At 35.5% G+C, this 59716-nt stretch overlaps 1 protein-coding gene across 1 annotated transcript; it reads left to right on the top strand.

Annotated features, from left to right (window-relative positions):
• The first annotated feature begins 13155 nt into the window (after positions 1–13155).
• On the top strand, positions 13156–59382 carry CHIC2 (cysteine rich hydrophobic domain 2). Its single transcript, XM_019740190.3, has 6 exons — positions 13156–13617; positions 34823–34877; positions 35018–35173; positions 54331–54387; positions 54554–54613; positions 58004–59382. Exons 1-6 carry the CDS (start codon positions 13499–13501, stop codon positions 58052–58054), a joined length of 498 nt encoding a protein of 165 aa, XP_019595749.1. The 5' UTR covers positions 13156–13498; the 3' UTR covers positions 58055–59382.
• Positions 59383–59716: the final 334 nt, after the last annotated feature.

Raw genomic sequence — 59716 nt, 5'->3', positions numbered from 1 at the left:
ATATAGTGGATTTGGAAACCAAATCAAGGTTGTAAGGTGGCTTGGTGTGACTACGTGATTAGAGTTAAAAAAAAAAAAATAGCCTTCTCTAGCCAACCAGGTGCCTTAGAAAGTTGGTCTAAGCACTCTTTCCTCATCCCTCCCCATCTGAGAAAGAAAAGGAAGTAGGGACGTTTTGAAGCAGTATTGATATTTAGATACTCTGCCTTGTTTTCTTTCCAAAAGACTTTCTTTTCCATGTAGATCTTAGATGTTTTCTGATTGACTCACTTTATTTCCACAGGGCCTGTTGACAACCTGACATGCCAAGGACCCATCAAGTAGGGCAGCCAGATGTTTATAACTTAGTCCTGGCTTATTACCACAGCATTGCTTAGATTCCCAATCTGAATCAGAATCCTAAGTGACTGCTCCAGGTTACAAGATGTTTGTGTTTCCTGAAGGACTTGCAAAATGGTCTGTCATATCCACCTCCAGAAAGAGCATTGCTCATCTTTGAGGTCCCATGTAGGGAGAAAATGGTAAGGCAATGCACAAAATCATACACAGTATCACCATTTATCATCAGCTATACCTTTTTATTGGTCCTGGTTATTTTCCATTAGTCACCTCATTACATATCTAACTGCCCCCACCCTATTACATTCTTGATCAACCTCTCTGCTTCTATCAGGCAGGTCCATAGCCTACCCAGCCCCATATCTGGGGCTTCCTCCTAACACCTTTTCTTACTTAAAGTGCTCCTACCCCTTTCTCTATCATCCATTTTCACTCTTTAAAATGTTCCTCAAGGGCCGGCCCGGTGGCTCAGGAGGTTAGAGCTCCATGCTCCTAACTCCGAAGGCTGCCGGTTCGATTCCCACATGGGCCAGTGGGCTCTCAACCACAAGGTTGACAGTTCAACTCCTGGAGTTCCACAAGGGATGGTGGGCAGCGCCCCCTGCAACTAGAAAACGGCAACTGGACCTGGAGCTGAGCTGCGCCCTCCACAACTAAGATTGAAAGGACAACAACTGTCCTTGACTTGGGGAAAAAAAAAAAAAGGCCTGGAAGTACGCACAGTTCCCCAATAAAGTCCTGTTAAAAAAAAAAAAAAAAAAAAAAAAAATGTTCCTCAAAACTGTATCTTCTTCATAAAACTTTTTCTTCTTAATGGTGAAAACTTGCATCATTCCAAATTCCTTAGTGTTTACATATATGGTAACTATAAGGTTTATCTCTACATAGTACATCTTGGGGTATAAGTCCTCAGGACTTATTTTTGCATGTCCTTAATCTTTCAGAACAGTATCTTACAGATTACCTTCAGTACCACCTAGAAAGATCATTGAATGGGCTATGACTAAGTCAATTTGAAGTTTCTTAAATGATGAGAATAATAATAAAAACGACTATCATTCATTTAGGGTCTGCTATGGCAGACACTGTACTAAGCATGTTGCTGAATATTTTTGGTAAGGATAGACAGGGAAGTAAAGGAAAGTAGGATCTGCTTCAGTAACTACAAAGCCAGACCCCATGGAGGATTGGAAAAATGGATCCTCTTCATGCCCATCTCCTCAGAAGGGACTTACTTAGAGTTTCTCCCTCCCTTTGAGGATAAAACTTGCTAATGTTACGATAAAACGCCCTTCATTTGAAAGCAGTTCTTTCATTAATTCAACAAACATTACTGAGTGCTTACTATATGTCAATCACTTTTCAAAGCGCTAGGGAAAAATGGTGAATATAACAGAATTTTTCTTCTAATGGGGCTTATGTTGTAGCAGTTGCTTATATTAAGTTTTAGTGATAATAAATCTCATGGGGCCAGTCTCTTCTTAATGCTTATTCTCCAAATTTGAAATCTTCCCCATTTTCAAGATTGTGATTGAATTGAGAATTGGGTATAAGCCAATTTTTCACAAATTTATTTATAGCGGAGACCTATTAGTTGCTTCTACAGCATTCATACTGTTTGGCTTCAGCATTGGAGTTCCGGGGAAATTGAACTGTCTCTGGCTCCAAAGAGGAACACGTGATCTAGGTTAAACCAATCAGTACATGTTATCTCTTCCACAATGATTGGCTTGGTAAGAAGCATGTGATCTCAGAAGCACCAATGAAAGCAAATCTCAGAACTTTGGGGGAATTCAAGACTGCTGATCCTCTCTCAGGGTCTGGAGAGTTTGATGTGTAAATGTGAGGGTTGGATGTGCTGCAGCCATTTTGCAGAGAAGAGGGAAGAATCTAATAGACAGATATAAACAGAGTCCAGAAATGAAGCTGGAGGCCTGATCAAATTGCTCCTTGTCTGCCCTACCTTTAGACTTTAACCATCAGTGAAGCCAATAAATGTCTTTATTTACCGAGACGATTTAAATTCAATTTAATTACAGTTTAAAGCACAGCAACTGATATTCAAAAAATCAACCTCCCTGTTTGTTTTTTCTAGAAGCATTTTGAAGAACTAAATTTTCTCAGAATAATTTCATATTGGGAAATACTGATTTTGACAGTTGATGGCTGTTAGCCAGTGTCCCAGAAAGGATAAAATATGCATCCTTTAACCAAGATCTTTCCTATTTTTAAGAAATATTTTTACATCTACTGTTAGGTAGTCTACAAGCAAAGAAATACTGAACGTTAATCTTTTAAAAATGACACATGGTTTAAATTTTTAATATGTTTTTTCAGTGAGTGATTAAAACACCTTTTAGATTAGTTAAGAAAAAGAAGAGAAATAAAAGAGGTCACATGATTATGGTCAAAGAAAAAACATTATATCTCAGGAGAAAGAAAATACAGGAAAGATGGAAGAAAACAAAAGGTAGGAATAAAAGTTAATTTTCTGGAAGGGATAGTATTAACACTAACCTGGAAGAGAAAGTAGACAGTAAAATTTCTATAATTGTAGAATTTAATGTCATGTAGGAAAATGTAAAGATAGCAGTTAAGTCACAAGAAGATCTCTTAAGGTTGAGTGGACAGAAATATGAAAGGCAGGCTCAATACAGACAAATATAATTCAAATTATATTAATAGTGGTGTTTCTATGTTATTTTAATTATGATCTAGAAACAAAAGTGGGATTAAAAAAGATTATAGAACTATTCCCTAATGATCTGAGCCTAATCTGACTTAATTAAATCTGAGTGAACTACTCTGTTCAACATGACCATCAAAATGTTTTGATCATTTTAGTAATGAGAACAGAAAGTAATATCTGACACTTTGGCAGTGGCATTTATAAAAATGACATGTATATGATGGTAGGGTTCTGAACTACCTAAAGTTTGTAAACTCATTTCAGTAACCTGAATAAACCTCTATTCATGGGCACTAATTATAGAATCAATATGTGAGAAACATTACAGTAATGAATTGATTGACGTCACTCGTAGGTCATCTGAGATTATCATCCATTTTGAATTCATTTGCCAAGTTACATCATTCCTAAAGCATCTCAAAATCAGGCAGGACAGGACAGAACCACAGGCTGATGTCACAGGCTGTCGACGGGTCCAAATTGCACCTGATTTAGCCAATAGTCATGCTCTTATCATGAATGATCAGCTGCTTTGTAATATCAGCAAGAATGGTCACCTGTTCATGTGACATGCCCATAACAACAGGTCTTTATGGCTGGCAGTGGGGTGGCAGGAGGGCTGCTGTGGGAATGAAGTTACAGGGACCTTGTAGGCAGAGTGGGATCTCTGATCCAAGGTAGGATCACTTCTAAGGTGAGCAGCAGCCACAACAGCTTTGTAAAGACATCTTGAGGAAGCATCTCCTGTGGGCAAACCTCTCACAGCCTAACCACTATGCTAATCCATGGCCAAATAATCTGTCCATTCCTTAGAGGACACACGCATTGCCACCTCAGTGAACCTCTCATAGGAAATGTGAGCTGTTTGTTTGAACCTGGAAAAACAATAAAGTGAAGTTGACTCTTCAGACACTGAATTCTTAAGTTGCCGGGCAATTGTGTAGGTCTGAATGGATGACTATTCATAAACCTATTCATGGTTTTGCTCAGGATGGCAAGGAGAGAGAAAGACTGGAAAAGGGAAATGGTAGCAGCAATTTTTTTTGTATTTCTAGAGGGTTTTGTAGGTGCTCAAAATATGATGCAGCCTGATGAATTATTTCTGTGAAAAAGGCAGCTAGAAGCGAGTATTGTCTTCATTCTCTAGGTAAAAGAATTGAAGGGAGATAATTTAGAGTAGGCTGATTACAATGCAGCATGAAAATGCATATCTACTACTCTTTATTCTAGTATTCTAATTCACCCTGAGGGAAATAACAACATCATCATCAATAATAACAACTAACATTTACTGAGTACTTATCATTCTTTACATGTATTATCTCATTTAATCCTCATACCAACTCTACCCAATGAATACTATAATTAGATGAGGATAACAAGTATTGAGCCAACCCAGTTTACCGTTTCTTAAATATCATCCTGAGGAAGTAGGTGAACTCTTTTTATAGCCATTCAGCAATTCCTCATCATATTGTGTAAAAACAGCCTCATTTTCTCATTAAGTTCATATTTCCCCCTTCTTATGTATCTTCTCTTCCCTGTAGTAGAAATTTACTCACAGACACAAAAGGAGTCTTAGATCCTCATTGTATTTCAGCTTTTTAGGAGCCAGTTGTGCTTGAGTAAGTCATTTTACTTCAGGGTCTTCTGAAGTTCATAGAATTGGAATAATAGTCCTCTGTTTATTTCACTGGAGTGTTGGAAGGGTCAGATGAGACATTATAAATGAAAATATTTTGTAAAATGTTAAGCACTATGTAAACGCTGATATAAATATTATGTCTACTTATAGATGGTCTTTTCTTTGCCTCATTTCCCCCTTGTTTTTCTGAATAAAGACATTGCATTCTTTTTCATGTTCATCACATCCAAATGTCTTCCAAGTGGTGCAATTAATTACAAGAAAAAGATAATAGCAAGATTTCTGAAGAAATTCACCTAGAACTGTTTTGTTCCTCCAGGCCTAAGTTATTCTCAGGGTAAGCAAGGTGCATTTAATTTTCTGACCTCCAGAGTACCTCACAGTGCATTACATTTTCAAAGGACACCTTGGTATCTTTAAATATATCAAGTAGAGTTCCTAGATGATCTTCAAAGCCCATAATTTTTCATGCATCTCCTGAAGTGCTTAATGTCACCAGGAGCAATATAATGCCTTAGCTATTAAAGTCCTAAAGTTACCTACTTGAGAGAATTTGTTCTTTAAAAGTTTAGTTCTTTATAAAAGTAACTCAGGCTTTAAGACGAGGTTAAAGCATACCAGGCAATGAACGTAGAAAAGAAAGGAATTTCAAAAGTGTGACTATAAAGAGCAGACATTCAGACAGAAAATATTATTTAAAAAAATTGGAGATGAGTAAAAACACACCATAGCAAGGGTATGTATCTGTGTGGGGTGTAGGGGTGAGCAGCAAGAGAGAAAGCAGTGGGCAAGTTCTCTTCTAAGTTCCCGGAGAAGGTGGGTACTGCCTAAGCTAAGTCACATGAGAAGTCCAACAGTGAGGAAAACGCAGTCTAACTTCAGTGTCATATTTACAGCGTTGGTTTAAATCAGGTGGGCTGCCATAACTATTATTCTAGGGTAAGCTAAAAGAATCAACATGGATTTTATAAATTTATTATGAAAATATTTGGAGACAGATACTGAACTAAATATGTATATGTGGTGTGAAATGATTAAGGAAAAAATGAAAACAGGATGATTTCATACGTGTAGCCATCTATTTAATATTTATAAAGCACAAATTATAAGTCAGGGACTGTTGTGTATTGGGAAGATAGAGGAAGTAATCTGAGTATTTCTCTGCTGGAGTTCAAGACTGTAGAGCATAGTAGTAAGACGATGGGTGAAGAAATATACTGTTTAGGCTCAAATCCTGGTTCTACCACTTCCTAGTTGTATGGCTTTGGGCCAAGTTACCTAATTTCCTTTTGCCTCAGTTCATATATGTGTAAAATAGAAATGAAAATGGTACCTACATTATAGGGACGTTTGTGAATCTAAATGGGTTGATATGTGCAAAGTGCTTAGAACAGTGCCTGAAATACTATAAATGTTACATTAGTTTTCCCAAACTAAGTAGATTCTGCCCTCAGGAAGTTCCCAGTCTAGTTTGGATCACCTTCTTTCCTGCTCCTTTAGTTACCAGAGTTGTTGAGATGACTATGGAAGCAGAACAGGATCTCTGTTGCTTCTCAAAGGCCTTTTCCTTAATCCTAGGGCACTGGAGCAGTAGTGCTGGTTTCCATTACTTATATGCTGGGCACCACAAACCAAGGTTGGGACACATCGTGTAAATTTTAGGTTAAAAAAGATTTTAAAAATGATCAATGTGGGTTGAGAGGATTCATTTCTTTTTTGGAATTATACTTAGGAGTAAAGACCAAGTAAGACATTTTTTTGTTTTCCCAGAGGACTAAGAAGTTTGACTTCCTCAAGACAATTTAAAATGCTCCGGATGCAGTTTAAAATTCTTCCTCACACCAAGGAAGATAGTAGTCATGGCTGGAAGATGGTTCTCTTGGCTGGCACTGAATATTTCTGCTCCAGAGGCCATGTTTCCTAAAACCACATCTACCCTACACAAATACATTAGGTTCAAGAACATAAAAATATCATACATTACTAGCAGTATTGTCACTATCACTCTTATTAAATATTAACAGAACAGTACAATGTGAAGAAAAATAATGTATTCTGTGTGATTACCAGGTTCCAGGCACGTATACTAGATCCCATCCCATTTGCCTTTTTCAGAAATCATAAATGCTAGATATGATCCCTTTCTCAATTAATTTCTTTTTTTTTTTCATTAAAATGTATTGGGATGACAATGGTCAACAAAACTACATAGGTTTCAAGTGTAGAATTCTGTAATACATCATGTATATATTGCATTATGTGTTTACCACCCAGAGTCAGTTCTTCTTCCATCACCATCTATTTGATCAATTAATTTCTTAGGATGGCCATTCCTGTATCATAAGTTTGGTGTAAATTTAGACATGGCAATCCAGCAGGTGCAGGCCTGGGGCTTTGATTTTTTTTCACCAGACGCCTTCATTTCCCCAACCCAGAATTCCAAGAGAAAATATTTCCATACTGCTTCCTTGGGCCCATGGAAGCGTTTTTCTGGTTTCTTTCTTGCAGCTCTTCCTGTTTGGATGCTGTGGTCCTGCCTTAAACCTACTCATGGCCAAGTTTCCTATCACAGCGTGAGTGTTAAAACTCCTGCCTTTAGCTGCTGGGACCTACTTCTGGTGTAGTAATCCTCCCACCCCCAACCCCAAGGTGTAATCTATGACTATTACTCAAGCTTTAAGCTTTATCTTTGCTACTGGCACTAAAAAGTTTCTTCTCTCTTTTGAGTTCAGTACTTATATTAATATTTTTAAAATAGATTTTATATTTTAGAGCAGTTTTAGACTTTAATAAAAATTGAGATCGTGCAGCGTTCCCTATACTCTTGCACACAGTTTTCTATATTAACATCTTACAGTATGTTTGCTAAAATTAATGAACCAATGTTGATACATTATTATTAACTAAAGTCAATAGTTTACTAAGATTTCCTTAGTTTTTTACCTAATTTCCTTTTTCTGTTCCAGAATCCCATCCAAGATACAGCATTACATGTCTCCTTAGGGTCTCTTGGCTGTGACAGTTTCTCAGACTTTCCTTGTTTTTGATTACTTTGACAGTCTTCAGAAGTCTAGTCAGATAGTTTGAAGAGTGTCTCACTATTGGACTTTGTCTAATATTTTTCTCATGATTAGAGTTGGGTTATGAGTTTTTGGGAGGAAGTTCAGAAAGGTTGAGTGCTGTTTTCATCATATCATAGCAAAGGTATACACTATTAACATGATTTATAGCTGTTGATGTTGACCTTGATTACCTGGCTGCAGCAGTGTCTGTCAGGTGTTACCACAGTAGTTACTCTTCCCCTCTTTTCCATGTTGTACTCTGTGGAAGGAGGTCTATATGTATAGTTCACACTTAAAGAATGGGGAGTTATGCTCCCTTTTGTTTCTGTATTTTTAAATGCTTATATTCGATCTAGGGTTTTTATGAGTTTCTAGAGTCAAGGGGTTCTGTGTTGGCTCTGTCTGCCAAATTGCTGGTTGTACAAATTGAGTCCTTCTCCAGGACCTGCTATTCTTCTAAATAGAGTGGACACTGGACATTGCTTGATTCCTATATTACATAATCTCTGTAGCATCTCACAAGGATGATTACTGTCTTCTTATTGTACTTATAACTCCACACTCTCCGTTTGCCGCTCATCACTTTGGCTTCTCCCTCTCAGTCTCCTTTGTCATTCCTCCTCTCCTCACCTCTAATCACTGAAATTCCTTCATCCTAGATCCTTTTATCTTCTCACTCTTGGCTTTTGAGCCATCTTAGTCACTTCTATGGCTACATTTATCATCTATGAGCTGATGGAACCCAAATGTATTTATTTCCTGCCAAGACCTCTCTTTTGAATCCTCCCCCTTCCTCCTTTCTCCCTCTCTGTCTTATCTATCGATCCATTCATCCACCCACACATCTATCCATCTATCTGATATCTCTGTTATCTATTTTCTACTCCATTGGGTGTTTCACATTCCATGAACTGAATTCGCTATCCTCTCCTACAAACTTGGGAGATCTTTAGATGTGGCAAAACTCAGGGGACTCAAACATGATCATCAGGATAAAGTCATGTTTGCTTTATCCCTTCCTCAGTGTTGGTTGGCATCATTCTCAGGCAGTTTCTAACATTACAAGAGCAACATGGCTTTTTTTCCCAAATAGTTCTGTTAAAAGTCCTGGTATTTAATCTCATTGACTCTGTCTGAATCATGTATCTGTTCAAACCAATCACTGTGCCCCAGGGTATCATATGCTCTCTGATTTTCAGCCCTTGGTTATATGCCCACTTTTGGAATTGGAGGTGTGCTCAGCTTAACCTAATCACATGTACTGAGAGTGGGGGAAATATGATTTACCACAAATCATCTGGGGGGGGGGGGATTGTGCTGCTTTCAGAAGAAATGGGGGATGCATGCTGGGCAGGTTGGACTATTGGCCTCCCATTTGGGGGTTTTAAAATGTACATCTGACGTTATTACCTGGCTTCAGTGTATCTCCTTTACTTTTATCCCCTTACCAAGGCCTTCAAGTTTCTATCAACCTCTTCAACCCTGTCTCAATTTGGCTCTGCCTTCCTTACTATGGTCCAACCACACTGGCTTTGGCTTGTACCTAATTTAGCCCATGTTCTTTTCTCCCTCAATGTCTTTAAACATTGCTATAGATTGAATATTTGTTCTCCAGATTCATATGTTGAAATCTTAACCTCTAATGTGATGGTATTAGGAGGTGGGGCTTTGGTAAATGATTACATCATGAGGGTGGAGAAACACATTTCTGTTGTTTATAAGCTTGCCAGTCTGTGGTATCCTGTTATAGCAGCCCAAACAGACTAAGATAACCATGCTGTTCCCAGTGTCTGAAAGTTTCTCATCTCTGCTAGTTCCCTAACCTCATACTTTTGCTTAGCTCATTAACTTAAATGCTATTTCTCCAGAAAAGAATTCTTCATTTCTCAGAGTGAATTGGATCCATTAACTGCTCTCATGGTCCCCTGTTCTTCTTCTCCACAGGAGTGATCACAATTCTAAAAATTCATTATGTTTATAATCATCTGTTAGCCCTCCCTAATAAACTGTATGATTCATGAAGGCAAGGACTGTGTTTTATTTACTGCCTTATTGCTAAAGCCTAGTTCCTGACACAGAATATGGCACATGCAAATCATTCAATGCATATTGTTTATTGAATGAATGAGTGGAAAAATGAGAGTTTACACGCTGTCTTAGTTCAGGCTGCCATAACAAAATACCATAGGCTGGGTGGCTTAAACAACAGAAATGTATTTCTCACAATTCTGGAGATTGGAAGTCCAAGGTCAAAGTGCTGTCTGATTTGGTTCCTGGTGAGAGCCAGCTTCCTAGCTTGCAGGGTGGCAGTCTTCTTTCTGTGTCATCACATCAAAGGGAAGGTGGTGGGGAAAGCAAACTCTCTGGTCTCTTCTTATAAAGACACTAACCCCATCCTGAGGATCTCATCCTTATGATCTCATCTGAACCTAATTACTTCCCCAAAGCCCTATATCTAAATACTATCACACTGGGGCGTAGGGCTTCCATATGTGAATTTGGGTGTGGGGACATGATTCAGTCTATAGCACATGCATTACCTCATTTGACCCTTAATAACCCCATGACACAGGGTTCAATTCAGGATGAAGAAAAGGAAGCTTAGAAAACTGAATCTGCCGAAGGCCACTCAGCTAGGTAGTGACAGAACTTGGACGTTTTCAACCTAGGAATGTGAGCCTTAAAAACAACTGAGGATTTGTTGCGTCATGAGGCCCCTGAGGCATTATCCTGTTTGGTTTGGAGCTATTTGATCTGAAGGTAAATGTGAAAGTGTGTGAAGCAGGAATGTAAGTAAAGGAGAACTCACTTGGAGAAGAGTCCATCCAGTAGAGAACAGGAAAGCACCTGAACACCGAGGGAAAAGATACTGAGAAGGGGTTTCATCCCCAGGAAGAGACTGGGGGAAGGAGTTTGACAGGAAATTGGAGACTGGAGGGTTGGAGGTGGAGTTTGGAATTCTGATGTCAACATTTTCCCTCACCCTCTGGGCCTTGTCCAGGTCCCACACCCTTATGCTGGCTCTGACAGGTTTTTTAGAGCAAGAAAAAGATCTAAATAGAAGAACGAAAATAAGGCAGCCCCTACTTATACTGAGGCGATGGGAGTTACAAAGATCTCTCTGTTGAATAGATCTTAGAACAGAACATTTCTCCCATAGAGAACTAGTGTTAAGATAAGGGGAAGGTTCTCACAGTCCTCAGAAACCTAATTAACTCATAATGTTCTGGAAACAGCATTAGTAACAATATATCTCAATACAGTTAACATTTATTGAGCCCCTTCTCTGGAGCTGTAACTGTGGAAAGTGTTGGAAGTTTCAGGAGCTGTGAATGACTTCCTCTGACTTTGGAAAATTTGTGATGAGTCGGCTACTTTGGGGCACTAGCCCCTCATCTTGGCCACAGAAAGGTGTGTGTCAGTGCCTGGGACAGACTGACCTTCCTTCTTCTTGTTCCCTTTTCTCACCCTCCTATTTGCAGCTGCTCCTTCAACTGAGTGTAACCACTAGCCTTTAGGTTCCTGCCAAGAAGAAAGTTCGGGAGTTTGGCTTACCCAATACACTGGAGTTGAAGCCTTGAGTTTGACTATTAAATAGCCATGTGCCCATGATAAAGTCACATAGCATCTCTGAAACGAAGGAATAAATCACAGCCCCCTTGGTTACTTCACAAGGTTCTTGGGGAATATTAAATTACACGTACGTGGTTTTGCATTACATGATGCAAAAAACTGTGCTGATCCTCATAGAGTTGATTAGCTGGAGGGGCCTTAGAAGATCCCCTATTACTCCCTCTATGTCATGCCCTCTTTTAAGCATTTCACATGTATTAAATCATTTAATCTGAAGAGTAGCCCAATGGGGCAGGTACTATTATATCCTCATTTCACACATGAGGAACAGAGAAGTTAAGTGACTTGTCCAGGGTCACACAGCAAGTGGCAGAGCTGAGAATAAAGGCAGCAGTCAGGCTCCAGAGCCTTGTTAATCACCAAACCAAACTGCCTTCTGTGTGCTTCATTAGAACCATCTGTATACTCTTCTGGGGGCACCGAACAGAATTACAATTGCTTGCCTTTGTGATAAATAAGCTACTGGAAGGCAGGGACTGTATCTCATTCACACACACACACACACACACACACACACAATTTGCACAGTGCCTGCCATGTGGTTGGAGCTCAGTAAACATTTTTTGAATGAATAAATGAATACATGTCCTCTAGGGAGATATACAGGAAGTCTGATACTTGTACATCCACTGTGTTCTTCCTTCATCTTTTCTTGGCTAACTATGCTCATTTCCTTCAACCATTTCCAATAGGAGATACTCTGGCATTTCTCACTGTCCTTATTGCCCTCCTTTGTACTTTCTCAACTTCAACAATGACCCATCTAAAATAAATGGCTAGGGTGTGAACATTGTACTTGGAGAAGAGTCTGACCAGTGCTGGGTCCAATATTACTCTCCCTTGCTGTCCCCACAGTATATGCTCCATATCCATAATTCAGGAGCCCACTCCTGCCCATGAACCATTTGTATGCCAGGAACTATTTGTAGGGCAGGTTCTTGACAATGAAACCAAGTATCCAAGGTGACCCTTAGGCCTTTAATAGTGGTCTAGGCAGGTTAGAGGAATCCATTAAACTCTTCCTCTACTTCCCCTTCCTTCCCTTCTCTTCCCCTCCTGCCCTGCCCCACCCATTTCCTTCCCTTCTTTTGTTGGAGTAAAGAGATTCCCTAAGGTCTTAAATGGAAGAAAACAGGTTATGATTGATGAGGGCTTTGGTGCAGGAAACTACATCTTCCAATCTGGAATCCAGAGAATTTGTCAGTTTTGTTTTATGTAACTACAGTTAGTTTTCTTGTAAGGAAAAAAAGTATCAGCATCGCTGGCCTCACATGTTAGACTACTTAAGGCGATGGTGGGACAAGATGCTTGCATTTGGACAAGTTTTGAAAAATTCTGTATTAAAATGGACAAAAACGTTTGCAGAGTGTCTGTGGGGCTCCTGAAATTGGGGACATGCAGACCCTGGTTCTTATCGGATTAAAAAACTGACGAAAAGCGAGATTATTAGATAAACTGGCAATCAAACGCACAATAAATTCTCTATTTCAGCCAGGGTTTTCATATTTAGTTCTTTTGGTTAGAGATTCCTTTGGTGAACCACGTGCCCCACTGGACACTCAGAGAGAGCTCTGTTCGCTGAGTCGAGGTTGGCGCATCTGGCCCGCAGAGTTATTCCCCTGCGGGTCCGCGATCCGTTTGCTGGAGGGCGGAGCCACGCCGTGGGAGCGCGCGCCCGAGGCGCCGTCGGCGGGTGGAAGCGGAGGAAGGAAGGCAGCCAGGGAGCGCGCGAGGCCTAACGTACGCGCGCTCACACGCCTGCCCTCGCTCCCGGGAAGTCTCGCGATACCTTAGCCTGCTGCTCCCGCTGCGGGTGGCTCTGGCTGTTGCTGTGGTTGCCGGAGTTGCTGCTGCTGCGGCGGTGGCGGCGGCGGCGGTGGTGCTGGTGGTATCGGCCCTTGGGCGGATGTTGACATTGTGTTGTTGTTATTGCTGACGGTAATGGCGGCGACGGCGACGGCCGGGACCCCATCTCCTGTGTAGTCGGAGCGGAGACAGCCAAGAGCCAACTCCGCGGCCTCTGAGCCCGCGGCAGCGACTCCCCTCAGCCTCCGCCGCCTCGCCAGCCCATACCCCAACCCCAGCCCCTGGAGTCAGGTCCCTTTGGGCACGGGGCCTCGGAGGCTCAGGATGGCGGATTTCGACGAGATCTATGAGGAGGAGGAGGACGAGGAGCGGGCCCTGGAGGAGCAGCTGCTCAAGTACTCTCCGGACCCGGTGGTGGTCCGCGGCTCTGGTCACGTCACCGTGTAAGGCCCGGCGGAGGGCGAGGGAGAGGACGGGAGGTTCAGGGCTGGGCCGGGCCCCCCCTTACTCCTCGGGAGCCCTCTTTCCCCGCAGTCCGTCTTGTGTCGGGGGCCTTCGGGAAAGTAGGCGACCAGGAAGTGAGAACTTGCTTTATTTTCATTTGTTTCGGTCTCGGAAGGGGATAGACCCTGCGCTTCCTCCCCACACACCTTTTAGCAGGCCCTACAGGCCTGGAGCGATGTGACGGATCCCAGAAGCAAAGGGTTTTCTTTAGGGTCTGCCCTTCCGGACACCCCTGCAGCTTCGGGATGGAAATACACGTATTCGTGAGGTCCCTCCCCCTTGTTTTTTCATCTAGTTAACCTGTAGTTCTCTCTCCTTGTCTGGGCCTTTGACTCTAGTGACATATGGCTCCGAGGACAGATCTGGGCCGTGTGAGACCCCAGTGACAATCGGTAATGACTTTCGGTTCACTGTCATTGTGTCTGTATTTCACGCATACTCGCAGGTCTTCCCAGTTTCTTGCAGAGTCAATTTCTGCGGAACTAATGCAAGTTCCTGTAATTGTATAGAATAAAAATGTATAGATCAACATATATTTTAAGGCATACAGAACGATATATGTCTACAACTGATTTTTTTTTTTTTTTTTTTAAATCTACGTGGTGGACACACTGCTCAGGTTACTGAGGGTTCTCTGTAATCTAAGTCCCTCCTTGGCGTATGAACTCTGGGGCGACTTCTTCGTTTGATAAGGGTTCCTGTAAGTCTGATTAACATAACTTAAAAGTCCGATATCTAAACAATAAAGGAATGAGAGCCTGCTGAAAGGTCATGACTAATAAAGGAATGTGAAGATTTCAACCAAATAATGAGCTGTCCGGAAGCAGGAAGTTTTGTAATGTTTCTCCAAAAGTCCAGAGTTTTGTTCAACTTGGACTGTTTATACTCTTCTTCATTTCTTGTTTGAATCATAGATCAGACTTCCATTCTTATGAGATATCTCCACAGTTCACGTTTTTACTAAAATAAAAGGACCAGCAAATGGAGACTGTTAACAGTTTTCATTATATTTTGGTTTAGGGTGAGTGGGATGTGCATTGAATAGCTTTTAGTGAAACAGGAAGACTTCTCATATGCGATTGTCATCAAAATCCTTGCATTTTTCAATCCATGGTATGACCAGCCATATTGTTGTTTGGGTATGCTTATATAATGTTTTGATTTCTTTAGCACCTGTTAGTTTATATTCAGGTGACTTAGGGTAAAAACACTGCATAATCGCTGTCACAGGGCCATGAAAAGACAATGGAATTTATCACCACAATAACAGTTATTCAGTGTTTTAACTGTCATCACCAGCAGAATTAAGAATTATAACCAAATATCATGGATATTAAATCTTTAACATATTTCATAGACTTTTTTAGTCTCATGGCCTGCCATTTGATTTTTAATTTGACTCTTAGGACAGTTTTACATTATTTTAAACCTAAGGAGTATATGGGTACTTAAAGGGATTTTCAAACTTTTTCATGCTATCTGCCCACCCTTCCCCCTACATTCCTCATGTCAAAGCCAACCTGGCAAGATTTTATTTAAAAAGGTGTAGCTATAGGTGTAATGTTTCCTCCGTTTAAGGAAGAGGAAAGCTAAGCACTTTGTTAGGTAAATGGAAAATATAATAGGCAAAGGGTTCAGAACCAAATCGATGATCAGTAAATATGATTGTAGTTGACTACTTGGAGAGGTTAACAGGTTGGGAGAGAATTATTAGTGGTTCTCTATCTTAGCTACCTAGTAGAATTACCTGGGGAGCTTTAAAAAATACCCTGCCTTTGCCCCAGACCAAGCCAATTGAATGCCAAGTATCTGAGTGAGAGTCCCAGGCATGGATAGTTTTTTTTCCCTTTTCTTTATTAAAGTTTATTGGGGTGACAATGTTGTAAAGTTATATAGGTTTCAAGTGTACAATTCTGTAATATGTATAGTTTTTTAAAAAAGTCCCTCTAGTGATTCTTTTGTGTAACCAGGATTGCAAACCACTATTCCAGAGTAGTATGAGGAGGAACTATATGCCACCAGTTAATAGTATTCCTTTCTATATTGAGAGTTAATATTTCTGTGATTTCACTCAACCGGTTACCTCTCTTCCTGTACCTTGGTTCTAGGCTCTGGGCTGAAATCTAGTCTGCCACTTCTTGGGTAAATTACTTATGTCTCTTCAGTTAAGATAGGGATAGTTATAGTCCCTAACTTTTTTTTTTTTTAAAAGATTTTTTTTATTGGGGAAGGGGAACAGGACTTTTAGGGGAGCAGGACTTTATTGGGGGACAGTGTGTACTTCCAGGACTTTTTTCCAAGTCAAGTTGTTGTCCTTTCAGTTTTAGTTGTGGAGGGCACAGCTCAGCTCCAGGTCCAGTTGCCAGTTGCTAGTTGCAGGGGGCACAGCCCATCATCCCTTGCGGGAGTCGAACTGGCAACCTTGTGGTTGAGAGCCTGTGCTCCAGCCAACTGAGCCATCCGGGAGCTCAGCGGCAGCTCAGCTCAAGGTGCCTGTTCAATTTTAGTTGCAGGGAGCGGAGCCCACCATCCCTTGCAGGACTCGAGGAATTGAACTGGCAACCTTGTGGTTGAGAGCCCACTGGCCCATGTGGGAATTGAACCGGCAGCCTTCGGATTTAGGAGCATGGAGTTCTAACCGCCTGAGCCACCGGGCTGGCCCCCAGTCCCTAACTTTTAAGATTATTAAATGAGACAGTATATGCAAAGAATTCATCACATTGTGTGGTACTATGCTGAATAAATACTAGGTTTTATTCATTATCCTCCACACATACAGTGTTCGACTTTGAGAAACGCAGGTGTAAAGCATAGTACTAAGAAATCAGACCTGCCATTTTCAAACCTAACAGTGATTCACTTTAGTCTTATTTTTCCATTTCTAAACAATTTGTCTGATGTTAAATTACTGTGTGAAGTATTTCAATGAGAATTAATGATCTTTCTGCATTGAAAACCTAAGCCTGTTTTGTGGTGACATAGTATAGTAATAGTATTACAAAACTTTCTTTGCATGACTGTCATGCATGCTTCACAGGCATGCTATACCAATGGGTAGCCCAGTTAGCACCTATAAAGGTTTTTGAAATTAGTGCTTACACTTTTCTTGTCTTTAAATATAAATGGGAAGAGTTGTTAAAACAGTTACAGTAAGACTGATCAAGCTTATCACTGCTTCTGGGTCTCCCCTCCTTTTTCTTTTTCTTTTCTTTTTTTACTAAGGAGATGTTCAGGGCAGTCTTCCCCTACCAGTTTGAAAGTAAATGATAGTGTAAACTGAATCATCTGTAATCCAGATCAGTCTGAAAAGATATAGATCCATCCATATGTGTTTTTCGTAGATTTCCCTTTTGAGTAGACCTTTCTACTCTCCCCTACTACTGTAATATGTCATATTACAGCATTATTTTTATTTTAGAAACCATTCTCATATGACATGATTTGGCATGTCACTATAGTGATGTGAAAAAGTAAGTTACTTTCCATTTTCTACTATACAGGCAGGTCTTGGTTAGTTTGGGGGCATAATCAGACTTTTGGGACATAAATATGTAAAAGGTATAATTTGTCTAAACAAAGTCTCATGTAGTTTTTAATACAAATATTTTCATATTGACCCTAAATCAGACTTATACTTCCATCATGATCACTATTCTTTATTCACATGTTCCTGGATGAGTATAATAATTTTCTTCATTGTTAGCTTTGCATGTAGCAATATGGAACAAGATGGCAACTGTAACGGAGAAATCTTGTGCAGAAGCATATTTTGAGAAAAAATGGTATTTGAAGGAAGAGAGGGAAGTAATAAGTTCCTTTTATTGCATAATATTTATGTACATGTAATTTAAAAGACTTGCGCTCACGCTTCAATTATAAGTAGATTTCCTGTTTATGTGTGTGTGGCAGGAGAGGGTTCTCATTTTATTATGTAATGAAGATGAGGAATAAAGTGATGAACTTATTAGGTAGTATTGGCCAGATTGGTGGCTTAAAATTATGGAGTTCTTTACCCCTCTAAATTTGTACAACATGTAATGGTCATTTGTTGAAGACTTTTTTGATTTTTCACAATGATGATAGTGCTAAAGGATGTGAATTGAAAAATTAGAATTTGAAACTAGTTTTAGGCCAGTATTCCCTAGCTAATTGATCATTATAACTGACTCCATTTGCTCCTGTCTTACTTCATTCCCTTCTATCTCAGAATCAAATTTGGAGCTTTCCTAAATCATGCATTATCTTTGACTTCTAACTTAAGCCCTGTCATAGAGCTAAGTTATTTTACTGGTGTTTATTTCTAATTTTCTTTTCTAATTTCATTAAATTATCATGTCTATGCCTTCACTTTCTTCTGAGGCATAGCCTTCCAAATAGTGCTACAAATAATTCCTTATCCTTCAGCATCAGTTTTCATCAGTGGCTGTGGGGACATCACTTTGTCTTCATCTTAGGTATGCTGTAGAAAATTGAAAAGTTTAGAAATGTGACTTGAAATGAGAAGAATTTGGAAACTGCTTTGGGGTACAATAGGATTTTGACAAAGGAGACATCACAAGAGCACCTTAGTATTTATTGAGCTTTCTAATGGTAGAGTCAATAAATAATTGTCTGTCTTGAAGCGTATCAGTATTTCAAGACCGCTACTAGATGTTGTGGTTAGCAGCAAGAGAACTAAGCATGATTTGCTCAAATAACAGAATCACTTCAATTAAACAATTTTTAACTTTATAACTCCCACCTTCTCCCCGCTATGCCGCATAATATATGACATGTTCCGTTTTTAAAGATTAACCTTTTTGTTTTGAGATTTTTTGAGACCTTATTGATATCTTTCTTTAATTTACTTTTAAATTTTGCTAAATTTATTGGGGTGACATTGGTTAGTAAAATTATATAGGTTTTAAGTGTACATTTCTATATTACATCATCTGTATATTGCATTGTGTATTCGCCGCCCAGAGTAGATATTTCTACATAAGGCTGTAAAATTCTTTGAGGGCAGGGATGTGCCTATTGGTCTTAATATGCTGTCTAGGATATTATAGGTCCTGAAATGTTCTCTAAATAAATGAGGTAATTGCATACATTTTTGGATCTTGTCAGAATTGCCAAAGGAATAACTTTCTTCCCTTTCTGTACCTCCTAAAGAAGGCAAATAATACTTTACAGTTGAATTTACAAAATCACATTCAAAAGGTAAATGGCTCCTTTTATTTTTAAACAAAGTTTGGTAATTATGAGGAAATTGTATATTAAGGTAGACATTTTTTCCCCAGAGATTTTTCTTAGTCCTTATAATTTGAAATGAAATTACTTTGATTATAATATAGCATTGAACACATCTTTGATAATACAAAAAAAAAAAGCTAAACATTTTAATTAGACCAACTACCAAAACTCCTCAATGGGTAAACTTTCTTGAAGAAATGAGAGATATGATAGTAAACTGAAATTTCAAAATTTTACTGTATTTGAATTTGAAATTCACATGGTGTTTCAGTCCAAACAGTTTCAGTGTTGGATTTTTGCCTACCAACAGATGTGAAATTAACTAGTACTTAAAATTTTGTGTGGCTAGTTGAGTGGAATACAGGGATTGAGCGGTAAGAAGTAAATTATATGAAATTACTTATGATGGTTAATAATCAAGTATTATTCCAAGTAACAATATTACTCTGAAGAATAATTTTAATATGAGAACTGCTCTTGAATTCCAAACTGAGTTTATATTCCTAGCAGGTTAAAGGGCAGGATATTAAACCAACTATATACTCAGAAGGGACTCCTTTAAATCTCTAGTATCTATGTTTGGTTTAGCTTTCTAATCTATAAAACTAAGATTTCATTCTCAATAAAATTAAGCTTTAAATATAACAAGTGGCAACGGATGCTCTTAGGTTTACTTCTCTAGTATCTTCTGTGTAAGATTTTTTTTTGGTGAGTTTTTATAATTTGTTTCAGAATCCATTTTTAAAATCAGATCTTAACACCAGTGTTTCCGTGTTCATACAGTCTAGTTTAATCCCAATGCAAAGTTTCTTAAACTTGCCTGATTATCAGCATTATGAGGGCATTTTAAAAAATACACATTTCAGGTTCTTACCCCAGACATCCCCAATCAAAATATTTAGAGGAACAGCCTAGAAATTTTTATTAATAAGAGCTTAGGTGATTTTTGTGTCAGACACTTTTGGAAAGCAATGGATGGTACTGTGGAAAGAATGTGGTCTTTGATGTCAAGCAGATTGGTTTCAGTTTTCATATATTCAATAACTGGAACCATTAGCTTTTCTGAACTTCAGTTTCCTCTTCTGCAACAGGGATAATATCTATGTCAGAGATTTAGGTGTGAGAGTCAGAAGTAATTTATCTAATGAGCTAGACCCATAGAAGGCATTCAGCAAATTATTACTTATATTTTGATGTTTATGCATGAACATTTTTTGGTTAATCTTTTACCATTTTCTTGGAAATCAGTCTAAAAAGTGACCTATGCTTTCCTGTTTTAAAACAAGATCTTGAGCATAAATCAGAATTATCTGATTGAGTAGAGGAAACATTTAATCAAAAGTAGATATTATCAGGTTGGTACACAGTGATTTTCTTAGAGGATGTTAAGATATTTTGGGGTTTAAGGACTTTCTCTAAATATCTCTTTTAAATTGCACATGTGGGCTTTTACTTTCTGTTTACCTTTTTTTCTTTCTATCTAACTAATCAGCTTTAGGTTGGAAATGAGACAAGTGACCTTATTAGAACTAGTGTGTATAAAGTAAGAGAAGTTGGTTCTGAATGCTGGATTTAGATGCTTGAATTTTATTGGGTGGGTTTTAAGATATTTGTTTTATCAGAGTATTTCTTTTTTGCTCAATCCTTCATTATCAGCTGTCATATTGAGATTTTCTGATAAGTAATTTAACAACTAATTATTAAATTTTGTGGTAGGTATTATGTGATGCTCTGGGTATATAGTTCTGAATGAACCGCACATAGCTCCTCTGCCCTCATGGAGCTTATAGCTAATACACAAATTACGTCTTAGAAAATTGCTGTGAAGGAGATCAATAGAGTGCTGTGATTGGAAATAATGTGATTAGGGTGAACCTGTCTGAGGAGGTAACATTTAAAAAGGGTGGAAGAGTCCTGTGAAGAGCATCCCAGGTCTGGAGAACAGCAAAATAAGCTTGGTTTGCCTCCGAAACTGAAAGGCTACTTGGTCTTGTGGCTAGTCTGTAGTGAACAAAGGGAATAGTGCCTTGAAATGAGGTTGGTGAGCTCAGTGAAAGGGGGGCCAGAAAAGATTATGGAGGGATTAGGCTGAAACTGGGGAAGTAGTTAGTAGGCTATTGGAACACTCTAGATGAGAGATGATAATGGCCTGATCGAGGGTGATGGTCTTTAGATAAAGGAGGTATTACAGTCCTGGCTATAAGCCATCAAGTTTCACAACTTTCCTATGAAATATGGAAATCTATGGAAAAACAGTAATGTCCACTTTGGCCATCTCATTCTTCAGTTGTGGTTTTGTTTGTTTTACTTTTGTTTTTGTTTTGGCTTTGTGGAGGGTGAGGTCAAAGAAGTGTGTCTGCCCTTACTGTTGACTGGAGACTGTCTTGATGACATACCTGCATTTCCTGTTCTGCTGCCGCAGGGCAGCTAGTATGCCAAGAGAACTGTATGTGCCAGAAGTGGATAGGGGCTTTCCCACTAGATCGCAGGTTGTGAAGTGAGGACCTTTGTAAAGTGATATCCTTTAGTTACAAGATGTATAGTGTTTGACAGTGATCTCTTCATTAGATTTGAGGAAAAGATGGTGTTTTTTACATGGTTACACTTAAAACTGAATTAAATTGAATACACAAAGGCTAAAATTTTCTCACAAAGTCCTGGAAAAAAGATTTTTTTTCTTAAGCTTTACCATCCTACCATCTAGTCAATGAAGTTTACTTAGGGTAGAGTTGGTTGGATTTTGAGGTAACCTCCCTTTGATTTTTTGATAAGAAGTGAATGTGTGTGTGTATTTAATTTTACAAGCATATTTATGCATGCTTCCTGCAAGAGCTCCTTGTTTATTGTCTTTGACCTTGCATTGTAGTTACAGTGGAGTCCTTGGTTAGTCAAGTGAAGGAGTTCCTATGTACCCAGCCTTCTTCTCTGCCCTTCCTAAATTATTCAATTATGTGTTACTTGAAATTGCTATTTTTTTAGTCTATACTATAAACCAGTTCAACAATTTAGTATTTCTTAAACAAACATAATGTTCATAAGATTTATATAAGTTTGAAGAATATTTTAAAATATGTATAAATTAGATATACAAAGTTTTTTAAAAAAAATCTGGTACAGATAGTTTAAAGTAGTTGTGTTAGAGTTGAATTCCTGTATCATCAGAAGTTAATACTGTGAAGTTTAATCAGCATATTGTACATAACTTCACTGTTTTACTATATATGTAATCATTTGTTAATAATTAAAAATATAATTTTAATAATTGAAAACTAGTAAAATTCTAATGCTAGAATATTATAGAACTGTGTGTAGTGATGAGGTGTAGGATAGTGTGAATGTAATACATGATTGAAATGATTAAGTCTTTAATTTCAAGTGTTTATAAATGAGATTGTACTTTCACAGAGACAGATGAACCTAAACGTTCAGATTTTGGTCACATGGTTTAAATCTTTAGACTTATTCTGATATATATATATATATATATATATATATATATATATGAGCCACATTGCTATTCAGATGTATATTAAGGCAGCCAGATTCATTTAAAATGTGATTTTTATGCATTAAAAATTTTAAATCCTATAGTTATAACTTCAACTTCCCAAATAGTTAAAAAGCTTATTCTACTGAGCTCATAGTTCACCATGAGGAAATAAATGCGGTTGCCTTCTATGTAACCCTTGTGTTCAGTGTGAATTTGAAATTTCTAGTTCATATATTCATAGGTCTTGTGATATCTATAGGAAGACAGCATTTTGTGAGTCTATAGATTTGTACAGGTTGAGTGTCTCAGAATCCAAAATATCCACAACTGTATTCATAATCTTCCCCCCAAATCAGCTCAACTGCAGCCTTCCCGTGCTCCGTGTATGGCAGACCTGGCGTCCTACTTGCTTAGTTTAAAAAATATTTAGCACATCCTTGATACCCCTCTCTCTTTCACTGGATTCAGTCTATCAAGAAATGAGTCCATCCAATTAACCCTCAAATACCCTGTATTCAAAGCATCTCTACTGCGGGTGTGAGTTGTCGTTCTCTCTCTTGTGCCTCACCCTTAATGCTTTCCTTCTCCCTCCTTCCACCTTTTCTTAACTTTTAGAAGTACATCTGCCACAGTGAGCCTTTTAAAACATAAATCAGGTCATCTCTCTGTTCTGTATCAGCCTCCCTAAAGCGCCCCATTTTCAGAGTTAAAGTCCCTTTTAATGGCCTGCAAGACCTTCCCTGACCTGTCACATCATTACTTCTCCGACTGCTTTTCTCCTATTCCTTCCCTTGTCCCTGGCCTAGGGTTTCTACACTGGCTGGTTCCACTTCTTGCCAGATATCCAAATGGCTATCTCCTACACGTTCTTCAAATCTTTCGCAATTATCTTTTTTATCAGTCCTACCCTCCGCTCTATTTAAAATTAAATTCATCTACCTACCCTTTATTCTGTGCTACCTTTTTCTTTTTTCATAGTGTTTCCTCTGTCAGAACATGAGATATGGCAGACTTGATGAAGGGCACACACTTTTGACAACCTTCTCTTTTGCAAAGAGAAAAACTATCAAACTTTTTTGACAAGAATAAAGTTTTAAAGCTTTCTTCCTATCTTACAGCAGTTGTCCCATCTATAAAATGTGAACCTAGTAGACCTTGCTAAATTTTTTTTTCTTAAAAAACTTTGGGACAGTATTTGACCTTTGGGACAAATATGACCCTTAGAAGCCTGTTGTCTTATCTGAGGCAAATAAAACCAGAAGGAAGATTTGCTTTCTGAAGATAATGTACCTAGTTGATGTCTGAACCAGGATTAGAATTCAGGCATTGGTTCTCCGTTTTGTTGCTCTTCCATCTTCACCACAGTAACTTCTTTGTGCTTTTCAGCCTTTGTCTTACTTGGTCTAATGCCTGCCCATATTAGCTACAAACTCTTTAAAATTGCCTGGCTTTCCTGAACCCAGCAGCCCTCTGTGTGCCATTTCCTCTATACCATCCCCTGACCTTGAAGGGGATGGTAAAAAGTTGGAAAAATCTTTGACAGTTAACATTAGCCAATTTGATCATTGGCTATTCTATTTGCTGTGTGTCTGAAGATGATATTTATGAAATCATTGAGATCTAGACATTCTCTAATTTATCAAGTTATCCATAGTGGATATTAAATGATAATATTGCCCACTTTATTAGAAGGATTATAACCATAATAAAAACGCAGCAGACATTTATGTTGTTTTATAATAATAAAAGCAGTTACACAACATGTAGGGTTTATGCTTCATGTATGTGAACTCATTTAATGAGTTAGGTCAGTTATTAACCCTGGTGTATGAATTAGGGAACTGAGGCTCAGAAAAGGTAACTAAATTAACTCAAAGCGACACATCTGGTAAATGGTAGTGTTAAGATTACATTCCAGCCAGTCTGGCTCCAGAATCTGCTTGCTTAATTGATTCTTTTGTTTTATTGAACCAAAGCAACAGTTATTGTTCTCTGTAGTATTCATCAACACAAACATTTAGAACAAAATTCTATATATTTTGGGATTGTAGGCACAAATGTGAAAAGCTTAAAAACAGATTTTTTCTAGCTTCATATGAGAATGTTAACATTTATTTTGTATTTTAATTATAATTTCTGTTTGATGGAAAGTATTTTTTTCCTTCAATTTTCAAATATTTTCTCAATTTAGAAGTTGCTGGTTCAAGGAGATAAACATTTTCTACCTTACAGAGAAAGTTATTAGAAGCATTGCCCTGTAGTAGAAATTGCCCCTGGGCTTAGGTTCAAGAGAGTAAGGCTCTAGCCTCAATCCTACATATTAAATAGCCATGAGACCCAACTTACTTGCCTCTTATGCATCAATTTCTTTATCTATAAAATGAAATGTTTGGACTAAGGACCCTTTATAGCGCTCAGATTGTGAGATTCTACTATTGTGGAATTAGAAATTTGTTCTCTTTAATTTAAAATAATACTTAACATATAATTCAACATACTTTAAAATCCTTAAACATATACTCTGAAATATACTTTAAAACTAGTAAAATTGTCTTGAAACATATGTCAATTGTGCATGTATTTCCTTAGTCTGACTTAAAAATAAAAACAAAACCCCTTTAATTATCTGTTTTTTCTTCAGGTTTAATGCTTTTCCTAACTATAATGAAAAACATAAAGATTATTAAAAAATTGGGAAGTAGCCCTTCCAGTGCAGCAGAAAATAAACCATCTGTAATCACTAAGAGGCAATGGTCATTTAATATTTTGGTGTATTTATTCCTAGCCCTTACTAAAATTTTTTTTCTAGAAATCTTTTGTTTAGTTTAAAATAGTAACATATGTTATAGAAATTTTGGAAAACATGAAAATATAAAAAATGAATTATGACCCATAATTTTATTGCCTGGGGTTAACCACTATTAATATTTTGATGGTTTTTTTTCTGTTTTTCTGTGTGTATGTAAATATTTTTTAAAAACTGAGACTCTATTCATAAAGTATTTTGTATTCTACATTTTCCATTTAGCATATTGGGAATACATGCCAATATCATTATGGGTTCTTAAAAAAGCATGAAAGGAGGCTCTGTTAGATTTCATAGAACAGAACCAGCCAGGGGGCCTTAAGCAGTAGAAGTTGATTGTGAGAAAGCACGGAGACTACGGAAGACAGGATGCTTTGCCATGGTACGGCCCAGCTGCGAGGAGACTGGAATATTATTGTTTTGGATATGGTGCAGCTCTGATGATGACATTTTTCTGTCATTTTTCTGAGCAGCATGTGTCCTTTACTCCCTGGTCAAGTGATCTGTCACAGTGACTTATCTACTTTCAGTTCCAGCTTCTGCTTTTGCAAGGTGAACTGGCAGACTGCTTTTCCCCTCTATCGTAGTTTCTGCTTACTATTAGCTGCACACTTACTCACTTCTTATTTATGGCTTTATTGTATCTGGCTGCAAGCTTATTCACTCCTACTTATTTATGGCTTTACTGTAGCTCGGCTTCAGTTTAAGCTTCATGTTACTAACTATTGTCTCTTACTTTCAGGTACCTCAAGAAAGAGGGTCACATTGAGTTAGTTAATGCTGTCCAAGTGGGGTAGAGTTGTTGGGCCCTGTCGTCCCGTATGTTGTTAGCCAGCCCAGGAATTCGCTGTTCTTAAGACAGATGCCCATTTGTGGTTTAATTTTCCAGAGCATAGGGAGCTGCTAGTAAGGCAGTCAAAGTTACGGTTATTCTTTAGTGCACATGGTTTTGAGCTGTGCAGTATTCTTTCAAATTGATATATTATGATTAATATAACTGTAGGATTTCTATTGTTTAAAAATTTTCACTGTTAAAAACAATGCTGCAACTCAAAAGCAAGGAAAATAATCACAGAACAAAACAAGTTGAAGCAGTCAGATTCTTGGCGTTCTGTATTTAAAAGGCACAATTCACCATGAGTTCAAAATACATTTTAATTCAAAATAATAATGCATTAGTGAATTCTAAGAGACATTAATATGAGGAGATACAAGGAACATAGAATAATTGAAAATGGATGTGAAAAGGACTGGGGATTATATGCACCTGAACTGTAGAAAAAGCTGAAATGCACCCAGGAAACTATTGATCAGTGAACCCGAAACTTGCCGTTTACTTGTGATAAGTTATCTAGTTAATACCAAATAAAAGATTCAAGTAGAAAAAAAATTAAAATGATGCATATTGTAAAATACTTTTATTTACTTAGTAACTACTTACTATGTCTATTGAAAAATAGATCCTATTTTAAGAAACAACAAATGAAATGAAATATCTTTAATACTCCTTTACCAAAATAATACCGCGGCATACTTGATTATTCATTAATATATCTGTGCCACTGTAATTATTTTCTTCTGATACATTTCTAGAAGTAGAATTACTGGGTTAAAGGTATGAATATTTTTTTTAAAAGACTCTACATACTGTTGAATTGTATTCTTGAACATGATCGTTTTCTAAGTTTTCTTTACACTTGAGATAATGGTATATATACTGTCTTGTATTTTCTTTTTACTTAACAGTATGGTATATGTACTTTCCATGTCATTAGTTTGAGAACTTCTTTTTTAATAGTTGTCTAATGGTCTGTTATACAGAGATAATATAATTTACTTAACATTCACGTTATTTTGTTTACTTTGCTATTGTTTCAGGGAACTTGTGTATGCATATATTTTTATCCACATTTCAGATTACTTTTTAGGCTAGATTTCTGAAAGAGAAATTACTGTGATAAAGGTATAAATATTTTTAATGCCAAATTGATTTTTGTAATGGTTGTAATAATTTAGAGTTTCTCTGACAGTGCACATTGCCATCTTAAGACCTTCTTCCCAACATAAAAGGCTTTTTTAGTTTTATTTTACTTATTAATCTTTGTAGATAACTGAATTAAGATACCACCCACCTTGAATCATATCTTTTAAAATTAGGTGCTACTTCCAGCCTTTTGGATTAATGATGTTAGGTTACTAGGTTGGGAGGGAATTGAGCTTCCTTGCTCTTTTCAAGCCTATCACATCATGATTTTATAAGATGAAATTGGGCCTTTCCATACTGTCCAGGACCATTTGTACTTTGACTTAGAATAAAGTAAGTTATTGTTACCATATTTAAAAACTTTAAACTTGAAGGAGCATAATGGATAAAGAGTAATTTATAATGCTGTGAAGTTAAGATGAAACATATATCTCATTTTCATTGCTAACAAACCCCCCCTCTTGCCAAACTTTTAAAAAACAAAACAAAAAACCTCCCAAATGAAACACTAAGGTAGGATCAAAGCTAAGTAACTTATGTCACATCAAAACCATTAAAGGTAATACGAGTATTTTGTAGTTAATATTAACACGAAGTGTGGCTTTTCTTATCCATTTAATAAAATAAGATGTTCTTAGTAAAACTTGATCTGACAGTATTGCTTTGGTTGGCCTAGAATTAAAAAAAAAAAAAAAAGGCTTTGGCAGAAATGAAACACATAGCAAAGGAGGAATTTGCTGTAGCCTGTGCTAAATAAGACCTTCCCCACTCTGATTCTCAAGCCCTTTGCTAAGAGCAAGCCTGTCTTAGGAAGAACTGTGCTGAAAAGAACTGTTTTGAGAGTAAAGAAATGTAGATTAAAGCCTGGATTGTAGTCGTTTGAATAATACAGACAGTCACTGTAGAGGACTCTTTCAAGACATTGGATGAGGAAGGAAAAGAGATAGATGCCCTCATATATTTGAGGGAGAAGAAAATAGGGCCTTAGATTCTTAGGCTTGGTAGACTTCTGTGGATTTGTAGGATTTGTATATATATAGAGCCAGAAGAGAGGGAGAAATACAGCGGATGCAGAGGAGACTGGAGGAGATGCAACCAGGAGTAAATGGTTAGGTTGGGGACGCTTACTTCCGTTAAGGAACATGGTAAAGATATTAACGATACAGGTAAATCGAAAAATGAAAGGGAGAGAAGGCAAAACAGTTTATGTTCAATCATCTTTTTTTCTCTGGTTGGAGTTAAGGACAATGGTCATCTGCAAAAATTGTGGGTTATGAGGATAAGATTGAACACAGAGAGAGGAGCAGCAACTGGAGTATGGAAAAGGGAACTGATTAGGAATGAATAAAAATTATGTTAATCTAACTGACCTTAGATAATATAGTTATAATAGATATGTGATTTTTCTGTCGTAGCTCTAGGCAGTGGGAATTGAAATGAAGAAAGTAAACTTTTCAATTGAATCGGATTGACAAGAGACACTCTAGAGATGCAGGAAAGGCAGCGTGTTTATTGGAGTATAGTCAAAATGATTGTGTAGTTCTGGCAGATAAGGAAGTGGAGTCACAGGGAGCTGATACAGAGTGGAAAAGCGAGGAAGAATGATAAGCTGTAGGTTACAACCAGAGGTGAAGAAACAAATTTGGTAAGGGTGAGAGAAATGAAATGATTGATGCTAGTGGTAAGCAGTGAATTTTACAGTTCAGAATTTCAGAGGCGATACAGTTCCAAGTGATGCGAATATCCAGACTATTTCATAGTGAATGGATTGCTGAATTAAACAGAGGTGAATTTCCTCAGAATCGATGAGCTCAGGTAACCAGTTAGGTTCTGCTGCTGAATATGTAACTGGGATGAAGGAAGACGAGAGTCATGATGAAGAAAAAAAACCGACATGGATGCCTCTGTCCTTAGAGAGTGTGAAGTGTGCAGAACAGTTGATGTAACAGACGTGAGGGTGCGATCCTAAGAAAGGAGTGGTGTCTGGGGACGTGGCATTTGGGAGGGTTCCCAGTATTCCCAGAATTGACAAGAATGGCTCACTGTGCCTGAACTGTGCAAACAATGTGGTTTGTACTGACTACCTGCCTGCCTTCTGGAAGTCTGGTATTTTGGTACCTGCTAAGTAGAGGGTGCATACGCGACCTTCGGTCACTGAGTGATGAGCTTTCCTGGGGGACAACATTGTATATGTTTTGTCAAAACTAGTCCCTGGAGGAATTTAAGCACATCCTGTGTGTCTTCACTGAGAACAGACTCTTGCAAGTTTGTTTCTGGTTTCCTCTGGACTTCACCCTGTGTGCCTTTTCCTTTTGTTGCTTTCGCTTTGTATGCTTTTGCTGTAATATATTTAGCTGTGAGTACAACTATATGCTGAATCCTATGAGTCCTCCTAGTGAATCATCGAACTTGAGCTTGATCTTGTGGGCCTCCATCACAGAGGGAGTGACCTGGAAAGCTGCAAATGACCGTTAGGACTTGGAACAATGTGGTATAACCAGAGAGCATGGGCGTCAGAGGAAGAGAGAGCAATGGTGTGGATATTGGCAGTAAGGAGTTAGTGAAATTAGACATTATTTTCCTGGTTTGTAAATTGATTAATTTATTCAGCAAATGCTAATTAAGTATTTATCAGACATTGGGTTAGACATTTGGGCTATGGTATCTTAGGGTATGGCATCTTAATAAAAATTAAGATGCCATACGTATTCCTTGTTTATCAGGGTGGGGAGTTAGCTTGTTACCATAATTAGATAGGATATAGTATAATAAGATATAATAAGGACTGTACAAGAGAGACGGTAGTCAAGTATTACGGGAACATGGGAGATGGACTCCGGGGCATGAGCTATAATTGAGAATTTCTAAGGAAAGAGTGTCATTTCAACAGGAATTTTGGTTAAAGTGAAGACAAAAAATTGCCAGGGCGACATCAGGAGGTATCCAGGTAGCAGATCAACAGATGGAGGGATCCAAAGTTAACTATTAAAAGGAATGTGGAAGGGGAAGGGTCTATCAGGAAGGGGAGATTGTGAATTGGATGCAGAGGAGAGTGCAGGGCAACAGATTGGATTGGCTTACACTTTGAGGTATGGCTGTAGATGGTAGGAATGAGGGGACAGTGAAGTGACAGTAGGTGAGACATGAGTACAACAAGTGTATTTCAAGATGCCCTTTAGATTTAGGTGTAGTTATAGTCCCTCTGCAAAGCTTTACCAGGTACATTACACGACCTTTCAAAATTATCCCAAATTATATAAAAGTAAAAAGTTGCCTTGTATATGCTTTCTTAAACAATTTTTTTTTTTTTATTAAAAAGTGATATAAGGGGTGGTCGGATGGCTCAGTCGGTTAGAGTGCGAGCTCTCAACAAGGTTGCCAGTTCAATTCCTGCAGGGGATGGTGGGCTGCGCCCCCTGCAACTAAGATCAAAAACGGCAACTGGACTTGGAACTGAGCTGCGTCCTCCACAACTAGGTTGAAGGACAGTGACTTAGAGCTGATGGGCCCTGGAGAGACACACTGTTCCCCAATATTCCCCAAGTAAAAAAAAAAATGATATAAGCCTTCTGTCGTAGGACCTTCTGATCATGAGGTGTTACACAGAAGGTGATCAATAATTGTGATTGGAATGAATTTTCTGAAAATACTAGTAAACTTGTAATAGGGAGGAATAAAATAGATTAAGTTTGCCATTCTTTGAAAATAGTTTATATCTTTTATCAATTCTAAAGCCATGAGTATTTTAACCATGATTCAAGAAAATTTATCTTAGGTAGAGATGTAGATATACCACATGTCTACGTTTTCTTTCATACCATCTAAAGGACTGGCGATTAATAGGTGTTGAATGATAAAACAGTTGTTGGTAGCGCTTTGCCAATCCACATTAAAAAAAATAATTCTTACCTCTTTCCTTCTGCTTCCCCTTTCCCACTTTTGCCTACATTTTTCTTCTTTTGCTTTTGTCGCTTTTATATGCCAAGGATACTTGTTATAATTCATAGTCATTGCTTATCTCCACCAGTTATATTCAAAGCTAGGGGGGAAAAAGCCATTTATTAAAATAACATGCTTTAAAATTAGTTTTTAAGGTAAAGGTGGTAGCCCAAATTAAATGAACCTTTTTTTCTTTTGTTAATACAGTGCTAGTTAACATGCAACCTCTTATTTAAAAAAAATAAGACTGCCATTTCAAGGAAGACAACTTACAGCATTTGTTATCAGTAATAAAATTCCAGCTTTCAGATGAAAATTAGAATTTTGGAAAACTAGTATCTGCCATCGTGAACTTGAAGGTTCCCAATAGTTAAAGACCTTTCCGATGGGGTCAGTGATCATTTAACGACTGTGGTGAGTCCGATATCATAAAATGAAGTATGTCAGCATTTGATAAATGTATGAAGTTACAAAATCAGGTATGGGTAAAAAAATTCATTCAAAATGTAAGATATGCCAATGGATTTTAATTTAATAGAGTGTTAAAAGTTTATTGATATAGTTTCAGTTACCTCCTTGCAAAACCATAAGAGACCACCACTTGTCAAATTTGGTATAGTATCAAAGAAAAATACAGACAATTTTCCAACTACGTATTTGGTGAGGCCCAACCTCAACCAAAAGAGCAGATCACAACAGATTGAGAGCAGGAAGAGATGAGAGAATCCAGCTGGGCCCCATGGTCAGACATTAAAGAGACATGTGAAAATGTAAAACAATACTTTCCTCATTAAAGCTTTTTGTTTTGAAAAGTAGTTATTTCTCATAAAAATGTCATTTTTGTTAGCATATAATGTGCTGATGTATGAATAAATTTTTAAAATGTTTTAGATATCTTAGTTCTAATGTCTAATCCAAAATATTAATAAATATAAATCACATAAACTTAAGCTCACTGAGGTCCTTAAGGATTTAAGAGAGCAGAGAGGTCCTGACATCAGACATTTGAGCATCCCTGAGCATACTCCAAATGCAGGTGAGGAAAGGGTACCTGACTATCATGGCTCCTTCTGCTTGTAGTCATAAAGTACTTGATCTGAATAGTAACTGTTTAGAGATTTTTAAAGAGAAAGCAAATTGCAGTTGGGGTTTAGGCCTGTGGGCTGGGGAGACTCCGAGGCGTTCAGTAGCAGCATCTTGACACTTCTTCTGCGTATTCTTATGGGAAACCCACGCAAGGGGAATGGAAAAATCATCAGCACCAAGTTAACGGCTGGTAGAAAAGCTAAGCACGCCCCTCTCTAGTGTGAATCACGCCACTGGTAATCTTTCTGGGACATTCTTTTGGGAGTGAGATAAAGGGAGAGGAAAAATTACTATCTGTTCCTCAGATACAGCTTAAGAAAAAGTGTGACTGAAGAGGAACTGAGTGCTTAAAGAATGTCCTTAGAACTACCAGTTCTTACTGGGAAGAATAACTAACTACCAGCCTGACTTAAAAGGAGCCCTGAGCTGCAGGGACAGCAAGGCAGTGAGCTGGTTATGCTGCTCCCTGGGCAAAGCATCAACCCGCAGCCACTCAGCCCATAAGGAAGTACCCAGGCTCTGGAAAGAAAGGAAATTAGGGTTTAAACTCATAGTGGCCTGCTCCCTCCAACTTAGCGTATTACCTGGCAAACTATAGATATTTGATAAAATAATTTAATCTGTTTTAAATATTTAATGGCTGGGGATGTAAGGGAAAGACATCTCTCTTTAGGAGACTTGGAGGTATCGGGTTGTTGCTTTTCTAAAAAATTTCAAAGACTAGCTGGAAGGAGAGGGTTAATGACAATAATAAACGTGATTGAAATAGAAACTATTGATTGGAGGAAATCTCTAGACCAAGGGAGATAATATAAAAGAAGGAAATTTATAATTGAGAAGGTTGAATACTCAGTAAACATTTGTTGAATTGCATCTTTTCTGAGGGAAGTAGAGGAAAAGGAAGTACACTAGGTAGAGGTGTCGGTAAGCCCCTGGCAGGAGGTGAGCAGAGGCTTTTCCGAGTCGTACCACAGAGGCAAAAAATAGGTATATCTCAGTCCCCCAATTTCAGGATGAGAATGACATTAATGCCAGAATGATATTAAACAGTAATGGTTGCCAGTTTATGCTTAGTGTGAAAAGAACTTTGGCTTGGATCTGGGTAGTTATATTGTAATCTTTTTCATAAATAGTGTCTGTTGTTTATATTGACAGATTAATGTTATTTCAATGCCGCTTCTAAATAATATATAAAAGTACTTAAGATGATAAAATGATTTCAGAGGCCATGATCCATCCACATGTAGGGAAGTCTAGGTCATGATACAAATCACAACCTGACCCACAGAAGTGTTTTATTTGACTTGCACAGTGTTTTAAAGATGAAAACTTTTACATAGAATCTGTTTCCAGTTCCTCTTGGAAGAAGAAAGTTACCTGATCTGTCAAAAGTGGGTCTGCGTTCTAGTTTGAAAATAATCAGCTGGATCTGACCCATGACACCGCACCACACACACACACACACACACGCACACACAGGATACACCCTCCACTTGGCCAGTCTCCACTGTTTTATTGCCTTCACACAGCCCACCTCATTTATTTGACTTCTTGGTCCAACTCCACGGATGGTTGAATTAGAAATCCCAGACCTGACCAGCTGTTTAATACAGAATATTTCAGGGGATCCCTCTTACCAGTGCCAACTGCCCAGCCAGCCTGCAGTATTGCTAAGAGTTACACTTAACGGTTCTCATCATACGAAAAAAAAAAATTCTAACTGTGAGGTGATGGACGTTAACCAAATTTATTGTAATCATTTCACAGTATATACATGTGTCAAATCATTATGTTGTACACCTTAATACAGTGTTATGTGTCAGTTATAGCTCAGTAAAACGAGAAAAAAATTTTGACTCCAGAATCCAACGAAAGTTGTATTTAAGCATCAATTTTAATTTCCTGCTATTACCAGGGTGATCTGCTATCACCAATGTGTCTGAGTATTTTGTTCTTTCCGAATAATTTAGCCAAAGAAATAGTCACTTGCCCAGTCAGTCCTCATGATCTTTGCAGACATTTAAATGCTTAAAGATATTAAAATGCACTACGTCAGTTTCATTTCTTTGGGGGTATAAAGAGCAAATGCCTTAGAACTTGAAAGCTTAAGGAGCCAGGCCAGCTATTGCTCCAGGCATTTTTTAGAATTCTCTGGCTGTAATAGCAGTGTGGATATGCTGATCTCAAGAAAGTGCTAACTAATCAATTTGCATTCTTAGACCTGTTTCTGCTATATTGAGTGTTAAGAAATGCTCTTGACCTAAAGAGTAATTAATAGAGATTTTAGCTTTCTTTTCCTTAGTTGGAAGAACTTTAGTAATTCTGACAAAATTGGACATTGTGTTGTTTTCCATTACGTTAGTATTTGGCTCACAAAGATCGTCCCAAAGAAGTCATTCTCAGCCTCTTACATAAAAGTTTTGATGCAGCTGCTAGAATTGCTTGTTACATTTCATAAATTGCTGATTATAGTGTTTTTGTGTCTGACTTTCATTATTCTGTATATGAAGTTGCACTCTATTAACTTGACCTTTGATTAAGTTACTTTTTAATTTTTTTTTTGCAACAATGACATGTAATAACATATTTTTCTTCTTTTTAAAATAGATTTGGACTGAGCAACAAATTTGAATCAGAATTCCCTTCTTCATTAACTGGAAAAGTGAGTGTCAATTATTTAGGTACTGTTTCTATGCCAGAAAACTAGTCTTGCCCTAACAAATTAGAAAAAAATATGCTAAATGACACATGTTCATTGACATTACTATTTCACTGTTGTTATTTCTTACATTTTTTCTGTAGGTAGCTCCTGAAGAATTTAAAGCCAGCATCAACAGAGTTAACAGTTGTCTTAAGAAGAACCTTCCTGTTAATGTACGTTGGCTGCTTTGTGGCTGCCTTTGTTGCTGCTGCACATTAGGTTGCAGTATGTGGCCAGTTATTTGCCTCAGTAAAAGAGTAAGTTGAATTACATATTTTAATTTTAATTTAGAAGTAGACAAGCAGGTCTTGGCATTTACCTTTTCATTTTTTGTATTGAATGTGTCTCACTATCCTGAATACTGTACAAAAATGATCTGATTCAGTAGAGGAATGATTAAGTCAATTACGGTGTACCCACATTCTATTTTATTAAATAGCCATCTAAAGTTATAGTTATAATTTTTGTGTCATAGGAAATTTCTTAGAGTAGAATACAGCGTTCTCTGAATACACATTGATGGTGGTATGGTATAGTGATCTAGAATGCTGAGTTCCATGATACCACTTATCTCTCTGACCTTAGGCATGTTTCCTAACCTCTTTAAACTCTTGTTGACATATTTGTAAAATGGCAATAGCAATACTCACCTACCTACTTGAATAATGATTGTTGTAAGGATAAAATAAAATAGTGTTTATAAAGCTCTTAGGTAAGTAGCTCAAAGTACGTTTGTAATAAATATTGGTTATTACTAATATGTAAGATAGTACCCATAGAAGAAATACAATAGTTACAGTGTTTATTTATAGTTGGTAAGATTATGGAGAGTTCTGTTTTCTTTGTTTCTTTATTTGTATGTTTCCTGTGATGAGTACATAGTGATTCTGTAATCATTTAGAGAAAGTGATCTAGAGTCGTAATTTTGATTGCTTATAATAAAAGAATTTCCAAGATGTTGGTAGAGATATGGAAAATTAGTATAGATTCAATATATTACATTTCTGTTAAAGTTTTTAAAATTATGGTAATTTATATGCAAAAAAAATGAAATACAGTTAAGTTGAAATTGAATGAGTGGTTTTGTGTGGCTACATTTCATTTTGTCATCAAATAATGACAAGAAGTACAGAAAAGTGAATTCTATTTGTCCTTCGATGTCTGTTATAAAATAAGTATATCCCTACTGAAAATATTTTTTAACTAGTATGTTTTATTGATAGGAAGGAGATAATAGCTTTGTAATAGAATTTCTTTTGTAATGTTTACTGTAATATTTGTAGTATTTATTTTCCTCCAAGAATATTTCTTTTTCACCCCTATAGTTCTCACCAGATCATCTTCAGATCATAGAATTTTTTTTTATTTTTAAATTACTGCTTGTTCCTGAATCCATAGTTGAATTTGCAGCTCTTGTAGTTTAGATCCCCTTACTCCTTCCAACTTTTTGGGTGTTTCCATTGTTTAAATGACGGCTGTATCTCACTTACTGGTAATTTGCTATCATTTAACCTAAGGAATACAGAGCTTTGTTATTCTAAAAACCTTGGTGATCTAGTTATTTTTTTTTGAGGTTTTGAGATTCTGTTTCTTTTTAAATGAGTAAATAAGATATTACAATGTATGCACAGTGTAGGATTTAGAAAACAAAGTAAATTTCCTATTCTTTTCCACAAATTTTTAGCAATTTAAGATCTTTTTTTTTTATTTTTTTTATTTATTGGGGTGACAATTGTTAGTAAAATTACATAGGTTTCAGGTGTACAATTCTGTATTACATCCTCTATAAATCCCATTGTGTGTTCACCACCCAGAGTCAGTGCTCCTTCCATCACCATATATTTATTTGATCCCCCTTACCCTCTTCTCCCATCCAATTTAAGATCTTTTTCAGATGCTTTCATTAAATTCTGTTTTATTTGAGACATAAGATAGATTTATTTTTTTTAGGTTTTTTTCCATCTGTAGTTTCAGAAAGTGCATTTCATTTAACATTGGAGTATTCAGTTTAAGGTCTCCCTTTGTAAGATAGAATGTTTGTTTGATACATTTAACTTTTTATGGATTATACTACCTAGTGAGCGTAAACAAATGTTAATTATAACCTGAAAAAAAAAGTTGTGCGTTTTCCTGTCTATATAAACTACTACGTAACCATGGAGAGAGTGACACTTCATGCATGTATGAAGAATATTAGAGGCCCTGAAAAAGGGGTGCTTTGTAAGATTGGGGCAGGATAATTGATAGCAGGGATTTTTAACCTTTTGTTTGTCATAGACCCCTTCAGTGGTCTGGGGAATCCTATGAACCATTTTAAAAAATAATGTTTTATTTGTATTTAAAAAGGTTTACTGTATTTTAAATGTATAAAATAAAATACATAAGATAATAAAGGAAACCAATTATAAAAAAATACAGTTATCAAATACTAAAATCCCTCAAATATATGATTTATAAATGTTTATTAGTGTGTGAAAAATAGGAAAACAGAAAAACAATATTGAAAATCAGCACTAAAGTCCACTCTCATTACTCCTATTCAACATTCTCCTGGAAGTCCTACCCAGTGAAAACACAGAGAAAAAGAAATAAGAGGTATGCAGATTAGAAACCAAGAAATAAAACTCCCTGTTCCCAGACAACGTGGTTATTTACACAGAAAATCCCATGGAATCTACAGAAACATTCCTGGGATTGAATAAGTGAGTTTGAACAATTGGAAATAAAAAACTTTTACATAACATTAACAGCACCAAACACAAAGGATGACATACATATAAAATATATGCATGATCTGTATGCTGTGCAAGAAACTGATGAAAAAAATCAAAGAAGACTTAAGTAAATGGAGAGGTATGCCTTAACACATGTTTTATGTGTTGTTTCAGGTTATGTCCTCAAATACAATATATCTTGGTAATACCATCTTTAAAATTCTTGTTTATATTTTAGCAACTTTATTGAGATGTAATTGGCACACAATAAACTGCACGTATTTCAAGTGTATCATTTGATGAGTTTTGCCACTTGTAACACACACATGTATACATCAAGATAGTGAACGTGTAACACACACATGTATACATCAAGATAGTGAACGTGTTCGTCACACCCAAAAGTTTCCTTGTGTCTGCAATCCTCTCAGCCCTTCCAGGCAACTACTGATCTGCTTTCTGGCACTGTAGATTAGTTTGCATTTTCTAGGGTTTTGTATAAATGGAATCATGCAGTATGTATTCTTTTTTTGTGTTCTTTTACTCATAATTATTTTGGGGTTCATCCGTGTTGTTGGATCAATAGTTTACTCCTTTTTAATGCTGAATAATGTTATGTTGTTTGGATATACCGTGTTTGTTTATACATTCACCTATTGATAGATATTGTGTTGGTTCCAGTTTTGGTCTATATAAATAAAGCTGCTATGAATATTCTTGTTTGAGTCCTGTTATAGACACATACTCTCTTTTCTCTTGAGTAAACCTTTCTAAGAATAGAGTGGCCTGATTATATGGTTCATATATGTTTAATGTTTTAAAAGAGATGGTATTATTTTACATTCCCACAAGCAGTGTATGATGGAGTCTGTTCTACCTACTATAATATATACTTTCCAACATTTAGTATGGTTAGTCTTTTTGATTTTAGTCATTCTGATAGGTACGCAATATTATCATTATGGTTTTAATTTGCTTTTTCCCAGTGATTAATGATGGTGAGCATCTTTTCATGCTTATTTGCCATTTGTATATCGTTCGAGTGTTTCAACTTTTGCCTGTTTTTATTGTTTTCTTACTGTTGAGTTTTGAGAATTCTTTATGTATCTGGTTACAAGTATATGCTTTGCAAAGATTTCTCCCAATCAGTGGTTTGTCTTTTCATCCCCTAGCAGTCTAGAGCAGAAGTTTTTAATATTAATAAAGTTCAGTTTGTCCATTTGTTCTTTTATGGATTATGCTGTTAGTGTTATACCTAGTAATTCTTCCTAAGCCTAAATACAAAGATTTTTTTTCTATGTTTCTTCTGGAGGATTTATAGGGTTAGATTTTACATTTAGGTCTGTGATTCATTTTGAGTTAATTTTTTATATGGTGTAGTGTAGATTGAAGTTCTTTCTATTGTTTTGCTTTTAGTTAGCCAATTGTTCCAGTAACATTTGTTATAAAGACTAGTCTTCACTGAATTTGTACCTTTGTTGAAAATCAGTTGTCAGTATGCATGTGCATCTATTTATTGGCTCTGTTCTGGTCCATTGATCTATTTTGTGTATCTTGATACCAGTACCACACTGTTTTGAGTATTGTAGCTTTATAATTATGTCTTAAAATTGGGTAGTGTTAGTTCTCCAACTTTGTACTTCTTTTTCAGTTGTACTTCTTTTTCTTTATGAATTTTAGAATTAACTTTTCAATTTCTATAAAAAATACCTGTTGGGATTTTAGTTTGGATTGCATTGAATCTCTGGATCAATTTGGGGAAACTGGCATTTTAAAAATACTTAATTTCTGATCCATGAAACAGTATCTCTCCATTTTCTTAAGTCTTTAGAATTTTTTTCTGAACAGTGTTTTGTAGTTTTTAGTGTACATATCTTGTATATCTTGTTAGATTTATCCATAAGTATTTATTGCTTTTTATGCTATTTTAAATGGTACATATTTTTAAAATTTCAATTATTTTTCTTTGCTAGGGTGTAGCTTTGCTAAACTCACCTATTAGTCTCATTAACTTTTTTTTGTATTGTATTGAAATTCTTCATAGACAATCATATAATCTGCAATAAAGGCATTATTGTTTCTTTCTAATCTGCTTTCTGTTGCTTTTTCATACTTGACTGCCCTGACTAGATTCCCCAGAAAACACTGCTTAGAGGTAGTGAGAACAGATGTCCTTGTCTTGCTCTGATCCTCCGGGGAATGCATTCACTTTCATCATTCTGTGTCATGTGAACTGTAGGGATTTGGTAGATATTCTTTATCAGCTTGAGGAAGTTTTATTCTGTTAGTTTGTGGAGAGTTCTTATCAGTCATAGATGTTGGGTTTTGTCAGATGCCTTTTCTGCTGCTTTAGTGATGGTGGTATGGTTTTACTTTTCAGTTTAGAAATATGCCGAATTACATTATTGAATTTTTAGTTGTTAAACCAACCTTGTATTCCAGGGATGAAAGTCATTTGATTATGTCTATTTTTCTTTTTCTTTTTTTGCTGGATTTTGATAAACTAAAAGTTTGTTTAGAAGTTTTATATCTATGTTCGTGAGGTATTGTTTTCTGTAGTGTTCTCTTCTTGTAAGGACTGATTTTGGTTTCCAGGTAGTGATAGCCTCATAAAATGAATTGGGAAGTGTTCTCCCCTCTTCAGTTTTCCAGAAGAGTTTGTTAGAATATGCATTCTTTCTTTCTTAAATTTTGGAAGAATTCACCAGCGAAGCCATTTAGGCCTGGAGTTTTCTTTATTGGAAGTTTTTAAACTACAAATTCAATTTCTTTAATAGATAAGGGACTTTTTAAGTTATCTATTTTATCTTGATTGAACTTCATAGTTTGTGTTTTTCAAGGAATTCGTACATTGTCCATTGTATCTAAGTTGTTGATTGCTAAGTTATTGAATGATAGGCATGCAGTTCATAATATTCACTGATTATCCTTTTACTATCTGTAAAATCTCTAGTGATAGCACCTCTCTCAATCCTGAAATTAATTCTCTCCCTCTCTCTCTCTTTTTCTGACCAGTCTGGCTAGAAATTTGTCATTTTTATTACACCTTTCAGAGAGACCAGCTTTTGGTTTCATTGATTATTTCTGTTGATTTTATTTGTTTGTTTGTTTCAGTCTGACTTTTACTATTTCCTTCTTACTTGGGTTTAATTTACTCTTTTTCTAGTTTCTTAAGGTAGAACCAAAGATCATTGATTTGAGATCTTTCTTATGTTTAGTGTTATAAATTTCCTTCCTTAGTACTGCGATTGTTGTATTGCCCAAATTGTGATGTGTTTTAATTTTCATTCAGTTCACTTTACTTTTATATTTGTCTTTTGATTTAGTCTTTGATTAAAACATTATTTAGCAGTATTTTATTTAGCTTCCAAATATTAGGGGAGTTTATAGAGATCTTTCTGTTACTGATTTTTAATTTCATTTCATTGTGGTTAGATAATACTGTGTGTGTTTTGGCCCTTTTTACATTTATTAAGACTTGTTTTATTACCCAGAATGTGAACTCTTTTGGTAAATGATCCTTTTACACTTGAAAAGAATGTGTATTTATTTGTTATTGGGTGGAATCTTTTATAAATTTCAGTTGGTAAACTTGGTTGATAATGTTGTTCAAATCTTACATATTCTTATTGATTTTCTATCTGTTGGGTCTATCAAGTATCAAGAGAGGGGTATTAAAGTCTCTGACTGTAATTGTGTAATTGTGGGTTTGCTATTCTTACAGTTTTTGTTTCCTGTATTTTGGCCCTCTGTAATTAGGTGTATAAGCTTTTAGGTTTTGTGTTTACTCCATGGATTGACCTTTTTATCATTATGAAATCAACTTTCCTGATTTTTAATAAAATTTTTCTCTGAAATCTAGTTTGTCTAACATTAATACAGTCATTCCAACATTCTTTTGATTAATGTTACCCTTGCATATTTTTTCCATCCTTTGACTTTTAACTTATTTATGCCTTTTATTTAAAGTCCATTTCTTATAGGCAGTGTTGGGTCTTGCTTTTTTATTCAGTCTGACAATCTTTGCCTTTTAATTAGGGATTTTGGACCATTTACATTTATTGTATTATATGGCAACATGTAAGTCTTTTGTTTTGCTATTTGTTTTCTTCCCCATCAATTCTCAGTTTTCATTTTTCCTCACTCTGCCTTCTAATTTATAAAAATAATTTATTGAGGTGAATTCACACAACAGAAAATAACTACTATAAAGCGAACAATTCATTGGCATTTAGTACATTCACAGTGTTGTGCAACTGTCACCTCTATCTAGTTCTAAAACATCTCCATCACTCCAAGTAAAGCCCCTTACTCATTAATAGTTTCTCTCCATTACCCTCTCTCTCTAGACCCTGGCAGCCACCAATCTGTATTCTGTCTCTATGGATTTATCTGTTTTGGGTATTTCATGTAAATGGACTCATACGTTGTATGACCTTTTGTGTCTGGCTTCATAACATAATGTTTTGAGGTTCTTCCCTGTTGTAGCATGTGTCAATATGTCGTTATTTTTTTATGGCTGACTAATATTTTACTATATACCATGTTTGCCCCAAAATAAGACCTAGCCGGACCATCAGCTCTAATGCATCTTTTGGAGCAAAAATTAATATAAGACCCGATCTTATTTTAATATAATATAAGACCCAGTCTTATATAATACAATATAATGTAAGACCAGGTCTTATATTAATTTTTGCTCCAAAAGATGCATTAGAGCTGATGTTCCGACTAGGTCTTATTTTCGGGGAACATGGTATACTATAATTTATTTATCTATTCATCCATTGATGGACATTTAGGCTGTTTCCACGAACGGTGACTACTGCTGCTATGAAAATGGATGTATACGTATTTGTTTGATACTTGTTTTCAGTTCTTTTTGGGTGTATACCTAGAAGTGTAGGGTTATAATTCTATATTGAACTTCTTGAGGAACCAGAGCCGTGTTTAATCTAGGGCTAGTTAGTCCCCACTAGTGAGGTAAGACCCTCCTGGGTACTGCATTCAGTGGCTTGTGAATTATGATTTCTGGTCTGGCTGATGGAAGGAGGCGGAGGTGCTGTGCCAATCTTTGTGAACTTTGGGCACTGTTACATCTCATCTTTATAGTAGTTCTTTGTTCCACTTCTGGTAGTTTCCTTACTTGCATATGCTGCTCAGCACTCACCTACATATTCAGTGGGGACTGTATTCAGATCTTCGAAGTTCATTCTCTGAAGTTCGTCCTCTGTTTTGCACTCCCTCTGGTAATCTGTTCTGTGACTTCTAGACTCTCAGCTCTGTCTCTTTAACTCAGGGAGTCCACAGGCTTTGTCTGGCCTCTCCTTCCATTCACTATGGCTTGGAAGCACTCTTATATCAATACGTTTGGGAATAATAGGGCCTGTCTTGTTTGTGGTCTTTCAGGAATTATTGTTTTTCGTTGCCCATTGTACATTGTCTTAAAAAGTTTCATATGTTTTAGTTGTTCTCTCTGTCTCTGTCTTCTTTTCTTTTCTTTTTTCTTTTTTGGTTGTTTCAGCCCAGAGATAAATCAGGTGCCTATTGCTGCATCTTTGCTGAAAATAAAATTCTTAATGTACTCTTTTTATAGACGTGTTCTTGACATATAAGTACCATGCTAAGGGTTGATAGAAAGATGTATATTAATGCTCTTCTCAAAGCGTGTAGTCTATTGGGAGAGTTGGCTAGGTGAGTGTGGAGATAGTTTAAGTTTGTAAATACTTGTCATGTTTTTCATGAAGTATCTCTAATACCAAAAGATAATAAATATGTGTCTTTAGTGTCTAGAAATACGAAGTGGCCACCTGCAATCACAAAATATATTTGAAGTCTTGTGTTATATCTCAAATACCCATTTGAATTTTTCATTCTATTGCATAACATATATTTGGTTTAATAGAAACTGTTTTAAAATGAGTAACGTTGATGCTCTTAGAAGATAAGCATGTGTCTTATGAAATTGCTGGTTTTAGCTGCCATTTTTTTATGCTGCTACCGTGCCATTCACTAGAAGTTACTTGTTCATTAATTCATTTAATATTTCTGAAGCTGCACTGTGGATTTGGCATTGTTTTAGATTAGATGCTGTTTAGAGTTTATGTGGTTCCTCTTGTAGTCTTAAAAGATAGATAAAAAGCAATGAGATAATTGCAAATAGTGATAAGTGCTTGGGAGACAATAAAACAGGAAAGCTTAGCCTTAGTAGGTTCTTTGTAAGAGCCTGAGGAGCTCATAAGTGAATAAAATGTTTCAGCTTCATTAAATAGATTTTATGACATTTCCTTTGTAAAAGCTTATGTTTTGCTTATACTTTTAAAAAATACTTTGTTTCTTGATTGTGCCTTAATTGTAGTGTTATAGTTTAGAAAATTGATGTCAAAGTAAGTGACTCTCTATGATTTACTTATATGTGCTTTCAGTCTGGCTTACTTTTTGAGGAAACAAGTTTTATAATATTACTATATGTTGCGTTATAGTATTTTGTTTTTGTTTGTTTTCTATCTTAAAGTATCAGTCTCCTGAAGTTTTGCACATATGGCTTGTATCCCAACATTAGTGACTGTATAGACTTTGTTCATGTATGCTCTCAGCCATTATCTCTTTGACGGAAGAACCCTAAATTTTAAACTTTTTGTATACCAACTTTTTAATCTTATTAGTTGTTTTACCTCCTGTTTTATTAGTGCTTTAATCTCTCTTTTACATATGATGATCAGGATTGTGAGGCTTTTCTAAAAGTGCCTTCTATATGGATTTGTTATGAATAGTGTATATTTCTGTTCCCTTCATACTCTTATTTGTATTTAGTCTTATATCAGGGACTCATTCACTTAGGTGTAGGGAAGGAAGTAGGCTACAACATGTGATAGCTGCACTTTGGTTCTCAAAAGAACGGCTTTGGAAAGTAGCACCTACTCTGAGTGACTGATCAATTCAATTTCTCTAAACTTCAGTTTTTGCCTCTCTAAAATGGGGTAAATCTCTTCCTTGCAGTGTTGTTTTAAGAATCAGAGCAAGTGCGTGTAGAGTATTTGCCTATAGTAGGTGCTTAGTTAATAGCAGTTGCTATTATTATCCTGTTAGTATTACTCTTCCCAGTGTCTGTCTTGCGCACTGCTGTAGCCCCAGGACCTCTCACAGTGCCCTGCATCTACTTTGTGGTCAACAAATATTCGCTGAATGAATGTACTCTTTGGCTTTTGAAATTTTTGAGTAGTAAGTTCATAACATTTCAGAAGATATGGTCCTTGCTATTCAAAACAAGATTCCTAAGTAAATAAAATCATCTTGTCTTTTAGAGTAAATACTAAGAGACTCTTTTATTTTTTCTGCAGGGGCCATGTCATAAAGAGTAAAAGATTGTGTAGGAAGTTACTGTCAGAAGCTGTGTGCTCTTGAGAGAGTCACTTAAAACCTCTCTGAGTCTGGAGTTCTTTCTCTCCTATGCCTTTCTATTTCATCTGAGAAAAGGAGAGGCTAACTTATCTCTCAGGTAGTTGCCAGCTCTGAAAATCTGTAATCCTTTGAAAATTGAGCTGTGTAGGTCTATAAAACATCTCTATTTTCCAAGCTTTATGTAAAGAAGTTCTCAATGTTGATTTTTAGTTCAAACCTATCTTAAAGATGAGAAAGAGAATTAACATTTAGTAATGTATTTTCATATATATTTTTTAGTTGTTTTTGTTTATTCTTTTAACTTCTCTTGAGTTTTTTTTTTTTAGATAATTGCTATTTAGTTTTTGAAACTTTGATGAAAAGGGCCTGTATCGAGTTTAAGTATTTCTTTTGTTTTAAGTTGTAGTATGCTTAGATTTCCTTCTGGATATCTTTTTTCTCAACCTCAAGTTTAGTTATCCAATAACTGTTAGTTACTTTGGTTGGGGTTACTACAGTAGGGGTTGAGAATCCAAATGACAGAGGTCAGGAATAGAGTTTTTTGAGTGAGTGCAGGCTTGTAAGACTTGAAAAATTTGAGGAAAAGTGAACCTGGGGGAATCATAATCAGAAAGCTACCAATACTTGTATATGGGAGGAGTTTGAAATATACGTGCTTAGACTGACAGTGGTAAGTTACCCAGAACTTTCAGAACTCTAATGTACTCTATGTTTGGGATTTGAGCATTTGTAGTCAGTAACTCAGAATCATAAAATGAGAATGGCCTTGAAAATTTGGATGACAATTTAGATAAAGAAAAATGCCTCATTATTGCAGGTAATGAAACAAAGCAAAACAAACTGAAAAGCATCTTAATGAAATTTTAGCGAAGGGGGAATCCTGAAAAGTTTCTCGTGAAGGATGCTGAGTGAAATGCATTCTTATTGACTGAAGATGTAGAAAATCAATGCTAACCTTTTTTTTTCTTCAGAATGCTATCCAATTTGCTTTATTTCTGTAAATATAACACATATTTATAAGGGCTTCCATATGGTCAATAATTTATTTTTCTTCAGTATTTTTTTTTCTTGACTTTCACTGGCTCTTATTAGAGAGGATTTTCAGGAACCTGACCTTTGTTGTGGGAGAAAGTTTATACTGTTTTAATTTACAGTGATAAACTTAGCAACATAAAATACAATTTACAGATACTTCTGTCATTTAAACCGGAAGAAACAAAATTGAATTATACATTTGTGTATTTAAATTATAAACATCTAAATTTTATATTTAATTTAAGAAAACTTTTCACATTATATTAGATGTTTGACCTCTACACCTTTTTGAATTTAAGATAGTAATATTTGGTTTATAATACAAGTCACTTCAAAGTGCTAAATTCCTGATATTTACATAACTAAAAAATATTTTGCTATAAAATGTGAAATCTGTGGTGAAATTTAATGGAATAATAGACTCTAAGGAGCAAATGAAGAGAAGGATAATAATTTTTGCACAATTGCTACAGTCATTAGTGTGAATGACACTGACGGCATGTTTTTAATTGGAATAAAAATATGGTACTAAATTCTCATCATAAAAGACGATACTCAAAGCATGAACTTTGAGCCTTAAATGTGCAAAGGTAGCACTGGGATTTCAAAGATATGTTAGACTTCTTTGAAAATGTGTTTTGCCAAGAATTAGCTGAAATTCAGTTCTCTCTGAATATTTAGAACATAGTATTGGTGTGTTTTGTAGAAAGATTTGTCTATCTCTTTCAGTGTCCATTCTGTTGTTAACCCAACCAATGAGTTCTTAATTTCAGACATTGTAGTTTTCAGTTCTTTAGAATCCAGTTCTCTTCTGAAATTCTTTTCACCCATTTTGTCTATCTTTTCCCTCTATTTTATTGAACATATGAATCATGGTTAATTTAACAGCCTGTCAGCTAACACCTGGATATATCTATGAGTCTGTTTCTGTGAGGTTTTTCTTCCTTTTGACTATTGGTCACGTACATTTCCTACCCCTTAAAAGTTTTTTATTTTATGCTAGATATTATACACAAAATGAAACAGAAGCTCCAGATGAAATCTCCTACAATCAGGAGTACCATCTTTTCTCTATTAGGCAGATAGCATACAGGGAATGGTCACTTTGGTGTAATAAGAGGTTGAGCTGGCTTGGGCTGGGCTGCAAGTGTAATAAGAGTCAGTCCCCTCTGGTCTTTGTCTCTTCTCCCTTAGAAGTTGTGCCCTTTCCATATTTTGAGTTTGGCCTTCGTCTCATGCAGGATCAAGTATCTTGAGGGGGAGACAAATCATGTGTTTGTTTCAGGTCCTCCTAGCAGAATCTTGTCTCCTAAGCACTGGTAGATTGAATAATTGTTATCTGTCTTTCTGGCTTGGTCCCCCACACTTCTATGTTGCCCCAGAACTCAGTAATGTCTCTAGGGAAAACTGGCCTTACAGTTTAGCGCACAACTAATTTCCAACCCATTGAGCCAACTTGCACAACCTGCGAAACGACTGACTTACCTTTTCCCCAGTAGAGTCCACTTGTTGTGCAAAGTCTGATCCTTAGCCCACCCCTAGAATGACCAAAAAATGGGAAATGGTCAGTAATCATCAAATGGGTTAGGAAAGGCTCTTTCCTTCTCTGGGTTTTCTTTCATCTAGTCCTTGTTGCTTCCGGCGTTTTCTGATGTCTTTAAAATGTTTTTTTTTCTTCTTCAATTTATCTGTTTCTATTTGTGGTGGTAGTGTTGGCTTGACATTAGCTACCACATCCTACCCAGAAGTATAAGTCTGCAGTTACCTTTACTTTATGTAAAAAATTATGACTTTTAAAAAGTATGTTTAGAGGGAAGGAATGATGTTATTGTTTCTGTCTCGGTTTTTTTTTTTTTAACAGTTTTGTTTGAAATTTCACATTTGAAATTGTGTTGTGAATGGCTTTTGTAAGGACATTGTATTCATTTTATATTTGTGCCTCTAATGGAAAGATTTATAAATTGATTACACTTAATGAAGATGCAAGTAAAAATAGTTTACATGTTGATCGAAAGTGGCAAGAGCATTGGGTTTAAAGTTTGGAGATCTGAGTTTGAATCCTATCATTACCCTGACTAGTTGTGTGACTTTGGGCAAACCATTTAACTTCTGGAAGCCTGTGTACTTAATTTATGAAATAGAAATACACCTCAAATCATGTGTTACTGCAAATAAAATAAAATACATTTTGGATAAATCTCATTGAGACTGCAGAATAGAGTAGAATGGATATTTCCAGACCTGAGAACCACAGAGCTGGAAAAACATTAGTTTTAGACTAAATTGTGGTTTTCAAATTTTGAAGTAAATTTGGTTGTTCAAGGCAACAGCTTAGTTAGTGGCTTAAGATACCTTGCGTGTCATACACAGACATGTTATTCAACAGGTTACAAATTCTTCCTTACAAATTTGAAGCTCTGTACTGTCATGGAATGAGCATGGTGTCGAATGAGCAGGATTGCCATACAATCCTGGTTTCAAATCCCAGCTCCATTTCCAAGTGTAGCTTTAAGTTTCTTAACCCCTTTAAGCTGTAGTTTTCATATGTAAAATGAAGGTAATACAAGCTGCATTATAGATTTGTTGTGAAGATTAAATAAGGTAACACAGGGAAGACACCTAGCGTGGGGTCAGACCAAAAGTGAGGATCAACAGATACTATTCCTTACCCCTTTTTTGTTTCTCTCGTTGTCCATTATAATCAATCAGTAGGTGATTCTCCCCCACATCACCTGTTGATCCTAACCAGTGTTTATTCCTTGTGTAATTATGTAGTTTAAAAAAATCCCTCATAATAACACTTTTGATTATATTAGCTGAGTGAAATTCATTTGTCTTATTAACAGTTTTTCTAATTTTCTGCTGTTAGTTCAAAATCAGTTTTAGTTTTCTGAAATTTTATCAGAAGTTGTGTGCAACATTTTATGTATTTGTGCATTTGTGCCTTTTTCATCATTCACAAAAGTGCTCAGAGTAACCTAAAGTTACGAACCACTAGCCTAGGTCATGAACTCTATGAAATTGTATTTAAGCATACCTTATTTAAAATTAGTACTTATAAATCACTGCTTAGTATGAAGTTAAGAGGAGTTTTTGATACACAGAATGTTTGCAGTTGTTTAGCTTATCTTCATCTAAAACTATTACTTTTAACAAATAGTATTTACAGTGTTGTTCTAATGATAACTTTGGTGGGTGTTTTAGTTTATCTAGGTTACTTAAAAGTTAACGGTCACATGAAGTTTTTAGAAGGAACCTTTAAGTACAAGGAAATTTGTTTAGAAATCCTTTTGAGGAATTTCATCATATTCTAGCTTATTTTTATGGTGAATCCAGATTTTTCATGTATCATAATCATAATATGAAGATATGCCATTTAATTTTTTTGCACATCACTGCAATGAAAGATTTATATTAATCCAGAACAGAGGTGAATCAAGTAATTTTCTCTTAAGTTCAAATGATTTTTTAAAAATATTATATGCTTTCCTTCTAATGACTTAACAAGTAAGAACATTTTTGTTTCACTTGTTTTAGTAATTTGAATTTGCACAGATGTCAGAAGATAAGTGTAGTTCTTATTTAAAAAATACTTAAGTTAAAAAATAAGATTTTGGATACATTCAAAGCATTAGTCTTGTTAAAGCTTAATGCATCATAAATTTAGGAGTTTAAAATGAAAACTTGTTTTAAATAAGTTGAACATTTGAAATTGCATTTTGACATTCTGTGATGTTATGAATAAATCACATTCAAATAAAGTTTCAGTGTAAATAGTTTAACTTTTATAGTTATTAGTGAGATAACCTATTTATATGTTTGTTAATATATCTTAACATCTTTATGTTCTAAAGACTGATAAGAATGCTATTTCTTTGGGGAAGTTTCACAGAAATATTTTTACAGCTTCCACGTTTAACATTTTTCCTTTGGTTTTAAGCACTATAAAATCCATGAGATTTCCATTGATTTTATTAGCAACTTTAGAAAACCACTTCTTTGAAAAACCACTTTTTCAAATGATTGTGAATAAGTGAATCATTGGTAATGAATATACTATAAGTAATAGTGATAACAAAGTAGAAGAGTAATACATTCAAGATTTTCTAAGATTCCTTGCTTCCCTGAAAGACTTCTTTATATCTAATTGCACATAATTTGTTTATAGGGAATAATAATTTATTCTTAGAAAGTTGAGATTAAGAAAAAATTACAAAAATGCTTCTTCATAGTAAGTCAGATTTGCATTTTCAGGAGACTTTTATTTTCAATTGTGGTAATTTACTATTTCTTGGTGTTTCATATGTATTTTACTAAAGTAAGCTTACTTTAGATGCTTCTTTGGAAGTTGATAAGGAGTATACCATACCTAATACTAATTATTGATTATTATTTCATTAGCCATTTTGTGAATTATCCAGGACATTGGACTTCTTTTGTAGTTTTTGTGTTTTGACTTATTTCCACAATTCTACCAAAAATTTAAAAGGGCTCAAAGGCAATAGAATTTGAAACCAAAATTACTGTCCTTCTGTTACTACTTGTTTTTCAGGTCTATGTAATAAATAAGTTTATTTAGCAGTTGAAATGTTTTGAATCTGTTATTTTTTACTTTAACATTGCTTAATGGTTATATTAAAACTAGTTTACTGATAAGAAAAGTATAATTAGCAAGGTGTTGAATTGAAGAAATATGTGGGAAAAAACTAAAGTGAGTTCTGTGATGTGGAAAATGGGTGGGAGCTATCCTCTTCCAGAACAGGTTAGTGACATGATGTCATAAAAGCTTGTTTTGCTTGCATGGTGTGAGTTGGTGGTCTTGGTCCTTTTAATTAAGGATAAGAATCCAAGATAAAATTAGATTTTTTGTTGATCATCTTTGCAGAAGGAGTGAGGGTTCATTGGTTAAGAACCACTAACCTGTGCTCTCACCCCTAGGGTGTGAGCCCTGAAAAGGATTAAGGCCCACTGTGGGGAAGCTTGCACTGAAGCCTGCACTGCCCTTTCCCCTGTTCTTTCAGTTAAATAGAAGATTTTTAGTTCCCATGACTATCAATCTGGTGCTTTTCACAAGCACCAAATTCTTTTAAGAAAATTAAGATGACTTATTTTTAGAAATCCACTCGCCTAGAATACTGAAAGATGTTTTTTTTATTATTTCATGTTGACAGATCTTATAAATATTATTTTTTTCCTGATGAATATTAGTTTGCTTTAATTTATGTTGAGTTTGGTGGTCAATATAAACTTTTAAAAATCAAGGAATGATTTTTATATGGTTAGGTTTGCTTGCCCAGTAGTAATTGTAGAGTTTGGCAATTGTAGAGTTGTTGAATCTTATATTTCATTAGAAATAGGTATCTAACAACGCTGTGGACATAAACTCTTAACTTTTATTTCGAGACTACTACAATTGTAAGGTGCTTTCTTTTCATGTTTAATGGCTTTTAAATAGCTTTTATAGATGCTAAAGTGTCATATTTTTTCAATATCTGTCAAATTGGTATTGTATTTAATCTTGAAAATATATTTTGATTTTTGTTAACTAAAAATAATTGCAGAGTATTAAACATTCTCAGTAGTTAAAGCTCTTTTTTCCCCCATTTAATTTGAGCTTTTGTTGTTACTAACAAATAATTTGTAGCACAGTTTCTTTTCTCTTTCTTTTCTTTCTTTCTTCCTTTCTTTCTCTTTCCTTCCCTTTCTTTTTTTAATGACTCCTAGAATCTATATACTTGTCACCTTAGTGTGCTAGAAATGTTCCACTCAGATCAAGGATTTCTTTCTGGTTTTGTATGTTCTCACCTGCTCCTCACTGTAAATCATTGAGATGTCAAGTGCAATGATTAATTAAGCTGCACGTGCAAGTGTTTTTTTTTCACCTGTCAAGAAGGAAAGAGGTTTTATAGAAGATTAGATTGTGCTAATTCACAGCTTTTACTCCAGACTGTCAAATGTGTAGAAATATTTTATATTTTGATGCTTATTCAGAAAATGGCATAACAGGGTTTGTTTGGCTTAGAATTCTTAAATATTTTAAGATACAATTATCATACCAAATGCTATCATTAAACTTCTAATTAGAGGCAAACAATAAATTCAGAATTCTTACATAAATATTTGGAATCTAAAGTTCATACTTTATAATTATCTTTTATTCATATACTTGTAGTTGATTTAAGTTATTTAAAGTAAATATTTTTAAGTTTTTCAAGCGTGTGTGTGTGTGTGTGTGTGTGTGTGTGTGTGTGTGTGTTTGTATGATATACACCAGGAGATCACTGATGAGATTCCTTCTCATAATATAGCATGGGTTCAAATTTGTGATGAAATGATGATGGTGGTAACTATACTTTTTTCTTTGAGTAATGAATGTTTGCAAATGTAATATTAAACTTTTAATTTTTATGCTTTAATATAACACAAAAGATTTGGAAAGCTTGTTCTGCCCACCCTAGTTCTTTCACCTCTATCCCCCAACTTATAAACTATCAGTGAAAGTAAAACCTCAAATTGCATAGTAATCTTAATCTATTATTAAAAGGTCCTAGAAAGGAAGATTACAAGGTAGATTCAGGTTTTGAATCGGTTTTGCCATTGGTTTAGCAGCGGGTGGGCAGGCAGATGCCTGCTCAGAGTAGAACCTATTGCCATTTTTCACCATTGATAGAGTAGCCTTTCAGAGTCAATGAGCTCTGTCAATGTGAGCTTGTCAAGGCTACAACTTCATAGACCTGAGAGGCGGTTTGAGAGGTCAGCCCTTTTCAGGTTCGCTGTGATGCAAATGAACTTTAATGCTTAAACAACTATTGGAATTTTTATGTCTGCTCCTTGTTCTTTTTTCTTCACAAAGTCATTGACGAGACATTCAGTGCTTTTTAAATTGGAAGTTGCATTGTGCTAAAGACCTAGTACAGATTTACGGAGGGCTGAAAGCAGTTAGATCATGTTCTTTTCATGGTGCGATTAGAATCAAATCGATTTCCCTACAGCCTTCAGCATTCAGATGGCAATTTTAACAAAGCTAGGGGGCTAGACAAGGGACAAAACGACTGAACTGAATGTTAATTACACTCTGCAGCCTTATTTTCTTTTGATTTGGGGCTGACTGGCAACTAAATTAACAAAAAGTGTGACCATAACTGCTGCCCTATTTTCATTTAAAAGGAGAGCTGCCTCTAAAAGGCTATCTTTACAAAGAAACAAGTGAGATCTGCTGATCATTGTTAATAAGGGCATTTTTTTTCCCTTTAAGATTCTTGCCCAAAAAACTGTTCAAAAAATAATGTAATAAATTAGTTATTGGTGTATTATTACCTGGAGAGTTAGTTGGTTTTCTGATTTTTATGACATAAGCTTGGAAAATGTAAGGCAGTAGTGGTAATTCATTGGTCGTTATGAATTATAATTGGCACCTCTGTAACTGTAGTGTGTCTTTAGCATGGTCATTGTACTGAAAGGTAATGTGGTAACTAGATTACAGTAGATACAGTTTTATTATATAACATTAAAGTATTCAAAACCAGCTCAATCCTAACAGTTTTTCATCTAGCTCATCCTTGCTTGACATGCAAATTTTCATATTTCATTATTAGTACTTATTTAGTTGTGCCACCTTAATAGTGCTGGATGCTGTTTCCTTCCCTTGCAAGGAGGCTGCAGCTGCACCAAGTTGCAGTTGATTCTTGTGGCAACACTGTCCTTTTTGCACCTGCAGCTGTGTCAGTCTCATCCTAACACCTGGCACCATGAATTATCCTCTCCTTTATTCATACTCCCAAGCAAGAAACATTTCATGCTGCATAGTACATATTTCAAAAATCAAGTGATCTTAAATTACATTTCTCAGTTTATTTCTTTACCACTAGTATTGAATTAAGTTGGTTTAAATACAGTCTTGCCTGTTTTAATACTTAGTACTTAAATCCTACTTAAGTATTGCAAAAATATTTTTGAAAGAAATGGGCATTTAAATTTGTATCATTTGGTAGATAACATTAGCCTTTTAGATGTTGATAGTTTTAAATCAGAGGCTAGTAAGTTCAAAGAGATACAATGCTAAACACCAAAACCATATCTTTATTAAAATAGAGGACTATTTCTATTCAGGTTACTATTTAGTGCTAGAATGTTGAGAGTATCATAGAGCACCCTATACTCAGTCACTGTCTGATACCTCTCTCTTTTTCACACATGAAGCAGCTGCAAAACAAAGTTTTTCTAAAACCAGTCAAGAGTAAACTTTTTTCTCATTTGTCTTCCAGACACGAAGATCGATTGAGAAGTTATTAGAATGGGAAAACAATAGGTTATACCACAAGGTGAGTACCGCAGGGAGCAGCTTCGTACTGTTGGGGTCTGAATTGCACAGTATGGAAACAGATGCTTTTGTTGAACTAAAAATATGAAAGGTGGACAAATGGGTTAGTCTGTATGCTGCAATAAAATAGAACTCATTTTTCTTCTTTTACTCGCCTACTTGTCTAGCTGTGCTTGCACTGGAGACTGAGCAAAAGGAAATGTGAAACGAATAACATGATGGAATATGTAAGTTAAAGGGCTGTTTTGTGAGTTTCTCTATTAAATGATCATTTATTTTGCTTCTGATCTTATTCTTTCCATGATTATTAATCAGCAAAGGTGTCAGGAGCTTAATCTCCTGAGTGCCAGGATTTTCTACGGTTCACAGATGCATGGTTTCATGTGCAAGACTGATTTATAAAGTTATGAATGACTTGAAAACAAGGCTTCACTGTGTTCTGAAAAATAATAAATTAATTGCCAAGATAAAATAGCCTGAACATGTGTTGATGGAGTGTGAAATTTTAGATGCTGCATAAAGAATAACCACAACTTTGGTTACGCAGCAAGTCAGATATGGCTTTTTTATATAATGCTAATCAAGTTTCCAAGTATGGAAGAAAACCTTTCAGCCAAGCCACTGGAGCTTAAGAAAACTTTAGCCTTTATAAATTTTAACTACCCATACCTCAGTGGCCTTTAAAAAAATCTTTTAAAAGTGTTATTAGAATATTGTTTTGTAAAAATTATCTTAAAAGTAAGCAGGAGATGATATGTTGGTTATCCTGTGTTTATTCTTTAAAAAATATCTAAGTTGGCATATGTATACAATGAATTTTAGAGTTTATTTAGTATGGTATTTAATTTACTACCTCTTGAATTAGTTTGAACAATTATTCTCCTTTTGAATAGTTCAGAATACTATAGAAAATTATGGATTTTTAGTCTCCCTTGAGCTTTGGTGTTTTATTTTAAAATGGAAAGATTGTATTTTTTAAAAAAAGATCTAAGGAAGAATTAAGTGTTGAAAATTAAAGTCATAGTCTTTGTGAAGTAACTGGTACATCATTTCTGACAAATTCTGTCTATTCTTTGCAACAATTTAGCTATCGTAAGTTGTGTGTGTGTGTGTGTGTGTGTGTGTGTAAAAGATTGATTGAAGCAGTGCTTAAATAGTTGCAAATTGTCATAAAATCATTTTTCTCTGTATCATTTTCCCTTTCTTTCATTATCATACAGTCAAATTCCATTTCTAGCCTTGGACATAAAATACATCTTAAAAATGTGTCTTTTTTCCCCATAGAATAGGTCTATTCAGCGAACCAAATAACGCAGAATTTTATCATTATGTATTGTATCAAACATGTTAATTCATGAGGATGAGAAAGACACTTGATACTTCTTTATAATATTAATTTAAAAACTACATTCAAATAACTTGTTTTGAGTTTGACCTATGAAAATGCTAGTCTTGTATTTTCATCATAGATGGTAAGAAAGTTTATGTATTTTGGCAGGAGGGATTGATATATAGGAAATTGAAAGCATTTTGTGAAAAAAAATATTTGCTATATTTATAATCCAAGCACTAATCTTAAAACTGAGGCTTTTATTTTTGCACATTTCTAACTTTACATTGGAAAGGAAAACATAAAAGTTATTCCCAATGCTATTATTTCCAGGTAGAACTTTATGAATGTCATTCATTCATAAAATATACTCATTATATTCGTGTTTATTTTATGATATTCTTTTTTAGACTAAAAATAAAATAATCTTCCAAAACATTGCAAACTATATGCTTTGTTTGTAAAACAGTTTAATTTATTTTGAATTTTGAGATAAGCACTACTACTAAAGCCATTATATTTTTCACACCATCACAGAAGAGACTCAGAAGAGTAGTAAAAAAATTTATTTTTAATTGCTAAAAAATGTATTTTTTCTAATTTTTTTCAGAGTGTGTATTAAATTTGTGATAGTTGAAAGGAGGAATAACATAATTTCAAAAACTTCCTAAAAAATAATTTTAAAACTTTCAGACAGTAAGTCATCTAGTAAGAAGAGAGTGCTTCCTTATCCAATGAATTGGGGCATTTTTATCATGTATTTCACTTTGACCTCAACTTTAACTTACAGATATTTCATTTGTTAAAGGAAAATAATTCTCATTGATTATATTTTCGATGTTGGAGACAATCTAGAAGAATACTAACTTGATGCCAACTTTTCTTCAGCTATGGTAGAGCAGTATGATTTAGAAGGAATGAGACAAGTGGCCAATTTCTATGTGTGGCTTCTATGTATTCACAGGATATATTCTTTAAAAACTAATAATAATGCAAATATGGTCAAAGATAGCCTTTATTTTGCATTATGTAGTATACACTGTAAATTGTAATGCCTACATTCAAGAGCTGACACTGTAAAGACGGCTTGATTGAGGACATATTTGAAATATAGAAATATTTACTGAATGTTGACTCATAAGTAGTTTAAACATTTAATCATCAAGTTTTAGAGCTGCAAAGAATCTTGTCATCTAGTCCCTTTATTTTATAGGTGAGGAGGCTGAGAAACAGTCTCTAGCACAAATGAAGCTAGACAGGAAGCTAGTGAATATTTTGTGGGCAAATAACAGGTCAGGAGAGTGGCAAAGGTGACACCTAAGGCTTAGTGAAGTGTAGCTAAACTAGGAGAGGAATATTTTTGAGCCAGGTGTCTTCTTTATTGAGGCAGGTCAGAAGCCAAGAGAACTGAAGAGTAAAAATGCAGATGTCTGGTCCAGATGACTTAAAAGTAGAAGAGTGTCCAAACCTAGAAGGTCATATTAAGACACAGTTTTTAAAAAAGAATGAGGAGTTCACCAAACTTGGCAACTGTTCAAATCAAATATTTTTTTGTTTAGCATCTATTCTATAAAGAGTTAGAATAAGGGAAAGAATTTATTGTGATGTAAGACAGTTCAAGTTTAAATGAATAAAAATGAGCTCTGGTCAACTTGTGTCTTTCTGTGCTGCTGTGTTTTGTCTTTGTTGGTTTTCCTTTAGTTTTTTGTAAAAGGTCCTTTGGAACAAATTTTAACCTTTAATTTTGCTAATGTAAGAAGAAAAGGACTTAAAATTAAGAGCTAAAGGACCGGTACCCTTTATCTAGAGATCACATATCCTGGTGCAGTAAGATGAGAGCAATTCTAGAACTTAAAGACCTGTGGAATTGGGTTAGGTCAAAGGGAAGAAGCTTGAGGGAATCGGTATCTGTCAGCTGCAGCCACATAATGCAGCAGAAAGGCCAAGGCTTATGAGTTAAGACAATCCTTTGTTCAAATAGTGACTCCACAATCCCTGGTGTTACACTTCTGGGATCATCAGTTTCCTCATATGTAAAATGAGGACGATAATACTTGCCTCTTAGAAAAGCTGTTGGGATTCAGTAGAGCCATAGAGTATGAACCACTTGGGGTGTAGTTACTTCTTAGTGAGAAGTACTAGTTGCGTTTTCTCACTCATTTGTGTGTGCATTCTCCTGTGTGTCAGAGGCACTAAAAATTGTTTTAAGTGATGGACTATTGCTGAAGTTTTGTGAAGATAAAAATCTATTTAAATCTTTTTAAAACTCTTTTTTCTCCTTCTACAGGTCATCCTCATAGAATTTTTACCAAAGACACCGATTTTTCGACCAGATTAGCATTTACTTTATTTATAGAGACTTTCCAAGTATGTTGTCTTTCCAATGGTGCCTTGCTTGGTGCTCTTCTGGTGGTGACATAACATTGGTTCTACAGAATCGTGTGGTGTTTTTTCTGGTTTTTTTTTTTTTTTTTTTAATTAAATAACCGCATGTTCTAAGTGTGCATTTTTGTCAAACTTTGCAACAGTTATTTCATACAGATGTTTAATACTTAAGTTATTGTGCTCTTTTCTGTTATGTATTGCTGATTTTCAAGGATTACTTTTTTGTATTATCAAAAAAATACATTTGAACTTAGCATAAAAAGTGGCCAGCCTTTTTTATTTTATCACCAAGGTGTACACAGTCCTTTATTAATTCTTTAATATAGAAAAACACCTTTTTAAGGCTCTACTTATCTATTCTAGCAAGCACACTCTTTGTATTATTTTTCTTCCTTTTAAATTTAGCAGTTATTTTAAAATAGTAAGTTTTCTTTAATAGCTTTTTGAAATTTGACATACCTTTTCTCATACAATTCCTAATGCTCTGTTTACAGCAGAAATATCTGTGACATTATGAAGACCTATACAAAAGTTTTGGAAGTATTTCTGTCTTCAAAGGTAGCAAGGCAGGATTAAATTATTCTTATTAGAATAGACAAATCAGTGAATGGTATGCATGTATCTAATGGTTACTAGAGCTCAGGATCATAAAATATAGTAGCATTACAATCTGTGTGTATTTTTGATCAAGATGATAATAATGGCCTTACTTGGGTTATTTTTTGTTTATCAAATCTTATATACAAAAGTATGGAAATATTCCTTTAAAAAATTTCTAAGGAAAATATTTCTCCCAATCTGACATAGTTGTAAAATGGATATATGTTTCTAAAAAGTTTTTGAAAGAAAGCAAAAGTTCTAGAATAAAAGTAACCTGGTGTTTAATACCCCATTGATACTTAGAACAGATTATTACTGAGAAATGGAGGATATATTTAGTTTTGCTTTTATCTACTAGTTTGCTTTCAGTCAGTTATGTGTACTTTTTTTGGTTGACATATCAATTTAAACCAGATCAGCTTGTTTCTTTTAAATATATACAAACATACGTATTTTTTTCTTCTTTTGGTTGTACATATCTCCATGCATTTTCTGAATGGCCTAGATATACATTTTTGTTTTCATAAGCCTGAAATTATACAAGTTTTAATCTGTGTCAAGAACTTGTTCCATTCACCTGTGGTATCGAGCAATAATGTGAATAACTTTTGAAATTATATAAACTATGCTTAATAATTTGTATTAAGAATTGGTACCACTATAAAACCTTTTTTCCTTGTATTCAATCTTTGAAATAACAGTTTCATTAATTTATATACCTGTATTTTAAAAAAGGATTTCTTTGTACTTCTCCAGAGTACTGTAATTCTATATGAATTTGAGTAGTTGAATGCCAGTATTTTATTTCCTATATCCTATACTGGACATTAGGAACTATCTTAAAAACTAGGATTTTTTTTTTTTTTTGTGTGGTATGAAAATTGTTTCCATTGCCCCTCTAAAACACTTAGCAACTTAAATTTATAAAACACAACACGTTTCCTCTGAATAGCTCAAAATACAAAGAATTCAAACACTTCTCACTTTATTTACCTTGTGTCTAGGTGTGGCCTAC

Source organism: Rhinolophus sinicus, chromosome 1 (genome assembly GCF_057876585.1).
Source record: "Rhinolophus sinicus isolate RSI-liver-muscle chromosome 1, RSI-T2T, whole genome shotgun sequence".
In the NCBI taxonomy this organism is placed as follows: domain Eukaryota; kingdom Metazoa; phylum Chordata; class Mammalia; order Chiroptera; family Rhinolophidae; genus Rhinolophus; species Rhinolophus sinicus.
This window is presented reverse-complemented; position numbering and strand designations above follow the sequence as displayed.

What these genes read in the sequence shown, in the direction of transcription:
- CHIC2 (XM_019740190.3), top strand. Translation starts at nt 13,499, where the DNA reads ATGGCGGATTTCGACGAGATCTATGAGGAGGAGGAGGACGAGGAGCGG. An exon ending in GGCTCTGGTCACGTCACCGT is followed by an intron (nt 13,618 to 34,822) that starts GTAAGGCCCGGC and finishes TTTTTAAAATAG; the next exon opens with ATTTGGACTGAGCAACAAAT. An exon ending in CGAATAACATGATGGAATAT is followed by an intron (nt 54,614 to 58,003) that starts GTAAGTTAAAGG and finishes CTCCTTCTACAG; the next exon opens with GTCATCCTCATAGAATTTTT.